Below are 71,613 nucleotides of genomic sequence, written 5' to 3' on the forward strand. Positions count from 1 at the left end.
CTCGCCTCAAAGACGGCGGCGGCGGCGGCTCCCTCAGGGACTCGGCCCGGCTGCGGAGCCCCCCCGCTCGGCCGCCCCGGCAGCGGCAGGAGAAGGAGGAGGAGGCGGAGGAGGAGGAGGCGGAGGAGGAGGGGGGGGCGGCCGCCGGGAGCCGCCGCCGCCGCGGGAGGAGCGGGAGCCGGGCCCGGCCGGGGCTGAGCCCCGGGAGCAGCGGGCCCCACCGCCCGCCGCCCGGCCCCGCGGCCCGCCCCGGAGCGGCCCCCGCCTGCCAGACATGACCGCCATCATCAAAGAGATCGTCAGCAGGAACAAAAGGCGCTACCAAGAGGATGGCTTCGACCTGGACCTGACCTGTATCCTCCCGGCGCCGCCAAGCCCGGCGCAGCGCTGCGCGCCCGGCGATTGCATCAGACCCGCGGCGCGTTACCTAACCGCCGCCGGGCGGCTAACGGAGCGGGCCCGGCACGGAGGGGCACCGCGGCTTTTCCCGTGTGAAGATCGGCGGTGGCGCGGCGTGAGGCGAACGGGAGCGCGGCGTGCCGGGGGGAGCGTGGTGCTTAGGATGCGCCGAAGGTCGGTGCGCGGTTCTGGATAACGGGGTTTTGGATAACGAGACGGAGCGTGGCGAGCCCGGCTGCCGGGCTGCGCCTGTGGCGGCCCGCGGGGTTGCGCGCCGAGTGCCCGTGGGGCTGGTCTGATCCGTGCTGCGGTGGGAGGGCTTTGAGGTAAGTGCAAACCGGGCTCGAACGTTTTAGCCGTCCTGGGAGATGCGGCGCGCGGGCTGGGGCCGGGCCGCCCTGCACGCAGGCAGGACTTGCGCTCGGTGATGCCTGTGCGCCTTGCCGGCCTGGCGCGTTCTGTGTTGCTGTGGTTCCGGTCTCGTCCTGATGCCTCGGTTCCGGCCTTATTTGCATAGAAAGAGAACTCGCTGCTTTTCGGGTCAGGGCGAAAATTTCGGTGTTGAGAGCTCGCGTTGTAGCAGATGATCCAGAGGCAGCCTTGTTCTGGGCGGGAGCAGTACGGAGCTCGTGATGTTACTTGGGCGCTGGGCCTGAAGTGGTGATGGCCTGAAAGGTGCTTGGCTTCAGCAGGGGACACTGAGCTTTCAGTTAAGGAGCCCAAATCCTTCTTTGCTGTGTGGTTTCCACAGTCTATCTGTGGCGTTGATGAAGCCCAGTGTTAGACTGGTGTTTGCGATGTTTGGCTGGGGGTTTTGTTGGCCTGCTGCTGGGCTGACACAGCAGTGTTTGGTGCTCGCTTAAGGGCAGTCTCAGCGAGGTTTGTGATTCTGGGAGTAATGCGTTGGATGGGAACTTTTGGGAAACAAGTGGTGGTAAAGTGGTGGTGATTTCTTTGCTTTGTCCTTGCAGGTTTGGTGTTTAAGGTACCACTGTCCAAATGTGCTGCTGGGAGGTGGGGCTTTTTGACCCAAACACATCTTTTCAATGAGTAGTCTGCTTTAAGTGAGAGAACGAGTGAATTTTAAATCTGGATTTTCTTTCTCAAGGTTGCTTAGGATATGCTGATTTGAGGTTTTTTTTTTTTTTTCAATTTATTATTATTATTAATTACAACTAGGCCACTAAAGACTAGACTTAAATTAGCTTTTTTGAAAGCTGCAGCTGGCTGCAATTCTGTAACAGAGTTCATGGAAAAAAATGTTTATTTTTTTAAACAGTTATGAAGATGTCTTTGAAATGAGCTTATATTCAGTCCCCCTTTTTCATAGCTTCACACTTAATGGATAATTAATGAATAAAGACTGCTGCATGTGCAGTATAATGGCTTTACTTGAAGGCTGACACTGCAGAGGTGAAAGTTGACTATTTTATCACTGTGCAGGCTTCTTGGAGATGTTCTTTTTGCAGAGTTTTGATGAAATTGTTGGTTGTCATACTTGGAAAGCAACCTGCTTATTACTTCTGTGCTGAGGCAGAGAACTGGGCTGGGAGTTGGTATTGAAGAAAACCTGAAACCTCAGTGAGGTATTGGAAAGGTATGTGGTGTGTGATAGGAGGACTGGCATCTCAAAGGCACTTCTCACTGTGTGGCAGAGCTAAAAATGTTGAGGCTGAAACAAGGGACCACCTGCATTTGGCTGTGCTTCCCAGCCTTCCCATGTCTGTAGGAGCATCCTGTGGCTAACAGTCATCTTGGGGGAGTTTTTTCCCTAGCCTAAAGGACTGAGAGGGGCTGTGTAGTCCTGTGATTTGGGCACTGATCTCTGGATGAGGGGAACTGAGGTGTGAATCCTTTCTGAAAACGAGCAGTTCAGTGGAAGTTCCAAAACATGCAACAGCGAGGTGCTGCAACGTGGGCCAAGGGAGATGCAATGTGAAATCCTCCAGTGAGCCAACTAGGGCATGGACTGGAAACCAGATGAGGTGTCCACTTAGCTGAATGTCTCTTTTTTGCTTTTCTCATCACATCTCGCCATCCCAGGTGGACAAAGACCTGCAGTCTTTATATTTCAGACACAGCTGATTCTCCAAGGGGCTGCAGGGAATACCCAAGTGCCAAAACAGGCATTTTATTGCTGGACTGTTTACTTATCTTTTGAGGAGCTGGGCTGGAACATCACTGGTGTTTCTTCTTATGGGCTGCATTACATCCTTGTGAAATGAGCACAGATGTCCATCCGCTGTACTTGGGACTTAGTACTTGGGTGCAGGCAGTTCAGTTAGGAGTTGTTTCTGTACTGGTAATACAGGATTTAAGGAAAGGGAAATGATGACTTCTCAAAATCAGTAGCTTTGTTTGTACCAGATGAAAATAGTCCTACGTTGCTGGTCATGAAATGTGTTTTAAGAACATACTGACACAGCTTTTCATCTGAGCAAACTTTCTTTTCCCTGAACAGCCTTTTTAGGCACTGCTTTGGAAAAAAATATTTCTGAAATTAGAAGAGGAAATGTTTTTGTTTTTTTTTTTTTTTTTTTTTTCATACTTCAGTTCTGATTAATTTGGGTTTCTACTCCATTTCTGTAATGCCAAATACCTTTTGTTGCAAATGAGTGAGAAGGAAAGGTTGGATTAATAGCTTTCTTCTTAGATGGCTGCATTTCTTAATGATGCAAGGGCAATTATATTTTCTGAAGTACTATAATTTTAGGATTTCTGTAGTGATGCAGCTCAGTTGTTGACCATTTTACAGCAAGCAGCGGTGGAGAACACTTGCATGCAAGTCTTCTACATTGCAGTGCTTGCTTTTATCTTATGTGTGTGTGTGTAACCGAGTTTGACAGGAGGCTTAACTACACGAGACCCAAGTGAAAAATCAGTTACTTGTATCTGTTATGGAATTCGGTGAACTTACTTCAGATTTATAGGCCTTCTGCTATGCATGAGCATGGCAGCCTTAGCATAGAACAGTGATTAACTGAGGCGTGTGCATTTCATGACCCACATAGTTGTATGAACTGCAGTAATATTTAGTAACGATTAGATGTTGGATGCTGTTAATTTCCAAGTATTGCATTTTGTCTTGTGATGAAAGGCAGAGTGCTAAGATTGAGAGTGGAAGCTGCTTTATGCTATCAGCAGTCCAAAGGCTTTTTGCATTTTTAATGAAATTTTAGATTATGTGACTTGAGTCAAAATGGCTCAACCTCCCGGAAAAGAAGTGAGTTGGCATGAGGTGCATGCTGAGTTTAAAAATAGAACTGCAGTTGGAAATGCCACTCCTTTAAAATATTGGCTTTCTGTTTAAAACTGAAGTTGGTTAGGTGCTTTGTAACCAGTTGTTTTTGTAGTAAGATTTGGTGAGGGCTTGGAAGAAAGCAAGTGGCAAAGCTTTTACTGGAGGAAAAGTATTTCTTTGTTCAGGAGTAAACTGCGTTACTTAGTAGTGTTAAGAGCTTGACAGACTCATTTTGCTTGTGGAGCCTGGATAGGTTTGGGTTTTAAACAAGGAGATTAGTGTCAGTTTTGCTTTTAATTCATCTAAAAAGTCTGCCTGAACAGCGAGTAGTAAAATGGGACTAGCTGGAGGCTTCTCAGAACTTGATCCAGTTGTTAGCTGCTTGTGGGAAGGGTATATTTGATACTGGGAGAATCAGTCTTTCTGTTACGAAGGATTTTTGAGTTGTCCAGACTGAGAAAGCAAGGTGTCAGTAGGTGCAAGTCTTTCCATCCATTTTCTCTTCTGAGGTTAGATTTGCTTCCCAGGTGATCCTATAGTTTTCCCCACAACCTAAGAAAAAACTGTAACAGCTTGCTGTAGTATCTGCATCTTTGTTGATAGCATTGTTTGACAGCTGAAGCCTACGCACAAAAAACCCCATTTCAGCAAGTGCTGGGTTGTGCATCCCTTGCTGCATCACTGCAGAGAGGCCTCTGCCCAGCTTTTCTGCTGCGATTGCCCAGGACAGGAATTTAAGGTGCTTGGCAAATTTAAAGTTCATCTCATTGTGCTTCTTAAATGTTGTGCAGGCTTCCCAATATACTACTTGGTCTTGCATCATCAGAAACTTTAACATGGTGCAGCTTTGCTGGAGACTGTTTGCACAAGCTAAATATGAAGTTAAAAAATAACTGCTTGTGCACGTTTTTAAATCAGCAAGAGCTGCAAACTAATTCTCTGTTTCACGTAGCTCTGCTGTTGAGGTGATGACTGTGCTTTTCAAGTTGGGGAAAGAAATGAGTATGGATAATGAGAACACATTAAGGGTCACTAAAAAAGAAAATTTGATAAAGGAGGAAAAAAGAGCAAACAGTACCACTGAAATCTGTTTGCAAGCTTCGTGAAGTGTGTATAATTTTCAGAACAACTAAAGGTTTCCCTTAAAACCTTGTTTGGGTCATGCTGAACAAAGTGCAAACCCTACTGGAAAGGAATCTGATTTGAGCACTGATTTTTTTATTTTTTTATTCTATTAAGTAGAAATCCAGGTGAGTTTTCATAATCCGCCACCCACTGATGATGAGATGCTGTCACTTTGGGCCCTGGGGAAGTAATTATGTCAGAGCTCAGAGCTTTGGGCAAGGGTGGGTTGGTTGGCATTGTGCTTCTGAAGATCCCCTGTTCAGCTCTTCAGGTAATGGTTTGGGCCCCCATCAGCACTAGGTTAGACTTCACTCGTGAAGAAGGTTGTTGAATTCTGAAAATGACTCTTTGGAGAACTTGTGCTAGCCAGGAAGACTCTTCTGTCCTCAAGATATTACACCAATTTCCACTGACTTCTTGAGGTACTTACAGTATATTTAGGGAAGGGATACAGTCCCCAGAGTGGTGCTTGTGCAGGGCTGCGATTGCCATAGTCTGATACATGTGGAAGCATTGGCTCTTGGTGACTGCTAGACTGACAGTGAACACATTTCTTTGGGACAAAAAAGAATTTTTCCTGTGCTGTCCAGTGCTACAGTTATTACATCTCAGTCTTTTTTTTTTTTTTCTTGAACTACCAAAAGACTGAGAAATATAGTGAGTGCTGTGCAGAAAGCCAGTATATGCTAAATGTTGCATTAAAGCACTGTGAAGAGAAGTATAGAATTTCCTAATTTTCTTCCAAAAGAGAAGTGATTGTATTTTCTGTTTAACTCTTTGCTGGATTACGTGGACGCCTAGATCTTCTGTTGTTGCAGTAGAAGCAGTTGGTTTAACTTGTAATAACCTTACTGAAATTATGTTTTATTAACAAATTATGTGAAAAATCCCCATGCTTAAAAAAAAAAAAAAAAAGATGGCTATGCAGAAGCTAGACTAAAGAATTTAGCGACTGTGAAATTTATATTTTATGTATTAAGTCTGTCTACCAAGTTGCTTCTGCCAATTGTGGATTTGAGCAGCTTCTTGTAGTTTCTTAAAGGAAAAAGTATTTTTAGTGAATTTGTTGTTGCCATGTGAATGCTGCATAAGCTGTCAAATTATGTCTATGGTACCATGGCCTAGAATGCTCTGTTAAATCATTTTCTTGGTTAAATACATTTTATGGGACAGCAGTTGTGTTCAAAACCCAAAAAAAGGGAGAGAATAAAATAGACAGTTGAGTCTTCAGACCCCTTAACTAGGAGGCCCAACTTGCTGTTGTTAGTCATAAGTAACAGCATTTTAAAGCCCTCCTCCTTTCTTATTTGAGCACCCAGCTAGCAATCTGGATCTCAGAGCTACACGTGATTTGTGTCCATTTGATATGAGTATTGGGTTTTATTTGATGTCAGATGGCTTTTTCAAGGGAGTAAATGGGATGTGGGATGGAGCTGTGTGTGCCTGGTGTTACCTCGTAAGTCCTAGAAGAGTTGTGGGTTCCTGTGATTTGGCACTTCTGACATGGGTTTAGGCATTAGCTGTGCAAGTTGGTGCATCCCTGTGAGCTGCTGGGATGATGCCTTCTGGGTTGTAAGAAGGGAATTTGTCTTAAAATTTGGGGATGTGCATACATGGCCCAGCAGAGCATGTTCTCTTGTGAAATCAGGATGCTTTCTGGGCAGTTGACTGTGGTTCAGCTTGCTCTTGGTTTTTAAATAGGTCTTAGTCCAGATGTAAACAAAGCCTTGTTCCAGCTCCCATTTCAGGCTAGCATCCTCCTCTCTCCAGTAGTCTTCTGCCTTGTCATCTTGCCTGTGAAGCGATGAAAAAGGAGTTTAGTAGAGCATAAGTGTAATAATTGTGCAGTTAGGCCCTGGATCGTACTGCATAAATATGAGTTATCTTAATGATTTTTCAGCTGTAGCTGAAGTAGTTGTTCTGTGATTTCAGGGGGTAATTGATTGTGCAGCTAAAAAACGAAACTTGCCTGCTCTGTGTTTGGGATGATGACTGCAGCAAAAGTTGGCATTGTTCTCTGTAAAGATGAAGCCCCAGCTCTGCAGCCCCAACATGCAGCGGTGCATAAAAACTGCTCCATATACAGTTCTTTGCAGCGAAATGCTTAAGAGATATCTTCATAAACTTAATTCTGCCTTTGTGGGTATTTGGTATAATAGCTTTTAATCACACAGTTAATTTCTTTTTTAGAGGCCTGTGCTTAATTCCTTGCTTTCGCTGGGTACATATTGGACTAGAATTGAAGTGGTTGCCTATTTTCTCTTCTGTTTTTTTGGTTTTTTTGGTGAGAGAAGTAACACCCATTTTTTTTACTAACGTGAGGAGGAGGCAAACACTACATCCTGTTAGAATTCAGTAGTATCTACTTCCAGCTGAATGACTGAGAAATTATTTATTAGGTGGGCCCGAAGCCTTGTCTTCATATTCTCTTGTAGCCACCCCCTGAAGTTAGGCTAAATCCTAATTTTCGCAGCTTAGATTTTGTAAAGCATTTTAGTGTGACATATTTGTCCTCCAGCTCGAATTCTGTTTTGAATTCCCTTGTCTCTGGAAGTTTTGGATGTCCTTTCAGCCTTGCAAGAAGTTGAGTCTGAGCCATTTTTCACTTCCTGTCAGTAAATATCAAAGTAGTGACTCTCTTTGCTGCATTCCTCTGAAAAAAATTCTTGTATTTTTCTGTGGGTGTTTGAGGCTAGGATATGCTTAAGCATGCAGTGGTGCTTCTCCAGAGGACATTGGGCAAAGCATGGCCATGTTCTGAGAGCATTGCTGGGGACATGCCATGTTCTGCCTTGGTGGAGGTTGTGTTGAATTTGATACGTAGGTAAAACCAGGTAAATCTTAAAGTGCAGTGTGAAAGCCAAGCTTCTGTTACAGGTTTCCTTTGCTGAGAAAGTCATGCAGCAGGCGTTGTCCTCTGCCACCATCTACATGGCTTACTTGGTCTGCAATCCCAGGCCGTGTTGAAATGGGAGTTGAGCAGGAATTCTTTTTGCTTCTTGTCAGAACAAGTTCCGCAAAGTAAACATCCTTTGTCATGCTTCTTTTACTATTGTTTTTTTGTTGTTGTTTGTTTGTTTGGTATTTGTGTTGTGAGGTTTATGAGGTTGAGACTGTTTTGGGAAAAAAAATAATAATGCCTGGTTATTATGTAAATTCAGTACTTCTTCAGTCATCTTGTTCCTCTTAGCTGTTCAGCAAATGCCCATTGGAGTTGAGAGCTCCAGGTTGGGTTTCGTGCAACTCATGTAGCGTGTGAGAAGGTTCTTGCTCTGAGAATGGTTCTGGAAATGTAGCATCATGACCATGTGTGGGTCCAGAAAACCTCATGATGGGTAGAGGTGGTGGTGCAACTGGTGGTAGCATCTTCAAAGCTTTTTATGATTTACTCCTTCCCACTGTTGGAATCCGGGAATGAGGGAGCCACAGTTCTGTTATTTCTTCTGTAGGGCACTGCGTTTGAATTACAAGCTTGAAGTTTAGAATCATAGAATCACCAAGGTTGGAAAAGACCTAAAAGATCATCCAGTCCAACCGTTCACCTATTCCCAATAGCTCCCACTAAACCATGTCCCTCAACACAACATCCAGTCTTTCCTTGAACACCCCCAGGGTCGGTGACTCCACCACCTCCCTGGGCAGTCCATTCCAGTGCCTGACCACCCTTTCTGAAAAGTAATACTTCCTCATGTCCATCCTGAAGAGGAACAAAGGGTTGTCATTGAAATATTGAGCATTAATGGGTTAAATGCCTTTCTCCGAAATCTTAAAATATTTCTCTCTGCAACATCTGAGTTGGTCTCTTCTTGTTCTTTAAGGCACAGATGGTAGAATTGGCAAGTGCAGCTGGCTGGCTACAAGGAATCCTCCTTTGCTCTCAAGAACATTCTTCCTGTTCATTTCCTCTCTACTTCCTGATTACCCAGCTTTGGAGAAAAACAGTAAACTTATTTTGTGTTTAGAGCTGGCAGCCTATTTACAATGAAAGTATGCATGTATACAGGCTAAACAGCATGTATGCTGGGAAACTCTTCTCAATTTGGCTGGGCATATTTTCCTGTGTCTTTTTTTTCTTCATTTGTAGGGATGCTGTCAAGAAACTCTTGCTAATAAAGAGTTTGGCCATTTGTCAGGACACTTAAATCTGTTTGAGGATGGAGTGTGGACACTTCTTGTAACACTCCCTCTGTAGCTTCGGGCTGTCAAGCTGCTGAACAGCTACAGAGCAGTTCAGTTCCTTTAATTTAATTTCTCTGTTGCTACATGGATGTGTTTAAGCTGGAGTTAAGAGTTGAGGTTAGTACACTAATGTTGCAGAGCTGGTGAAGACAGATGTGCTGCTAGACTACGTTGTGTGGCTGCTAAAGGCTGAGTTCCTGAAAATTGCAGAAAAATGGACACAACAAAGCACTTTTGGGAGACTTCAGAGTAATGTTGTTCCTCTGCTCTTTGAGTGTTATCAAATGAAACTTGGCAGTTTTTAGCTCCAAAGCTTGGCTTGAACACTGCGCATTATTCCCAGCTTTCAGGAATCTTCAGCCTAATGACTAGTAGATCCTCCTGCAACCTTTGGTTGCATAGGGCTAATAGTTTTAAAGTTGTCTTTTATTTGAGCTTTGATTTAAAGCCTGTCAGTGTTGGTTTAGAAAGTAAAGCCGTGTGTAAATTCTGCACTGCATGCTCGAGCGTGCTTACAAAATAGGAAGATTAAGTCGTTAGCTTTCTGGTTTTCTCCTAGAGTAGGGCAAGGACAGGGGATTAAATGCTTACTTTGTTTGGAACAGAACTTCATACATTGCTCAGCAATGCTCATTGATAAAGTTCTGGATGTTAATGGAGAAGATTGATTGTTGCAGGAGGGGCTGTGGCTGTGTATTTTTGCTACTTTTTGTGACTATTTAAGAACTGGAAAATACTTCATTGTGCTGCTTTTTTTTTTTTTTGGCCTGCTTCCATGATTAGGAAAAAGACTCAATTTGTGAGAAAAATCACGTTTTTAAATTAATAGACCAGCGTGAGTCATTTGCCTATGCATATACATAAAAGTTAAGATTTAAGTGTGTACTGCACTTTCTTTAATTTGATCTCTGCAAAATGTGGATACCTGGACAACTATTTTTGAAAACGAGTATAACTACTGATTTGCATAATGACACAGAGGTTTTCTCATGGCACCTGGGAGACTATCATCTTTAGCACGTGGGAATTATTTCAGGCTTTAAACAGCTTTTTACATTACAGCAAAAATGTTTTTGAAGTAGTATATGAAATTTTTCCTCTGGTTTGTCTTAGACGGAAATGGCGTTGCTTGATGGTGTTGGGCATTTAGCAAACTGCTGGGTACTTCAATTTTATGTCTTGGGTAAAGCTAAGTTTTGTGATTAGTAAGAAGTATAAACTTGAGTAGGGGGCAACGTTCCAGTGTTTTGCTGTTCTGTGTTGTGTCAGGGCATTCAGTCTGTCTTGGTTGTTGTTTTATTATCTTCTTTTAACTGTGAAGTATCAACTTATATGATTCCCAAGTTGAGAAAGAAAGAAGTTCTTTAAAACGTACTGAGACCATTTTCAGAAATGAGTTCCTTAGGAAAGAGTTGCTGTGGCAAAAGGCAGCAGATTTTCTTTCTTTTTTTTTTTTTTTTTTTTTTCTTTTCCATTAAGCCCACTTTTATGTTTTCTGGTAGTTCATGTTTAGGTTGACTTGCTTCTGCATGCAAACTGGAAGCATTGTAAAACTGCCTCAGTAACTGGCTGAAGTTTTAACCATTTCCATTTGTCTCTTTAAAGTGAAGCTGGAATTGATGATGAACTTCTTGTACGTGCTAGATCATCCAGCTTTCTAAAATGATTGCTATCATTATTAATTTCATGGCTTGGAATTCTTGCTTTGAATGGAAGCCTGGCTTCCAAGCTTCCATGAGAAAAGTCATGTTGCTAGAATCTTTTAATTTTGTCTTCAGAAATCTGTTAATTTACTCATGTACGGAAAGCAGTGTCCCTCTGCCTTGCAGTGTGGTGATGATGGAAGCGATTCCTTGAAGATGATGTTCTGTGTGGTATCATAATTATTTCAGCTCTGCATGCTTTGGGATGGTAAATCCATAGCTGTGTCTGGGGAGGAGCCCAGTATCAGGAAAATATCATGCTGGTACTGGTGCAGTAGGGATAATCGCCTTCTCAGGGTGGATTTATCAGGAAAGGGTAGAACAACTCAGTTAATATAGCAGTTTTTTAGGACTTGGATCATGAGCACAGGCAGTAAAAGCACTACTGTTCTTTCTTCAGCCTTTCCTTTCAGAGGATGGTTTCCTTTCAGAGGATGGTTTTTGGCCGTTGGAACTGACACGAGGTTTTCAGAGCAGTGGTCTTCTTCAGCGTGCTTGTCTGAAGCCTGTGTAGACCCCACCAAATGCTCTTCCCCAGCAATATGAATAATACACTTGCTAGAGTTGTCACTTCCTTTTATTTGGTGCAGAAGAATCCTGTGGCTCAATGAATGCTGTGCAGTCGCAATGCTGGCTTGCTGCACCCGCTGTTCTGCACAGCCTGATCCCTCATAGACAGCAGTGAGTCAGCAGTGGTGTAGGAATTGCATTCTAGCCTGTGTGGAGATAATAAGGAAGGTACTTCAGGATGCTTATATTTAGGTGGAAGAAAGGCTTGCATGCCTGTTCAAAGACAGTCATGCTTGCCTAAAATCAGAACCCCTGCTGAGCTCACTGTTGGATATTTGTTTTTCACTAGTGTTTGTGTTTGTCTTGTCCTGTTCCAAAACCTTACAGCACCCACACTTTTATTGAATTGGTGTCAGTAAACTGATTGGCACTTTTTTCCCCCCTTCCTCCCCTTTTTCCGTTTGCTGGCATTTTCTGGAACATCTTTAGTGATACTAGCTCTGGGATTAAATTTTCGCCTGTAGTTCTGATACTTGATTAAGCTTGTGTGTCCTCAATTCTTGTTGGTTTGCTGTGATTTAGAAAAGAAGTGCAAATGAGCTGTGCACATACTGCATGTGTAGCATTCTTGAGGAGCCACCTGAGAGTCCAGGGCCAAGAGGGATTGCAATATCCAAAAGTGTGAGACTGGCCAGTTAATTTAGAACCTTTTATTTCCATCTGCGTGCATGCTCAAGGCTTTTGGTGTTTGGACACCTGTGTGCCTGTGAAGTAGAAATGCTGCTAAGATGTTCTGCTCTCTGCCTCCTTTCCATCTTGTACCATCTGGGAATACTGGAATGTGTCTCCTACTTTAGCGTCCCAGAGACAGCAAGAAGAGCAGCTACTGAATTGAATACATGAAGAAGCCGCATGGTAAATCTTGTGGTTGTAAATAGAGATTTGAGCAATAATACAGTAATTCTGGCTAGCCCTAACGTGTGTGTCATGGGTGATATTGTAGTTGAAACAGGTTGGTTTTTTTTATGCAGAACTTCAAATGGTTTTCACATGGCGTGTCAAAATGAATCGATTTTAACCCCATTGCAAGCATAAGGGTTTGTCTTCCATGCAGAACTGTTGTGAAAACCAGACTAATATTCTGGGTTATTTTGTTACAGTAATTTATAGGGCCCTTCTGCTCAGAGCAGTGTATAGATGGAGGTGCTTAGAGCAAAAATGGTAGAGCTGCAGCAGATAGATGTGTGCTCTGTGTTCTGCAAGTCAGGAGCAAGGAGGAAGCAATGGGATGTGATAGCTGGATGTCAAGTGATGCACTGGTGTGTGATAGGCATGGAGCAGGTGTACATGGCTTACAACTGCTTTCTTAATCTTACAGCAAGTAATAACTGATAAAATAGTAAATGCGCTGCGAGTTGTATCGTGCTTTTGCTACTTGAGCTAAGAGGTGTGGTTTGCTTCCAGAGTAAAATCCATTCAGAGCAAAGTTCAAAGTTAAAGATTGATGTGATATGATCGTATCGGAAATTATGGGATCTGAATGCTGAGCAATTTAATTTCTCCAAGATAAGCTTTTTTTGAGGTTTGGGGAAGTGCAGAGTGAATTAGAAACCAGGCATAAATCCCTTTTATGTGTCAGTGTTTGAGGAGGTAGCTACAGATACTTGTTTGGATCCCTCAGAAGCTTTCTTTTTTTTTTGATTGTTGTCTGCATAACTCATTTAGAGCAGTCTAGGCAGACTGATGCTTATTTGTATTTGGATACCACACAGTAAATGCTAGATTCTTTTTTTCTTTTTCGGAGAATACATAACTTCTGTGTACCGTTATAAAAATTTGCTCTCCAACTGGCCAGCTGTTGAACTAACTGCAGAACTCAGTCCATGCTGCTTTACTGCCAAGTACTCAGACTTGTGGGATCTCTGTCAGGGCAGGGTGAGATGGCTTGCAGCATATTTCAGGTTTTTTGTTGTGTGCAGCTAACTGGAATATGAATATCTTGGAAGTGGCTGCAGTGCCTTCATCCTGCTGCCTGCTCTTGGCAGTTTTGTTGTATTGTTGGTATTTTAACAAGGACAGTCATTCTTGTAGTTTTAGAATAATTTAAGTTGAAGGGCACCTCTGGAAGTCACCTGCTCCAGCTCCCTTGTTTAAAGTGGGGCCAACTGCAAACATATTGTTCTTATTCCTTCTAAAATTAGTCTGAGAAGGACTATGTTAATGTGGCAGGGTACGAGCTGCTTTTGAGCTGCTGGTTTCATTTCTGTTTTGCTTTTCAGTGAAACTTCTTCACTGCATTAACTTTTCTGATGTTTAAAACTAAGGAGTGTTTTCTTGTGTTGTGTTTAAAAAACAACGACAGCATCTGTCATTACACACCAGGATACTAAATACTAAATGCTGGTCATTTTTTGGCAAACTATTGTGAATTCTTTACACATCTGCTCTGGATGCAAGTTTACTTCTCTCTCTTTTTTTTTTTTTTTTACTTTTTTCTCTTAGCAGTGTGGTTTTCTTCTTTTCTGGAGATCTTTATCTCAGGTTGTATTGATTCGGTAGTTCAGAATAAGAAATTAGAAATGATAATAGATATTAGAAATGTTCCATTGCAATGTTTGCATGACTGAAATGTGCTTTTTTTGTGTTGCATGATAGGTGGATTTGGGGATTACTGGGGACTTTACCATGGCACTGACTTGGAGCATTTTGCAATTTAGTCATCCAAGACTGTAAAATAATTTCCTGATGAATTTGATACACCACTCAAACTGTGGAGAGAGACCACTGTGTGGCGTACATGCAGATTCAGTGAGATGAGGCATGGTGGTGTGAGTAACATGGTTTGGCTTTTGTACTCGATGTTAACATCACCTATTCAGTAGTACAAATTTGTTAAATTATCTGTGAATTATAAGCAGACTTCTGTCATATTGGATGTTATATTGTTTATGGAAAAAATTCTGTACTGATTCTTCTTCCCTTGATCTTTTCTTACGTTTTTTTTCCTGAAGGAACCCCCTATTACTGTGCATACGATGTTCAATTCTTTGAATATGGAAGTTGCTCTGGGCTGTTTCTCCAGCTGGTGCAGGAGTAAAAAAATATTTCACAATCTCCATTTAATATTGTTATACATGTTTTACATATTTTATAAGTGTTTCCGTAACTCAGATATTCAGATATTTATCCAAACATAATTGCTATGGGTTTTCCTGCGGAGAGGCTTGAAGGAGTATACCGGAACAATATTGATGATGTAGTAAGGTAAGGCTTTATTTTTCTTCTTTAAGTTATTCTCATCTTAAATGGGTGCAGAAAAGGGCACTTATGTTCTGCTTAGGAAAGGATGTACTACCTGACTGGTAAAAATGGCAGTTCTTTCATCTAATAGACATTGCTTTTATTAGTATTTTATTAGTATTTAGTTGGAAACACTGAGAATAGTGTTCTCCAGGCTGCTGTTCTGTGCTGAGCCCACATCTGCTTTGTCACGTGAAAAAATGGACTTGGCAAATTGTGTTGCAGTAAAATGACATTCTTTGCTTTTAGAAAGATGTGCATCCATGTGGAATTGAGAGTTTCCTCAGATAGCTGATGGCATTTCAGAGTGTTTGCATATAGCCTTTCTCTACTTGATAGATGAAGTTCTTGATAAATTAATTTTGATAGCAGTAAGTAACAAATGGCTCTAGGTAAAGGCTGTGTTTTAACTTCTGAAGAAGAAAAAAGAGGCAAAATTCGCTACTGCTGGTGACACTGATAGCATGTTTTGTGAAAGTTTTGTTTTTAACACGAAAGTTACACGTTCTGAACTGCTGGATACAACTGTATGAGATCTTAGCAATTTGGGAGCATCTCTGTAATTTATTTCCTTAAAATCCCGTGTCTCTGCTTGATTTGTTGAGATGCATGAAGTCAACATTTCCTAATAGGAAGGTTTGTATTAATGCTGATCACAGAATGAACAAATAAGGGATTTACTGATATTTGTTAAGTTATCCATAAACACTATTGCTCCAAAGGACTAACGGTAATCTCCAAGTGTGATGAGCCAAATTAAGGTATGGAGTGATGCAAATGAAATGTCTGTAGGGAACTGGATGGTGAAGTAGCATTATACTTGGAATATTTTTTTCAAGAGCTTTGTATGTCAAAATTCACTGTTTGAGCTCTGTAGAAATGGGCTTTGAGCCACAAGGGATGTGCTGGTGGGCTGTTTACGAATATGACCAATTTGACAGTGATACTGTATGAGGAGCGTGACTGGGCTGCTGGCTGTCTTCTGGGGCTTCCATGTTGGATGGAATTTTGTCCTTACGAAAACACTTGTGTGGAAGCTTATCCTTAGTCCTGCAGATGTTAATGGCAGAAGTGAAGCCAGCTCTCCTCTCCCTCCAGCTGCTTCAGACCTGCGGGAACATCTCCTGCAATAAATTGCTGTGTCCAGCATCTTCCTTAATCTCCCAAAGTCTGCCAGCATGGGCACTGTGAAGGATTTCTCTCTGTGAAATTGGAGTCCGATATTCAGTGCTGCCCAAAGAGCACTCACACATCTGTTCTTACTTAAACGCATCAGTTTAACCACAGAGTTCTAGGCTCTTCTGGAATATTACAAGTGATAACCAGAACTCATTTTTGCTTGAGCTTTCCAGGATTTTAGCAGTTACCGTTTCTTTCAATTTGAACAGCATGTTCTGTCATGGCTAATTAAATTCCTTCTGGCTGATGTGCAGATACACACTGTTGACGATGTTAAGTGTAAACATTTGTATGTTATTTCTTCTTGAACATTACTGGGTGACACATCATATATAATCATGGCAATTTTGATGAATCATGTTTGCAGTTTGAGTCTCTGAGACTTGAAGGGGACATTTTCAATGCAAACTTAGCACAAAAATGAAATGAGTGCAAAGCATAAAAAGCGGAAAGCACCAAGTGCATTCTGCATCCATAGTGTTACTGGGCAGTATACATTCTGCTTTAATAAGAATCAGCCCTTCACCTACATAATGTATTGATTTGTAGATGGGAATCACCATAGATGGGTGTGTACAGTAATCGTTGGGTTGCAGGTCAGATCTAGGCCCCTTGGTTGCACAAGTAGCCTTACTCAGGCTGATGGATTATTTGGAGGGGAGAGGTCTGCAGCATGATGCCTGCCTGCCTTGGGATGGTGCAAGGCCAACTGGACTGGGAGCACATCGCTGCACATGCTGCTGGTATCCTGTTGATGCTGTGAGCTGAGATCACCGTTACCGTGCTGTATATTAATGCATGCCTTTTTCTTTTTCCCTATTTAAGGTTTTTGGATTCAAAGCATAAAAACCATTACAAGATATACAATCTGTAAGTATGTTCATAAAGATTTGTTTTCCAAAATGATGAATTCTAAAAATAGCTTGGAAGTGAGAGTGTCTTGCTGCTGTGCTGAAGCAGAGCTAGAGATGTTTTGCACATTTCTTAAAACAATTAAGCCTGATTGAGAGCACTGTTACTTCATTTAGTGAAGCTGAGTGAGGTTAAATGAAATGCTGGTGTGTATTCATATTACTTGAACACTTTTAAATGACTTGGCACCCAGCCCATCTAGAGCTTGTACTGTGTGATTAAAAAGTGAAAAGTAATTCACTGCAGGCTTTCCGTTCGTGTATGTATGTATGAGTGAAGGAGCTGCCAGATGAATGCTGTCTTGTTTGTGTTGTGTTCCTGAGGGGTACTGAGCTGTGCTGGTACCTAGGTTCTGCATGTATTCCTCTCAGTTCCTGCTCATTATTTTGATTCAACTATTGCAGAATCGGAGCACGATGATTGCTTTAGAGGGAAGAATATTTTCCTCAGGAAAGTCAGTTATTCTGAAAGCTGTTCTTGTTACATAACAAATGCTGCTGCTGTTGTTGTTCCCTGATCATTTTATATGCTAATTTAGCCTAATTTTATTTGTATAAGTGATTTTGTAATGTCAGCGGATGTTGAAGAACAGGTCCTGGTTTTCTTACCCAGATATTTTTCCCAAAAATCTGCATTTAGATTTATTGATTCTCTGAACTTTTAGAGCTGCTGCTGCTGCTTTTTTCTAAATAAATCTTTCTAAGTATCTGTAATTTTTCTACTAATCACGGTTATTTAGAAATATTTATTTAAAAAAGAAAAAACAACAAAAATTCCTAACAGCTCAGAGTAGTTGTATGTAGACTCAGGCAATGCATTCCACTGCAATCTGAAAATCATTAAAATGAGTGTTTAAATGTGTCTCTGTATTAGTTGGAGGATCATTCATGCATTAAGCATGATTTCTGACTTTTGATGTTGGAATGAAGCAATACTGGAACCTGAGATGTGGAATAATGTCGTTTGAAGTTCTCTGTGAAGTCCAGGGTAGAGTGGGACAGATTTTTGACTAGAATATGCATTAAAATAAATTAATTGGACACCATTCATGCAGTTCAGTGACAAAATTATTTTCTCCGTCATAACTATCCAGAAAGTTTTTGTTAGCCTTTTAATAAATGTCTTAGTGACATTCGCGGATGGAAAGGACCGTGTTTCCAGGATACTTGACAGCTTCTGCTGTGAGTTGGTGCAGCTGTTTTGGGAGATAGCTTTCTGAGCATCTTTCTTTGCTGATCTTTGTTGAACATCTGTGTTGTGTAAAATGTACCTGCAGTGCTTTTGCTACAGCACCCTACCCTGGGTGTGACTTAATTTTCTCCAGATTCTAAGGACTGGAGTTCTGTAGGTGAGTTTCTGGGGTCTCCTAGAGGACCAAGGTTTGCTGAACTGCATAGTGCTGAACTTGATGCTTCAGACTGGCTCGAGGGGACAGGTTAAAACAGTAGGTTGTGTTTGGCTTCTAGCTTGATCAGAGAGTAGGAATTTATTAAAAAATTCTTGGCGAGGATTTCTAGGGGCAAGGATGGTGCTTGAGTTGTTTCCATTTGGCTGTGTGCTGGCAACCTCATTTTACTTCAAAGGGGGAAAAGGGAGACAAAAAACTCCATCTTCTGCATGCTTTGGAGTTAAGCAGTGAGACAAATACTTCTAATATTTACATTGCTGATATTTTCAACTATGTAGAGAGCTTGTTCAGGTGTGTCAGAAGGTTTTGTCTTCAAGTTTTTTGTATAAAAACTTATTCTTTTCAATTGCAAGAATCTCCCAGCTTCCATCAATTTCCCTTGCTGCTGAATTCAAAATAATCTCTAGTGAAGCTTTCAAAAATAGAAATGTTTCCCATGAGATCAAAATTTTCACGGAGGAAAAAAAATCTTTTTCAAATGTATGGATTCTCTTTGTCCTGGAAACACCAATTTCTTGCTTACAAGAGGAGATTGAAGTTTTTAATGCTTTTAATGTTTTAATGAGTTTTAATGTTTGGAAAACTCACCTTTTAAAATTTCTGTGGCTATAGAGACGGATTATCTGTGTGCACGTAAAATCTGTGCACATTAAATAAATGCTATTAAGTGAACTGTTGGAATGTTTCGTCATGAAATGGGAAGAAATTACAGCCTTCGGGTATTTCAGAGAGCAGCATCTCTGTAGATTTGTCCTATCCTTTGTAAATAATACCTTTTTTTTTTTTTTTTTTCCCAATAAGGAAGTAGGATTTTAAGGAAGTTACGTGGAAGTTACTCAGTGATTTCATGTCGTTTGAGATCTCTTGTGGTAGCTGTTTCATGGAGTTGATAATGCTGCGTATATTGAACAGTTTTATTTAAAACTATTCTGAATGGATGCTTAACTGATGTAATTTATTCCTTATGCTCACAGTCTAGCTTTTGACTTCCAGTGAATATTTGAGCAGTTTGTTTCATTTTGTTCCTTGTGTTTTCTCATGTAGGCTTTTAACTTTCTGCTATTCTTTCTTTTATTATTCCTTACCTTAACACATTCATTTACTTTTGCTTTCATGCTTTGCATCCTGCCAAATTGTTCTCTTTGCTTCTTCACCTTCTCCATTGTGTGTCTTTAATTGAAGCAGACTCTTGAAGGAACAGGGTACATTTTTGTGCTTATTTCTATGTCTCCATGTACAGGGAGTTAGGCACTGGCATAGGCTGCTGTCTTTTCTGTAATCTGTAGCCCTGTCAGCAGGTTTCAGATGGAGGTCTGACTGTATTACGGGTCTCATCATGGTTAGAAAACAGATGCTTTTAAAATGCTAAGCAATGGAAGCATCTCAAAAACACCTGCCAGTGGGATCTCAGACACGGGTAGCGTGTGTTTCGTGTGAGGACAAGGGAGTATGTTTTATAGGGCCGTGCCTGGAGCTCTACATTTCTCCTATGTTGTGTACAGCTCTCATATGAAGGCATAGAGAGCAACATGGCTATGTTCTGTGCTCAGTTTCTATCCTTGGTATCAACAAAACTCTTTTTTATCCCTTATGTATTCTACTTGCTACTCTTTCAAACTTTGCAATTTGAAGGCTTTTTTGTCCATATGTGGATTCTTTTTGTGTTTTGAAGTTTCATCTCATACTATTCCTTAGAACTGGGTGCTTCTTTAAAAGGAAGATTAATGAAGAGCACAGTTAGATGAGATGCTTTGTGTTAACTGCTTTGCTTCCTAGCAGGCTCTGCTTCCAGAGTTCAAATACTGACTAACTTGTACCAATCCTTTGCCCAGCATGGCTGATGGCTGCTCCAGGCATGTTAACTGTATCTTGGGCCTATATCCAAGGTCTGACCTTTCTTCTTGAAGGCTCGGCTACAGATAATAGGTCTTTGAGACACACCTGCCACTCAGTCTGCTTCATGTCACTTCTGACCTAGGGAAAGTGTCAGCAATGTGATCAGAGCTGTAGAAACCAGCTGGCTTTTTGCCTAGCGAATGCTAGACCCAGGAAGGTTCAGCAGTGCAGAAAAGGGAAATCACTGTCCCTAGGGCACGATGACCCTGGCTGAATGAATGGGCTGAGGGATGAGAGGCTGAAGAGCAGTCTCATGGAAAGGAATCTGGGGGTTCTGGCTGAGGCAAGTTGATCTGAGCCAGCAGTGCGCCCTGGCAGCCATACCCTGGAGTGCATCGGGCCCAGCAGTGCCAAGCGGGCGAGGGAGGGGCTTGTCCTGCTTTGCCTTGTGCTGGTGCAGCTGCACCTTGAGCACTGGATGCAGGTTTGGGCTTCACAATATCAGATGGATGGACGTAAAACTATTGGAGAGCATCCAGAGATGGGCTACAGAGATGGGGAAGGATCTGGGGGGCAGGAGGTGTGAGGAGCATCTGGGGTCCCTGGGTCTGTCTGGTCCAGAGTAGAGGAACCGAAGGGAGGCCTTGTGGCGGCTGCAGCTCCTCACAGGGAGCGCAGGGGCAGCGCTGAGCTCTGCTCTGTGTGATGATGACTGGCCGAAGGAACAGCATGGAGCTGTCAGGGGAGGGCAGCTGGGGGTGAGGGAAAGGCTCTGTGGCAGAGGGCGGTGGGGTGGAATGGGCTGTGCGGGGCAGTGGGGACAACCCCTGAGTGCTGGAGCTCAGGGAGTGCTGGAGCGCTGCTCTCAGACATAGGGTTTGGATTTGGGTGATGCTGTGGTAGAGCTGAGAGTTTCAATGATCCTTGATCCCAATGTGGGCCCCTTCAACTCAGGGTATTCTGTGATGCTGCAGTTCGCTAGTGCTATCCCAGCAGATATGTCTCTAACCCTGGTTGTCTGAATTTTGTGGACCAAGCTTGTTTCAGTGCCTGTAAGACTCAGGCTAGGTGAAATAGTCATACAGCAAGAGCCTAGAAGTCTGCATTTTCATGTCTGAAAGTACCAAGTAAGCTCTATACAGCTTCAAAGGCTGCACTCGTAATGTATTTACCAAAGGAAAGATAAGGTCATACTGGTCCTGAAGCTGCGGGGGATGTTTGAACCCTATGAAAAATACAGGTTATAATCAGAATGGAAGACCTAGATGTGTTTTCTCTTTTACTGAAATTACTTCCAGTCACTGTTTCAAGCTATAGTCCTGTTGTTTTGTGAAAGAGTTGTTCTTGCCTTTCCTCCTGAAGTTCATTTTCACTTGCTTTGCATAGGGACACAACGCTTTTCCTGCAGAAAGCAATCTCTAAGGAATATTGCAGAGGGCATGCTGTTCTTACTTTCTTTCCCCTTACCCCCAGTATCAGCTCTAGCTCATTTCTGTTTTGGCTAGTTCCTCTATATCCTTATATATTGGTGATGCTCATCCCCAGACGTGTCATCCTGAACAACTGAGATCATGTGATTTTTTTTGCTGGCAGCTAGCTAGGCTGGATCTCATGCAGCATAGTAAAGCAGATATTAGTGCAAGTCCAAGAAAAAAATACCATGTTGGAGAGCTATACTGCAATCTATTTGGTATAATTGATGTGCATTACCATTCAATGGTGCTTTCAGATACTATTGGTGGTTGTATCATGATTCTGTAATTGATGGAAGAGTCCTTATGTAGGTTGCTCTAGCTGAGTGTCTTCTGAATGTCCTTGTGACTACCATAAGCCCTAGCTTGTTTGTTGCTGTGAAGGTTTCTTGACATGTGTTTTGAGTTCAGAGAAAATTGGATGAAGGTTATAGTCATCCTCTGCTCATGTGGGAGCTTTAAAGCTGTTGAGTGGGTGGAATAGCTAAACCTATTGCGTTAAAAATAAGCATATCTTGCATTACTTGCATGAATGTCTCCGTTGAGAGTCACAGTGACTAAATCACTGATGGACCACATTTCTTCAGGGTAAGTTATTGCTTTGCACTAAAATAACTGATTCCTTATTGGCCGACTTGTATATCTGCAATAAAATATTTATTTTTTGTATGTAGTCTCTAGCTATAGTTTTAGATTATAATGATGATGTGTCTACATGATTTTCTGATCTGCTAATCTGTATGCTCTGAGGTGTGGCAGATGCTAGGAGTGCCTTAGAGAATGTCTTGAACTTCTGTCTTATTTTTCTTTTTAGATGTGCTGAAAGACATTATGATACCGCCAAATTTAACTGCAGAGGTATGTATTCACAGTCTAGTGTGTGTTCTTCTCTTTGTATTTCACTTTTTCTGGATGATGGTGTAAAGTAGAGTTGATAGTAATGCGTAGTAATATAAAACAATTGCTATACATTTAGACCAGTACTAAAAATAGTACTATAGAATGTAGTGTAGGAGATTTGGGAGCAAAGAATCATGTCAAATAGCATTTGAATTGTCGGAGAAACTTGGTGTATTCCTTATGTTTTCAAAAACCAGTGTTCCTAACTAAAACAAGACCTAATGGGGCAATTAGAAATCTACTGTTTGAAAAACTGTTGCAGAATGAGTTGTATAGAGATTTCTATTCAATTCTGCCAGCAGACTTACTGTAAAATTTAGCTGTGAAGCTTAAGGAGAACTATTATTTAATGCTGAAGCATCACGTACAGTAAAAATGGAGAACACTACCAACCTATTTTTCAGTGTTCATATGCAACAGCTTTTTGAAGATCTCAAACGTACCTTCTGTTTCTTTAATAAAAACAAAATTAAATTTCCAAGATGCCTGTTTGAGGTAAGATGGCTCTTGGACACTTTGCAGAACCTGTGGGGAACTCCTTTTGATCAGGCCCTTTGTAATAAATGGAAACCAATGTTCTTGTCTTGTCAGTATTAATGCCCCAGGTAATAATAAATGCAGATTTACCTTTGTTCCTTCTGTGGAGAAATATCGCTGTGTGCTGTGGTGAGACTTGTAATTCCTCTTTACGTTGTGCTTCAGAATGGCTGGGTAGGGAAAATGGTATTTCTGCATATGAAACTGGGGGTGAGTGAGTTTTACTCCAACTGGCTGATACTAGGTCCTATATTATTGAATTTATACATCCTTCTAGTTGTGAGCAGGTTGTTTACTACATGGCCAGTTGGCTGCTTTAATGTCTGAATATACAGAAGGATTGAAATCTTCATTTTTGAAGTAATCATTGCTCTTGCTTTGCTCTAATTATGTTGAATAGCAATGTTCTGAAACCTTGCTAAGCAAACACAAAGGGGAAAAAAACTTTATCTTATGATCTGCTTGAGCACTTCTTTGGGTAAGAGGAGAAAGAATGTAAATGAAAAGGACATGCTTCTAATATCATGTCTGGTACATGTGCTTGCATTAATTTATGCTTTTACTGTGGAGGTGCTTAGATCCCTTTGCAGTCAATTGTGACCAGAAACGTTTGTGACACCGCTTCTTACAGTTCCTCTGTATAAGACAACAGTATTTTAGGGAGCTTCATATTTTTTATTACTTTCCTTGCCAAATTATTTAACGTAGGTGATCAAATTTTTGACTCGGGGCTTACTTTTAGCAGCAGCAGAAGTATGGTTGCATTTTAAAATCTTTGGGAGTGAAGTAATTTCAAAAGGAAATTCTCATTTCTATATTGAATGCCATAGTAATTTTCAGCTGGAATGTTCTTGCATCAGATGTAGAAACAAATGTTGAAAGCTCTTTGTCCACAGACACTAACTTTCTGTCTAGAGTTCGTGTAGTTTCTGAAGTACTCCAGCACTGGAAGTGGCCTTTGGCTTTGCCATGTTTTTTGGTTTTGTTTTCCCTCCTTATGTGCAATGTCTGGGAGCTTGGAGAGAGGAGTTAGCTGTTCTCCACACTTTCCTCTTTCCAGTACTAGCAGCCTTCATCCATGGAGCACCTGCACCCTCCTCAAAACAGATCAAGGCAACTTGATGTTTTCTAAGGTTGCTTTCTAAATCATTTCAGTACATCCATTTCAGCACTTTTTCATTCAGCCTTTGTAGAAAACTCTGCAAGGTTTGTCTGTTATTTTAGGTCTCTCAACAAACTGTTACTATTTTTGATTTTTCGTGCAGCAATTCTAGCATTATGTTGTCTCTTCAGAGGAACATTTTTAGATGTAGTTAAGATAGAGTCAAAGATCTGTAGTATCTCCTGAATGATTTCCTCTTTTAGGGATTTCTTAATATCATTCACTTATATCTGCAGCAGAAAGTAACATCCGAGTAACTCTGCATGCAGAGATCATTTGCAGATTATTTAGATCTTCTGTGTGCAAGAACTTATTAGTAGATGCTCGTGTTCATTAAGCTTTTTTAACAAATTATTCACTTTATCAGGCTTGTGTTCTCCTAGGAGAGATTAAGTGGACAGTCTGTACTGCGCAAGACAAAACTGTCTCTCTGAAAGGCTTCAAACTTATGCCATGGTCTGTGGCAAAAGAGTAGCCTTTACAGAACAATTACAAACGCATGCCAAAAAATGGAATGCATTCTTTTTTTTTTTTTTTTTTTCTCACCAGAAAAGGAAATGGTGTTTCTGGCTGAGAATTTTCAAATGAACCAGGCTTGTATTTTTAAGAACCCAAGTCTGTTGATTAAGAATTGGAGTATGCTTTGTGAAGTGTAATCCTCCTGGCCAAACTAGTACAATTCCATGTAATTCTGCCAGCCAGCCTGGCATTGTCTATCATCTGATTTGGCAGGTCATACAGAGGTTTGGTTTTGGGTCCTTTTCCCAGTTGCTTATGTTTGTTCTCTTCTGAGATTTCTTTTTTATTTTTATTTTTTTTCCCCTGAATGCTTTCTTGAAATTCTTTCCATGCCTAGCTGGAAAAACTGTGTGAGTGTCTCTGGATATCAAAAAAACAAAAAAAAAACAAAAAAAAACCAAAACAAACAAAAAAAACATTTGACAACTGCATTTGATGGGTTGACTTTAAAACACATTGCAGGTTCCTTGTGTGAGATATCTTCTTGATTACCATTTTTAATATGGAATTTATCATTCTTTTTTTTTTTTTTTTTTTTTTTTTTCTAAATCCCTTTGAGCAAATTCTGAGTGTTCGTCCCCAATGTAGACCAAACCACGCTCTGAATCTTTGTTGCAGAATTCCTCATCTGATCAGTGAGTGGGGCTTGGCTGTTGTTTTCTCTCAGCAGGTAGTCTAATTGTTGTCTAATGGGTTTTCACGATGTTATTTTTTGTGCCGGTGTACTCTTAAATTCCAGTAAAATGTGAGGTGCAGAGTCTTGTAGCACTGACCTCAGAAGCACTACAGAATAGTCTCTTCATGCAGCAAGATGTTACGTATTCCTAGAGAAATGTATGTGATGCATTTAGTGTGCAATATGTTACTGAATAGCAGCAGAATCAAAGCTATGTGTGTACACAAATCCGTATGCAAGACTGTTTTTCATTCAGAATGTTAATTTTTTCATGCTTGTCATGAATTTGACCTGTCTACTTGAGCTTTTGGTGATTTCCTTTTTAGATTTTGATAAGTTACTCCTTCTCATTGCAGTTGCACAGTACCCTTTTGAAGACCATAACCCACCACAGTTAGAGCTTATCAAACCTTTTTGTGAAGATCTTGACCAATGGCTAAGTGAAGATGACAATCATGTTGCAGCAATCCACTGTAAAGCTGGAAAGGGACGAACTGGTGTAATGATATGTGCATATTTGTTGCATCGAGGCAAGTTTTTAAAGGCTCAAGAAGCCCTAGATTTCTATGGGGAAGTAAGGACCAGAGACAAGAAGGTGAGTTATTTTGTTCTTTTTTGCTGTGTGCATCTTTAGGCTTTTCCTGAAGAGTCAAATCCTTTGAGAAATGTTCTCTGTCAATTGTGATATCTCGTTTGGTTTAGCTGTAATATTACTAGGTCAATGCTGTCCTTTTCAATGAAGAAGATTTCTTAAGTAGCAGAAACAATTAATCACAACACTAAAATGGTCTGTTTTTTCCATCTCCTGTTGAAGGTGACTGGACAGTTTATTTTAAACACCCTTTTAAATAGCATTCTGCTCTGTGTTGCATCAAATAGGTGGTTGATGAGTGAACTTTCTCATTCAGCATTTTCAGCCCAAATAAGAGGATTATTCTAGCTTGTTTTGTCTGAATAGATGAGCTGTTAAGATCCTCAGGTTCTCTCAACTTCTGTGATGTTTTGAGATGCATAGTCATTAAAGTGCTTTTTACAGCTGAATGTCCCTACTGGAAGAGCATATCCATGGCTGAACACCCATTTTAATTAGAAGGGAGGCTAGGCATTGGCCACCTCAGTCTTCTTCATGATGTTTAATTTCTTGTGTTTGTGGGGTGTGAGAGAATCTCAGAGAAATGATGTTTGTGGCTGCAAGAGCTTTGTTATTTCCTTGTCAGTGCTGCGCAGGCTGACTTAGCGGTACTTGTGGATTGGACCTTTTTGGCATGGTTATGTATCATTAATGAAAACTTACACTTTTTTTTTTTTTGTGAAATCTTCCCCGACTATGGTAAGATGTGCCTTGCAGGGTAGTTTCAGCAAGTCTCTCTGCTCATCTTCCTTGTTTCCTTGTACGTGTTGGTAAGAGCAGCCCTTGGGGAATCATCTCTGAGCCAGTTTTAGCCTATTCAAGAACAGAGCTCTCTCTGTGTTCCTGCAATGTTTGCATTAGGTATTCATTTCACAGCGTGTGGGCCTTTTAACAAGTTGAGTTTCATGTTTGAAGGCACTTGAGAGTGAAAGTATTGTATAAGGAATTTCAGGATTTGGATGCTGATTCATTAGAAGGAGCAAGTGAATAGTTAGTTGGCTGTTTTTATGAGATGGAGCTGGTATTCCAGCTTAGAATATGGTTGTGATGTCATACTTGAAAGGAGATAGTGTTAAGATTTCCCATCAAAACCTGTAGGTTTTGATAGGAGTGAGCGATAGTGAACAGGAGTGAGCTGTGTGATGAATGAACAGTGTAGGCTGCTCCTAAAGGTAAAAGATAAAATGACGTGGAAATCACTCAGCTCAAAATGCAGCAAATACATGGTGAAGCATGCTGTACCTCAGTTTACCTTTCTGTAAAGAGTGTAATATTTCTGTACATTGGTGTCTTGAGGATAAGGAGTTATGTTCATTAGCATGTTTGAGGTAGCAGGGGGTTTATTAAAGAGGAATTGTGAGAGCCTTGTTTAGCTTTGCTGTAAACATTATCAGTAACAAGCAACTTTGTTTTGGTTTTGATGTCTCTTCTGGAAGAGCTGTTTTTTTTTCCCAGCTCTTGAGCCTGGTTAACTTCGTTTGGCAAATGAGCAGTATGTGATTCACATGACTGTAAAAGTTGTGCTTATAAACAGGTATTCCAGTGTAGATTCTGGGAGCTTTTTCTTCCCTTTTGGGCCATGTTTTGGTATTGCACGCAAAGTGCTGCTCTCTGATTTGATGCTTTGCCACACCTCTATAAGCTGACTTCCTGAACTCAAAGTAGTTGGGCCATCAAAAGAGCTGCTTGTGCCCAGGTGCAAGAGAATTTTCTTATTTTTGCTGGGCCAAAACATGATGAAAGAAAATTGGCTTTAATCAGGTATTGGGTATTCTTTATTTAAAAGCAAGCAAAAGTGCACAGCTTTCGTATAGCAACTGAGAAGATCACAGCTCCAATCACTGTTGCCGTTGATGTGCATGGCAGATTGATTCTTGAGAAGGTTTGTAACCTATGCTGGCAGGAAGTGCTACTAATTACAAGAGGAAGTATGACTAATTAGTCAAGAGAACAAGCATGAGTACTTCTGTAGCAAGCTTTTCCCTGGTGTGTGGTGGGAGAAACAGCTCTGCCAGAAGCCTTTGTGACATCTAACAGGGGATGTGGAACAAATGGACAATTCCTAGATAGTAGGTAGTCTGCTAATGCAGCGTCATCCTGGAAAGGGTAGTGGATGTTGCAGAACTGAGCCTAAAAAGCTGTCTCCAAATGGAAAATGATTTTTTTTCCTCTAAGCTGCCTCTTTCAACTTCTGCAGCTCCTCAGGGAAGGGTTTCTTTTTCAGAAAGAGGGAATGGGAAAGATTAAAAACATTGTCTAAAAGATTGTTATCTATCAGTTCCCACCACTGTAGCAGAATGGCACTAATTTTCATTTCTCCTTTGAACGGTATGAAGACACGATTTTTCTGAAACTTGATTAAGAATTGCGGTTGTCCTTCCTGTTTCCAGAACTGGGGAAGAAGTAAGTCCCCGAATAGGTCTTCTAAAACAGCTGCTACTGCATCCGCACTTCGAACTGGTTGGCTTATTCCTTAAGGCGTACACCAAAATTCTGCTGTAATGATGAAGGCTGACAGTTTGCCTTCCTGCAGATGGATGAGGTTTTTGTTTCTTCCCTCTTCTGTGGAGGCCTCTGTGGTGAAGTGTAGTCCGCAGAGAAGGGACTGGCTACTCCATGAGTAGTTATCAGGTAGGAAGAACTTAGTCAAGTGCTGAAGCTGGAGATGATCCATTTAAGAGTGTTCTTTGACCTCCACGTTGTTGCATTTTAGGAATGGCTCCCAGTAGTGACTGTAGCGGCGGTTACATCTAACTGAACAGGAAACAGAAACCAGTTATTTTCTGCAAGGAAGTCTCAGAATGACTCTTTCAGTGGGGTAGATAACCAGCGTCAGATGTGTCAGAGCTGGTCTGTTACAGTGGCTGTTTGTTGAGCAGACCCAGGTGACAACCTCTGCTAAACCCAATGCCATTTGGTCACAATGAGGCTCCAGATTTAGCAGGGAGAACTACTTCCAGAAGTGCTTGTTCTTCATACTATTGCCCTTGCTATAATAAGAGGTGCACCAGAAGCAGCAGCTGGCAATTTTTGTGATGTCCACACAGCAGTGTATTGTGAAACTCTGGCACAGGGACTAGAGGAACTTATTGCATACCCATTCAGAAGATGTCAGTGAGTGTAGATGTGAAATATAAGCTTCTCAAGAGAAAGTACTTAAACTGCTTCCCTGCGCTCTTGCTTTGAGACTCGGGCATGAGGCTCAGATTCCAATAAAGAAAACTTTGAAGCTCCCTTAAGACATGAATCTATTAACTACTACCAAGATGACATCTAAACCACAAATATTGTCCACATATAAGGCTACTTAAGAATATCATTGTACAAGTGATACTGGGAGAAGTGTTTTGCTTAATTCTAATTTTTAACTAGCTGGGATGGTAAGGAGACACTACTCAACATTTTCTAAATAAAGGCGGAAAGATGCTTGAATATTCCAGGCATCCTTCACGTCTGTCTGTTACAAGGGAATGCAGGTATTATAACTAAATGCTTGTGGAGGTAACACAAGGATATTGTCGAGGCTTTGTGACAAAAGATTAATGTGTGAGAAACTTCTGTTATCCTCAGATTATTGCAATTTCACATTTAGCTTTAGTATGAAAGTATACTCACGCTGCCGCAAATACGTAGTGTGGGTTGATATAAAACATACAACCTATTTTGTAAGGAATTAAATTTATTTTATCACTTTCTCTTGAAAATATCAGCTATAAGAGCTCTAAAACTAATTGTTGAAGCTTAAAATAATTACAAAATTGATAATAAACATATTCTTTGGTTATATGTTCTCAAAGCAAGCGTTTACTTCAGAGCTGTAATTCAGTTGAAGTCCTTCATTCAACAGTTGGGCCATCAGGCTCATATTAATGAAACTTTCCACTCTGGATTTTTGTGAAGACATTTCAGGAACACGTTTTGTAATAGCAGGTAGTGTCAGTACAGTGATATCAACAAACAACAGTAGACTCATTTGACTTGCATTTCTGTAGAAATTCCAGTGTCAGTGCTTAAAAATTACAGGGGCCTCCTGCTCAAAGTGCTGCTGGAAGTCTGACACCCCTGTCTCTGAGGTCTTTCTCTTTGCTGTACAGAGAAGCCTGCATTCTTTGCTTCACTGTTTGAGCTGGATGTAGGAAATACCCACAGAAGTGCCTGGAGAACCAGGGTCCCACATACTCCCTGCATGGCAGTTGACACGTGTGACATCTTTAGAGCTGCAGGACAGGTGGAAGGGGTGCTGCACAGAGCGCTGGGGTACTTTAGATGCCTTTTTGTTCTTGATTTATTCACCTTTAGTTAGATTCTCAGATACTGTGGAGGAGTCCCATTAGTGACTGCTGGGAAATGCTCTGGGTGCTTTTGACGACTGTTTCCTTTTGTTTAGGGAGTCACAATTCCCAGTCAGAGACGCTACGTGTACTACTATAGCTACCTGTTAAAGAATCACCTTGATTACAGACCAGTGGCACTGCTGTTTCACAAGATGATGTTTGAAACAATTCCCATGTTCAGTGGCGGAACTTGCAGTAAGTACTCAGCACTCCCTTGTTCTTCATTAGCTCTGGCTTGGAGCTGGTTGTGTGAATTCTCAGGTGACTGGATTGTATTGTTGTTTTACTATAATCTTAGATTGTACTAAATGGAAACATATTTGGATATTTGCTCTTCACCTTCTTAAAAAGCTGTTTTTAAAAATATAGCAACTTTTGGGAAATGGGAATTGCAAAATAATGTTTGTTTCAAATGTGGCAAGGTTATTTTTCCCCTGGTGGTTTGAGAAAGTATGTATGCAGTGAGTTTTTTTATCTATGGAATAATTCTCTTCTTTAGACAAAGGCATATAAAGTATTATGTGTCCCAGTGACCAAGTAGTGTGATATGCTGGTGTGCAGTGTGTCAATAAGGAACAGCAGATTCTTGGAAATTCCTAGTGTGACTGCATATTCTCTTCTGCCTTTCTGTGGGCTGTGTTACAGAGCAGGAACTGCCTGGTTCTGCATGTTCTTTCTTTTTGTTGCAGTGGAAATTATTTTTCTAATGGCTTTGCTGTGATGATTACTGCAATGTGTAATTAGTTCCAGTGCCTACTGTGGTTTTGAGTAAAGTTGCAGTATTGGTGGTGTTGTAAGATGGTACCTGAACACAGTGCACAAAAGAAACATCATAGCAGCTTGTCAGGCCAGCTGTATTTTCAGGATGAAGATGCAGGGGGAAGCCTCTGCCAGAAAACCTTTCTCTGAGTTAGAGGTGTGGAGGTTGTATGTTCTGCAGTTCAGTGTTGTGGATAAACTTGTGAAATCAAGCTACATGAAGTATGGATTATTGCATTATTAACTGTTTTGCCCTTACCAGACTTCAGCGTGTTACTTTTCTAGGAGGTTGTTGGGATAAACAAGTCATTGCTAAGCACATGGGAAAACAGAGGAAAACCTACCAATTTCAGCATCTTTGAGGAGTGCTGCCATTTATGTTTCTGTGCAGTTTTTCATTGATTTGTTTTTTCAGAAATGAAAACGATGTGTTGCTCTTCATCCGTGTAACTCTGGTATTAATTTTAGCGACAAATGGTATTTTTTTGATCTTTATCTTTGTCATCTTCCTTCCGTTGTAAAGTCACAGAGCAGAGTTGTGTCTGTCAGGCAGAAAAGAAAGGATACCAGGTTTCATATTGCTCAGGATTTGAGAGAGTTAAGTATGATGTTAAAGACAGGCTGCTCAGCAAGATAGTGTGGGTGATCTCAGTTGAGATTCCCACAGCTCCTCAGTGGCAGATACGGTTTACCATGTGTTGTCTAGAGAGCAGTCTACACCTGAAATTAACAGAGAAACCAGGAGAAACAATTAAATGCAGAAAATACTAAAAGAATAAATGCAAGATTTATTGGAATAAATTTCATTTAATGTTTCTGGCTTTCGTGCTTGCTTCCCTTGGCAGTTTCAAAGTTACATCTGCTCAGGCTGCAGCAAAACCTCACAACTTCAGCTGTTACTTTAGTTTAGAAAACTACACTGTGGCTGGCACTCGTGGTAGTTTACAGGACAGACTTTACGGGCTTTGTCTGTATAGCCTGCTGTCAGTGCAGATTGATTTATGTATTACTGTTAAATTTTATCCTTGTTCTTATTTGTCTAACAGCTCTGATTGTGTAAGAGAGAAATCAGTTTGTTCTGACATTAGTGCCTGCTATGCAGCATGGAGAAAAGACAGAAGAGAACTTTCATCTAACACAGAGATGAGAGGAAATGTGTGAGGAAAAATCAAGAATTTACTATATATAGTTGTTTTGTACTCCATTATAAAGAGCATGCAGCTTTCTAGGAATCCTTTAGTTGCGTGAACAAATTGCTACAAAATATAGAAATCTGTGAGGTTATTTCAAATTATGTCCCATGAAGCTTTTTTCTTTGCCTTGCAGTGCTTGATTCATGATACATACTGAACTTTCAAAATGCTATAGGCTATGGTTGTGATTCTGATTGCATTTTTTTGACACTTGAAGGACATTTCTTGCGAAGTGACACTCTGTTTTTACCATGCAGATCCTCAGTTTGTGGTGTACCAGTTAAAGGTAAAGATATTCACCTCCCCTTCAGGACCCTCAAGACGTGAAGACAAGTATATGTACTTTGAATTCCCTCAACCTTTGCCGGTATGCGGTGATATCAAAGTGGAGTTCTTCCACAAACAGAACAAGATGTTGAAAAAGGTTGGTTTTCTTGCCTTTTTGGAAAACGTTATCAACTCAGCCTTGATGCAGGACTGGGGCACTGGTTATTTTTCAGTGATGTGCCATCACAGTATCTAATGCTTTCATGTCTAGTTTTCCCAAGTAGAGAGTCTTTCACAAAATGAAGGCTGGATGTTTTGAATCAATGAGATTAAGTACAAAGGTTGGGTATAAAGTATGTTGAATACGTATTGGAGTAGTTTGGGTAGTAGTGAAGGATCTAATTGAGGAAGAAGCATTCACAGTCTAAAAATAGACCTGCATACTGAGCAAGTTAACTCCAGCTGTTTTCTTCACTAAATTTTCTTGAGATTTTAGCAGGCATGAATGATCCTGTGTGTGTGCTATTGGCTGATTTCTATCTATCTGTCAAATCTGGTTGAAATTCTAAGGTAATTTAGTTCCTGTGCACTGTGTGAAAATCTCTGCAATCTATTCAGCCATTACTTCAGTTTGTATTGCAGTGTCATCTGCATTACCTTGTCTTTAGGCATATAGAGAATTCATTCCAAACTGAGGATTTTATCAGTATCTTGCTTGTAGGGGAAAAAATGAATCTGGAACTTAATTTGACACCAATCAATGAGTTATTAAAGATGAATGTTTAATTTGTGTTTGTGCTTATAGAGATAGTTTGTATCTACTAAAGTGAAGCATGAGGATGAAAACTGTGTTGTTTTAAAGGTTACCTTTGTACTTACTGTTTAAAATTCCAGTCTTAATGAATAACTGTTTAATGGAATAAAGCTTAAGAACATTCTTTGAGCAAATACTGCAATCAGACAAACCATAATAATGAGAATACTAGAGTGAACTGGGAGATGAATGTAAGTTGTAAGATGCTAGTTATTAGCTGTGCATACGATACACATGCATACTTTTTTGTTTATGGACCTCGTTCAAGTTACTGTTAGCTAGTTTAGTGGTAAATTTTCAGTAGCTGGAAATGTCCTGTTCAGTTGTCTGGCATGTGCTAGTGCCTGCAAAAGTTTAAGCTGATGCTTAATGAGAATGCTTTCTTCTGCTTGTCTAATTAAATGTAGTTTGTATTGCCTAGTTGCCCTGATTGAGAACTGTAAAACATTTGGCAAACAGAAATGACTGGTTTTTAGGCATTAAAATTATCAATATTTAAAACTTTAGTACACAAGAGCCAATTTTAAGGGCGTTATAGGAGCGGCCAGGTAAGTTCTGTGTGTATGCGTGAGGGATGCAGAGAGAAGATGGGGAAAAAAAACCCTAAACATCTGGGACAGGGTTTTGTTTTAACCAGGCCTTGTCCTGTCTAACTTGGGAATTGGGTTTCTTTACTGTTTTGGGTAACAGATAGATTGTGAACGTGCTTCCCAGGAGGCATTGTGCTGTTCTTCTCCTCGCCAAGCAAGTTCTCATAACATCTGTACATGGCTCTGATGAAAGATCTTGGGTCTCTTGTGCCCAGATTGAGCTTTCCTATTCATTTTACCTCTAGAGAGGGCACTGAGATCCAGTGGTAGCATGAACTAGATGTCATTGTTGTCACATATGATTTCTGTAGTATAAATTCAGGCTAGAAATGTTTGTTTTGGATTGTCTGCAGAAATGTAGCAAGCGTGTTGCTGTGCTGTAGTTTCATTTCAGTGTCATGTCAGCTGCAGTTCAGTTCATAGGAGTCTTGTAGTTTGAGTAACTAGTTCTTCGTTTTTTTCCACATAACATCCCCTAACTATTCTAGTTCTGTGGATCACAAGATCAAGATAGAGAAGAGCAACTTCATACTTCTTTTTATTTTTTTTAACACTAGGGTTGAGAAGCGAGGAATTAGTGAAAGCTGTTCTTTCTACAAACAGTTTCTGCAAACTTCCCTGAGAGGATGAAACCTCTTTCCAGACAGAGTTCTTTTGTAAAGAAACAACCTTGATAATCTGCTTCAAAAATCTATTGAATCTAATGCTCAAATACCCTCAACATAGAAATCGAAGCCAAAAGAAAATTGTATGCTGTTACATAGCTCTGGTAATACCACCTCTATTAGTTCTAACATAAATGCAAACACAAATTGGAGGCATATGTGAGGTGTGAACATCCTAGTCTGATTTATGAAACCAATGCTGAGCGATTCTTAAGAATTAGTGAAATATTCCATCTCCGATGTTTGCCTTGGCACCAAGGATGGTCCTTCCACGTGGTCTCTGTAAAGTTACATAAAGTGTCTGAGATGAGAGTAGGCAAAGGTGAATGGATATTGGTGGCAGAAAACCTGTCCTGGAAGAACTCTGAACATGCTTCTGTGCACAAGTGTTGCACATCCATGAAGTCCCCTTTGTTTTGCACTTAGTGGAGTGTGTTTTTTTTTTTTTTCCAGATAATTTGACTCTATAGTTTTTACTCAAAACCCAAGAAGTGAAGGTCTTCCAGTGCAGGAACTTTGCAAATTGCAGAGCTTGCCACGTCTCTGCAGTGATCACCTGAGCTATAAGGTGTGACAGTGTCATCCTTCAGAGATTCTTACTTACTTAGGTGTGTGTTTCTGGAAGCTGGAATGACAGATCTGTTGCCCAGCACTGATTCCTCTTCTCCCAAGGTTTTCTGTTAACGGATTTATACGTAGCTGCCAAACAAGTTTTTTGTGCATGTTTGAAGACGTCACATCACCTCTGAGCATTTTAACTTTCCCTAACAATCCTAATCAACAAACTAATGACATAATTTGAAAAGTAGGTGTTGGTCCATCCTGAGGCTTGGGTTGGAGAAAGACTATATCTCATCTCTGGAAATGAAAGAATATTCTCTGCACTCCTGCGTTTGTCTTAGTGTTCAATACTACTGGTCTCAGATTGAGCATTCTGGATAAGCCTACGTGCACCTGCTTTCAGAGTTCATAGTCCTAACAGCAGTATTATCTGCAAGGTGCTCTACTGTGGAAAGTCCTCGACTTTGATAAAGCTCTTTGATAAAATTATTAGTATGATATGAAACAAGCTTTAGTGACCAAGTGATTTTGAGCGTGCATGCTAGGTTCTTGATGTAAAATTTAAATCTGTTGTGCTCTTTTATTTTAATGGCAAAACTTAATTTAAGCAAATTCAACAAACCTCTGCCAAAAGGTCATTCAGTGTTTCTGAGAAGGTGCTGGTAAGACTGCTTTGGAAGAGTTGCCATGTTTCACTTTTTTTTTTTTTTTTTTTTTTTTTTTTTTTGCTATGTGTGCCACCTAGCACCAGCTAGGGATTCCAAAACTTTGGATTCTTTCTTGTCTAATTAAGATGCTTTCTGTATTCTTAGCCATTTTTTCTGGCATGTAGTTACTTCCTTTCCTTCTGTATGCTTGCTCATATGAGAGCGAAATGGTACAATGTTTTAATACAGTTCATATATAAGAATTTGTGACCAGTGGAAGTCAACATTTTGGAGTTCTTTGAGCAATTTGTTTTGTTTCCCTCTTCTGACCTATAGCTTGCTCTTTTACCATCTCCAGTTGTAGTCTGTAGTCTCTCTAGATTTGCTTCTGTGTTCCTATTAGAAACAGTTTTCTTCACTTATTGATGTTGACATGATAATATTAAAGGGTTTCAAGGTATCCATATGTCACTTGATTAAATGAGAACCTGTTTAAAAATAACGCAAGGGATTTGGCAGTCTTCCTGCCTGCAGAGCCTGGAGGTAAAGGAGACCTTTTAGGAGCACTCCTCATACTGATGAAACAGTGGTCATTGTGTAAGTCACTGCTGGTTGATACCCAGAATCTAGTGTAGGTGGTGCTGACAGCGTTTTGTTTTGAGCTGTTGTCTGTGCCACTGTGTTTCTTTGAGTTTGTAGAGATGAAAAGTTCTGCTGCATGGTTAAAGAACACTTTGGGTCTTGGCTTTTTATCAAACGTTGAAGAACAAACTCTTCAAATGTCAGAAGACTTCAACTGCAAACCTGAAAATGGTACAAGTTGCATCAGTCATGGTTATGGGAAGGCCATGACACTGGCCTGGAACAGCTTGGAACGTGTCCTCCGTCTTTTGATTGCTGGATAGCATCTGTAATAACTCTTAGCTATTACTGCAAAGTGATTAAGTGCCCATAGGTCCTTCTGCAAATTGAAACTCTGGGGGATATGGGAACTCCTTGCTGATGGCTTAAATGATATTAGGTTTGGATGTCAGTCTGCAGTTAGAGACAGATATCAGCTGTAGAGTGAGGTGTGTTTTCCTGTCATCCTGAGAACTGAACAGTTACTCGTGATGCTGATATACTCTGAATAATTCAGCTTTTGTCTCAAATGTCAGGTGCTGCACTGTGGATTTTGTGATTCTGACTTGCTTATGGCAAGAAATGTCTGATTTTTTTTTTAAGTGGATTCCTGTGATGTAATTGGAAGTGAAGCAACGTACATTTAAAAAACAAAACAAAAAAACTGAAAAACCCTACCTAATATTTTTCAGAAGCCTGTTCATTACATAATTTTTCTTGCTCTGATACTCAAATTTGATAAATAAAGCCCAAGTTCTGGTCATGCTTTAATTTTTTATGTTCTCTCTGTCTTTGGCCCATACTGCATCTCTTTTTTCATTGCCTCCTGTGGAATATCTTTGAGTCTGCTGCTTGAACCTGACTCAGTCCTCACTTGGAGTAATGGGCCTTGTTTCTCATTGAGAGCAGTGACAAAATTATCAGCCCCAAAAGGTGATACCCAGAAACGTGACCAAGTCTTCCCTTAGTTTGAGTGGGTCTGCCATGTTTCAGTACCCATCAACTTAGTTTATTAAACTAACTTAATTAATGTAGCAGGAAGGGAGAGAAAATAACTTGATGCTTTAAAGAAACTGCAGGGAGATAAGATAAATGACCTGCTCAGACAGGCAATAATGTTTAGTTTCAGCCTCTGAAGACCTCTTCAAATTTATCCCAAGGAAGCAAATGAAGAGATGTCTGGTGAGAATTTTGTCATTTGTCTTGTCCGAATCTCATGATTGCTTGTTCAGGCTGGCTCTGATGTGCCAAATAAATCCTTCCTGGTTTTGCTCCACCTAATCAAGCTTTAAACTTCAGAAGTCCATGCCTTCTGCCTCTGCCAGTGTTTGTTTGCATTCAGTGACCTTGTTTGCTTTGGCACTGTTTTCCTCCAAAGCTGCTTCAGCACTATTGATATAAGCCATTTTCCAGTTCTTTCCATTCAGTTGCTGCAATTTGTGTTTGTTAGCTTAGTCCTTTCCTTTTCTGACCTCTTTGGAACCATGGTGTGGCTCTGAGGACCAGCACCAAAGTATGTGACTGCTTCTGCAGTGTGATTCTGAAGAGTGGTGTCAGTGGTACTGTCGTACCTACAAGAAGTGGGTTCTCCCTTCGCTTGACCTTTACACCAGCAGTGCGCCTGCAGGTGATATTTCCACTTGCTTACAGAGTTGTAATACCCTCAGGCTTGCTCTCTCCCACTGTTTATCACAGCATCTGGACTCCAAACCTTCCTATTCTGAAGCTGAAGGGCTGATGCCGTTGGTTGTTTCTGGTTTGACCTGAACTGGTTAGTCTTTTGATTTGATCGGGAGTGATCATTTCCTTGGTGGATTTTTTTTCTTTTGGGCGCTTCATCTTCATGGTGGAGGAGCATGGACCAAGTTATCCTGAAGAATTCTTCATGAGGATCTTACCTGCTGCCATATGAGGTTCCATGAGGAATATGGAAAAGTAAAGCCTTCTTTTCCAGGACATTCATCCTGTACTTCCACATTCTGAGGTGGACATTTAAGACTTTGAGGTAGCATTAGTGAAGAAGAGGATGCTAAATGTCTGAATAGGGCTGGGCCTTGCACTGATGGCTGAGTGGAATGGATTAGCTCCAACGCGATATCATGAGATAACTTGAAGGGGTTTGGTAGCAGTCACAAGGATCTGTCTGCCTCCCAAGGCAACTGTAATTATAGCATGTTAGTGTGGTAGATTAGATGCTGGTGGGGCATGTGTTGAAGTGGATAATTGTTTAAGTGCCAGAAGTGTTTCTGGCTGAAATGTTGCACTTTTGCCTTTCCCCTTGCATTTCCTTAATAGTTGTGATGTCTCAGGTCCTTATAGGAAATGCACATAAGCTGGAAACTTTTTCTGTGTGCCTTACCTAAAACACTGAAAGTGGGGCTAATGAACTTTGGATAGGGAAGGCAGATGCTGCTTGTTTCATATACTTTTGAATTCTCAGTGTTTTTGTACTTACGTTATATTAATTTATATTAATACTTTTAATATGAAAATTTATATTAATACTTACGGTATACTAATTTGTAGACAAGAGTATTAGCTAAGCAGTCAAATCTTCTCTGCTCCAGTACCAATGCCCAGAAAACAATGATGACTTCCTGGTGCCAGGTTGCCTTCAATAGGGAGCCATGCCTATGCAGTGTGCAGTAGAACCACCGACTTTTAACAGAAATGCAAGAACTTTAGCTCTTGTGGGAAGACTGGGCCTTTGCATTTTGGATCTTTTGCCTTAAAGCTGAAAGTAGAGTGAAATAACAGTTTCCTTTTTACAAAGGAAGTAGACACAGCTTAGAGTTTCCTATAAATGAGTGCTTAGTGTGCTAGTCAAGACCAACTTATTAATGGTAGCTAATCTTTGAAATGTCTACTCTTGACTGGTGAAGGTGTAGCAAATGGTGGTGAAGTAGTACAGGGACATTCAGTGTATCTTATCGAGCTGTTTAGCTGAAACTGTAGAGGTGAATTTTCTCTGCGTATCTTTTTCAGAGAGTGCCTATACCAGAGCAAAACATAGCTGCTGGTCATAGAATAGAGTCATAGAATCCTTAGAGCTGGAAGGAACATCTGAACGCCATCTATTGCAACTCCCCTGCAATGAACAGGGCTACACAGCTAGATCAGGTTGCCCAAGGCGTTATCTAGCCTGGCCTTGAAAGTCTCCAGGGACAGGACATCAACCACATGGTTAGCCAGGTGTTACAGTGCCTCACCAATGTGACTGTGAAAGATTTTTTTTTCTTTATCACTTTGCTAAATTTTCTCTCTCTGAGCTTGTAACCATTTCCCCTTGTTCTGTCATGCAGACCCTACTAAAAAGTCTTTCCCCTTCTTTACTGTGGCTCTTCTTAAGTCATCTCACAGCCTTCTCTTCTCCAGACTGCACAGCCCCAGCTCTCTCAGCGTGTCCTAACAGGGGAGGTGTTCCATCCCTTGGATCATTTTTGTGACCTTCTCTGGATGGACTCCAGCAGGTCCATGTCTCTCCTGCACTGAGGACTCCACATCTGCATGCAGTGCTCTAGGTGAGGCCACACCAGCACAAAGCAGACGAGCAGGATCACCTCTCTCGTCCTGCTTGTCACGCTTCTTTGGATGCAGCTCAGGATATGATTGACTTTCTGAACTGTGAGGGCACAGTGTTGCCTCATGTTCAGCTTGCCATCCATCAGCACCATCAGGTCTTTTTCGGTAGGGCTGTGCTCAATCCTTTAATCCCCAGCTTGTATTGGTAGTGAGGATTGCCTTTACCCAGGTGCAGACCTTGCATTAGCCCTGTGGAGAAGGAGGACTTGGTGGTCCTTGTGAACAAGGTGCTGGACATGAGCCAGCAGTGTGCACCCGCAGCCCGGAAGGCCAACTGCATCCTGGGCTGCAGTAGAAGAGGGGTGGCCAGCAGGGAGAGGGAGGTGATCGTACCCCTCTACTTAGCTCATGTGATGTCCCATCTGCAGTGCTGCGTCCAGGCTTGGGACCCTCAGCACAGGAACAACGTGGAGCTCTTGGAGCAGGTAATCGGAGGGCTGGAGCACCTCTCCTGAAGAAAGGTTGGGGAAACTGGGCTTGTTAAGCTTGGAGAAGAGAAGGCTCTGGGGAGATCTTATTGTGGCCTTCCAGTACTTGAAGGGAGCGTGTAAACATGAGGAGGAATGGCTGTTTACGAGGGTGAATAGTGATAGGACAAAGGAGAATGGCTTTAAACTGAGACAGGGGAGATTTAGTTTGGATATTAGGAGGAAGTTTTTCACTCTGATGGTGGTGATGCACTGGAACAGATTGCCCAAGGAGGTTGTGGATGCCTCATCCCTGGAGGCATTCAAGGCCAGGCTGGATGTGGCTCTGGGCAGCCTGGTCTGGTGGCTAGTGACGGACATAATATACTGGCTGATATCACCTAATTCTTTCAAAATTACATTTTACTTTGTCTCTTTGTGTCTGGATGCCTGTTGTGGTGTTACAGTGGATAATCTAAAGGACCAGATAGCTGGTGATGGGCATCTGTCAAGTTCTGCTTAAGAGCAATATACGTAAACAGTCTTCTAAGCTGCCCTTTTGTGTAGGATGGCAATCACTTTCAGAGTGCGACTTCTCTTAGTAATGGTCGGCAAGCATGTACCTGCTAAGAACTGTCTCTGTGAAGCTGTAGTGAATCCACTGTGATGGGCACTCTTTTGTAGGGTGCGTTTGCTCAGTCACAACTATTTCTGTATATAAATAAAAATGTTCTGTTACACAGGAGGCTGTAGAGGATGATGTTCTATGTTGATAAATGTTAGTCACCTATAATGCTTTGCACAGGTTGTTAGATCTGACTAACCCTTGGTAGGAAAATGTCTTTATGCCTTGCAGGCTTACCACTTGTCTAACTTGTCATCTACTTTTTTCATAGATAATTGATTTTATAACTACTTCTTAATAAGAAGCAACTTCTGAAAGCGAAATTGGATAAAATTTATTTTGATTGATGCAGAGTGTTGTGTATTGTCTGGGCGAATTGGTGGAAATGTCTTTGCATGCAACATAACTGATGATGTACTGTTGTCCGAACTAGTTTTGTTTGTATTATTGATTTGGCTTTGATCAGTTGGTATTAGTCAATTTTATAAGCTGCTAGAGAATATTAAAGCAAGCTTGTTCTTTGTGTTTTTCCTCCCTAGGACAAAATGTTTCACTTTTGGGTAAATACATTCTTCATAGGACTGGATGAAAATTCAGACAAAGTAGAAAATGGAAGTCTAGTTGCAGATCAGGAACTTGATGGTATTTTCAGTACAGAGCGCTCAGATAATGACAAGGAATATTTAATCCTTACATTAACAAAAAATGATCTAGACAAAGCAAATAAAGACAAAGCCAACAGATATTTTTCTCCAAACTTCAAGGTCAGTATACATTTCATGTAAACAAAGCTGAAAAGCTGCATGAAGTTATCTGATTTATTTGTCTTGCTTTACAGAGGAACTGTTTGAAACTGTGCAGAAATCTAACTCACGTATGTGTTTCCTGCCACTTAGCCAAAGATTTTAACTTCCTAAGTGTATTGACTTTTCCAGGAAGCCAGTAAATGGTGTGAGAGTTTTTCTGTGTAAAACTGGTGAGAGACTGGGAGAGAAAAGCTTCATTTTTTATTTTATTTTTTTTTTTTTTTGAGGTATTTATCAAAGCCAGTAGAGACGATTAGTAAGAATTCCAGAGAATCTAACAACAGTTTTTTCTGGTGTACCTGCTGCATTACTGTTAGTGCTGAGCTTTATGCATAATTTCTGAGTTGATTTGCAGAGGTACACACTTCATGGGAACAGCTTATAACCTGAGTTTTGGCTCTGAGGAGAGCGAGCCATTGCCAGCACTGTTCTCAAAATGGAAAGGATGTTTTTGAGCACACTGATAAAATGTCAGGAGTCCACAACTGTATGTATCTGAATGTAGCAGTTACAGTTACCTGATTGTTGCATGGATCAGACCTTAATGCACAATTACTGGTTATGGTACTGAAAAAGCACTTTGTTCATTTCTGCAATGTTATTACAATCTCTGTGTTGTTAGAGATGTAGAGGTAGGATGGTTGAAAAGCTGACATGGCTGCAGTGTTATGTCCAGCTGCTGTAGCTCCAGAACAGAAACGGCTGGTGCAGGTGCCCAGAACTTCAGCAGAGCTTGCTGGTGGATCTCTCTTCTCTCAGGAGTAGTACTGAGAGTTTGGCTACTCTAAGAGCACTTTCTTTTCTTTCCAGACTAGGGAGGGGAGCAGTTGTGTCACTCAGGATAGTGAAAGGAGCTGTGCTGTTGCAGATAGCAGTTGTTACGTGTGTTGTGCTGAAGTTCAGGTTACCTTTTTAAATTGTTGTTTCTTCCTTCCCCAGGTGAAGCTATTTTTCACAAAAACGGTAGAAGAGCCATCAAATCCAGAGGCTAGCAGTTCAACTTCTGTAACACCAGATGTTAGTGACAATGAACCTGATCATTACAGATACTCTGACACCACTGACTCTGATCCAGAGAATGAACCTTTTGATGAAGATCAGCATACGCAGATTACAAAAGTCTGAATATTTTTTTTTTATCGGAGATAAAAAAAAAAAAAAATGCGAAGAATGACAAACTTGAATAAACTGAAAAAAGGACCTTTTTAAATGGCAATAGGACACAGTGTCAGATTACCAATTATAGGAACAATTCTTTCCTGACCAATCTTGTTTTGCCCTATAAATCTACAGGTTTGACACTTGTCCAGTTGAATAAAAATGGTTACGTAGCTCTGATATGTATATACCTTTTTGTGTCAAAAGGACATTAAAACTTCAATTAGGAACTATAAATATGGCACTTTCCCATTTTATTCCAGTTTTATAAAAGTGGAGACAGACTTAATGTGTATACGTAGGAATTTTTCCTTTTGTGTTCTGTCACCAAACAAAGTTTTGAAAAAATGCAAATATACAGGTTCACATCCTGCCCCTTTTTTTTTTTTTTTTTTTTTTCTTTGCACTTATGTGGCAACAGAAAAGTCTGCAGTTGGCTAAGAGATGTCTCTAGAAGGTTTTACTACATTCTAATGCATGTATTTTGGATGGGGGATGGAAAGTAATGCTCAGAAAGGAATATAGTCTGCTGGAGCTTGGCCTGTGTACCATATCCAGCTATTTACTTGCACCTTTCTTTAGCATGCTGCCGTAATTCATCCTGGACAATTGAAGAGTCGCCGCTGTCACTGCTTGTTGTTTGTGCATTTTATTTTTTTTAAGTGTAATGGTGCTAGAAAAGGCAGCTAGAGGGAGTGGTTCTGTGTAGGGGTACAGGAATGAACCTTTGCAACATCCTAAAGACCTGCAAAATGAAGGGAGAAAAATTATTGGGGTCACAGAAAGGAAACGCAGCAACAATGACTTAACCATACAAATGTGGAGGCTATCATCTTAAAATACGGGCTTGAAACAAATTGTTGTAAAAATTGTCGGTGATTCATTAATTGTTTTACTGAATTGTAACGGCTGCTCCATCTCCTGTGTAATCAAGACCAGTGCTAAAAGTCAGTTGCTATTAGTGCATACGTCAGGCAACATCTCAACATTTCTTATTAGGTCTTCAATCATATTCCTGCTGAGAATACTTCATGTGCTGCCTTGCAAGCTTTTTTTTTCCTCATTAATATGAAAGTATTTTGTAGCGGTGCACAGGAAATTTCAATTGGAGATTCTCCAGGTTAATGTTTATTTTGAAGATTTATGATGCATTTATTCAGTCAAACCTCTGTCAGCCATTCCGCCCCTTTGACCTTACACATTGTATTACAATGAGTTTTGCAGTTTTGCACACTTTTCTAAAAATGTCATTAACTGTTAGGGAATTTTACTTGAATACTCAGTACCTACAATATTTTAAAAAGAGACACTGCAGGAGACAGTGTTGAATTGTCAACGCTGTGTCTATATGAAGATGTGTACTTTTCACAAGCAGAACTTGTCCCAGCTGTATTGCTTGCTATTTAAAAAAAAGCAACACACCAACAAAAACCACAAATCAAAACAAACTAGATTTCTCATCTGGCAATGTTGTTTGTTCATAGGGCTTGAGATTCACTTTCAGCATATAATTGCTATGCCCAGACTGCAGATGACTTGACAGTACAACTACTGTTGTATGGACGCGTGAAGAAGCTGACAAAGATGCTCACTCTGAAGTGCACCAAGGATTGCTGTCCCCAGATTTACACTTGTTCAATTAAAACTTCTCTTACTCAATTAACTTAATAGGACTGACATTGAAGTTCATTAGCTGTGTTCTCGCCTAGATAACAGCAGTGTATGGAATCCGTGAGGGCCCTGTACGACAGCATTAATGGTAAGAATTGAAGGAGACGAGGCAGGACTCACTTTTGGCGAAGGAAGGTATCACGTGCTTTTTTGGGATCCGTTGGTCAACTTTGCTCATCGTATTCACGATTCTAACTTCTAACAGAGCTGGTAAATGTTTTCTGACATAGAGATCTGATCAAGCTGTAGTGTCTCAGTGGAGCAGGAGGCTGGTTCCAGTGCTCGCTGTTCCCAGTGGTGTTGACAAGCAGGAAGTGGTTACCTGGGGACATGACGTTAACTCTTACCCTTTTAATCATGTTTCACCCTGTCTGATTTTAACAGTTGGTAAAAAGATTGTGTTGGCTAATAAACAAACCTGTTCGAGCTTTCAAAGTACTGAGATATCGACACCGTTCTGTGTCCTGCTTTGAAGTTTGTGATAACAAAATGCATCGGTGTGCTTCCAGTGCGTAACGCCGAGGGCTGGATTGGAAGAGATGTGATGGGCTTTTGCACTGTTATTTTTCCTTTGGAATGTGAAAGGTTGGAATGAGGGTTTTGATTTTGAATGTTTCGATGTTTCTGAGAAGCCTTGCTTACATTTTATGGTGTAGTCATTGGAAATGGAAAAAATGGCATTATATATATATTATATATATAAATATATATTATACATACTCTCCTATAGTTTATTTCAGTTACCACCCCCATAGAAGTTGACAAGAATTACTACAACTGAAAGGTTTTTGAGTCCTTATTAAAACTTTATTTATGACAGTATTCATAATTAGCTTGAAACGCATTCTGTAGGTAATCTCTCCTTGAGTTTCTGGACTGTATGCTTAAACTTCTGGATGTGCAGCAGCTTACATGTCTGAAACTACTTGAAGGCATCACTTCTGTAAGAGCTTACTGTTAGGCCCTAAGCATCCTTGGTCATTGGTAGCCCCACTCAAAATATTTGCCACAGCTCTTAAGGGCAGCTGTACAAATAGCATCTGGATTTGAGGCACACGTTGGGAACTGGAGTTCGCATACAGCATCAGATGTTTCGGCTTGGAAAACAAAACTAAAATCGGATGCTAGCATGCAAGTTCCATGTTTAGTCGTAGCAAACGTGTGCAATATGCTAACGATGCCTGTGGTTGCCACGAAGTGCCTCGTTTACCTTTACGATACCATTAAGAAGCGTCATGCATGCAGATGGATGGGGTGGAACTGTGCACTAAAAGGGGCTCCAACTGCAGCGCTTGGCAGAGCTGCCTTTCTCTGCCAGTTCTAATTTTCAGTCTGTTTTCATATAGCATATATATATATATAGATACTAAAAGAAAAAAAAAATCAGTCTGTTAAGCAGCCTTACTCTGATTCAGCCTCTTCAAATACTATTGTGCTGTGCAACAGTGGCTCTGTGTGTAATGCTATGCACTGAGAATACACAAAACAAAGTATGACATGTACAGGATAATGCCTCATACAAATCAGATGTCCGTTTGTTATTGTGTTTAACAACCCTTTATCTCTTAGTGTTAAAACTCCACTTAAAACTGATTAAAGTCTCATTCTTGTCACTGTGTGGGTGTTTTATTGAAGTATTCTGAGTACAGAATGGTCAGGTAATGTTCTGCTGGTAAGCAAATGATTTTCAGCATGTTTCTTAGAGCTACGGGTGCTTCTGGAAGGAGCTCTGTGTGTATGAGGGTTTTGAGGTAGCTTGGAACCCTTTTCTACTCAGCACCTTTGAAGGAGGACTGGAAGAACGAGCTGTGCGCACTGACCTCCACAACCTGTTTCTTTCCTCCGACACGGTTGTGATGAGGTGCAGGGCTGCCTTCCAGGGGAACTAAATCCTTCTTCAAGAGAACATTTGTGACTTTGTTTTTAATGTTAACTGGTGCATCTCCAGCTCTAAGTCAGCAACAAGCTGCATTTTCCCAGTGGAATAGCCCTGTTCTACATGCACTAAGACAAGTTTGTGTTTTCCTATTATTGCTTGGCTATTTTCAAGCTAGACTTGTTTTCTGCCCTTAAATTAAGGAATACCTTCTCTTTTCCTTCAGTTTTAGGGAGGCCCTTTGAGCTTCCAGGAATAAACTTGTTATTCTTCTTTCCTTCCCCCTGGTTTTAATGTTAGCCCTGTGTTATATCTGGCTAAGCATCAAAATCTGAGATGTTTGGTGCCCTGACCCTTCCTTGTGAGTGGCACAGTTTAGGTCTTCACACCATTGTGGTAGAGCAGCAACCGCTGCTCTGTGGTTTGTAAGTATGCACTGCTTCCTCGGGTAGGCTTAGTTTTCAGACAGAAAATGAAAAGAGAGTAGGGCGATGTAGAAAGGAGGGATGGAAAGCAATCTGGACAGCGTTCTGTCTGTTGAGCGGCTTCCTTAAATACACGCATGTCTGTGAGGAGGTCCTCTTATGAAGATTGGTGGAAAGTGCTGTTGAGATGTGGGTAGAACATCTCCTTTGTTCCCATCCTGTTGCTGCTGGAGGGCATGTGATCCAGTGCTTAGCCCATCCCTGTATGCTGTTCCTGGCAGCACCTGCCCAGCTGTGCTGCTGGTGCTTGCTGGCCCTCGTTGCCCCTATGGGGCAGCAGGCAGCAGCGTGCCTTGTGCAGATCTCTTTTTGAAAGACTGCTGTAATGTGGTTGTTAATAATTCACCGGATCTTTTTTTAAAAACTGCGGACTGAGTTTCAAATCACCTCTTCTGGGAGGAGTTACGTTGGTAGCAACCTGGCTTTAAATGCTTTTTCTCATTTTTCTTTAGTTGTTTGGCATTTTGGTGATGAAATGAGTGGTGATGTATGCTACTATAATAAAAAATGCACTTTTTTTTCCCCCTCTTGGCATCTTTTCCTTGTGTTTTGAGGCTTTTCGTGGTGTTTTGTTTCTTTTGTGCATTTCTTGTTCTCTGCTCATTTTTCTTTGTGCTTCTGAACATCTTAGGCACTGGTGTCTTTCTTGCAGCATAGGGCAGATGACTCCTTTTTGTTCTCTTACTCAGCTTTATTTCAGCTTTATTTAGCTCTACTCTGAAGGCATGGCAAGGAGAAAAGGCTTTTAGGCTGCTTTCTTCAAGGAATAGATCTGGAGGAGCATAAGAGCAGCAAGCAGGTTTGGCTCAGCTGCTGATGTGTATTGGGAACCTGCTCACCTTCATGCTGCCAAATGGGAATGGTGAGTTGTGCAGCTTTATTTTTTGAGGACTCTTCTTGTGCCTTGTGTCACATAGATAGCTCTATGGTGGGAAAAGGTGATACTGAAAATAGATGGGTGGAGACATGGAACTTGTGAAAGGAAAGGAGTGATGGAGCGTGATCAGAGAGATGTGATGAGGTTTTGCAAAAATAGTGTAAAACAGCTGTTGAGAAAGATCTGAGAGCCATCTGGAGGATTGAGTTCAAAAGGGAGATAGTTTGGAGAGAGGTTAGCTTGAACATCATTGATTTTAGTCATTGGAAGAGTGATGGGCTGGAAATTTGGGAAATGCTGAGTTGGAAAATACTGAGTAATACTGAAGAGTAGAAGAGAAGGGAGGTGCTTCTGCCAGGCTGGGATTGTGTGAACTCCAGAGGGCTGTCTGCTCTACTGGCTCTCAGCTTAGCTCTTCTGTGTAGAAAGGGATGAAAGGTTTAGTGTGAGAACTTGAGATCACAGCTTGTATGCTGTGCCCTGCTTAACGAACCAGGGAATTTGCTGCTTACAGTGTCTCTCCAGGACAATGTCCTACATCAGCACACAGTACATGAATAATGGTACCTGCTGCAAATCAGACTGGTTTCTTCAGGTCTAGTGGAAATGCTTTGCTTCATCATTTCTGATGTCTTCATTGCATTTAATACCTTCTTAAAGACGTCCTTTTGAACTGTTCCTTTCTTGAAAGTTTTGTCCTCTCTTCAGTGTCTCATAACAGCCTGGAGGCTCCTTTGCACCACAGGATTAAGGCCACTTCCCAAAGTTTCTACAAAATGAGACTTTAAGCTCTGAATCTCATTGCTTGAGTTTGCAGAGAAACATCCAATGACCAGTGCTGCAGTGAGCCCCCATCTGGCAAAGTCTTGGGGATAAGATTTGGAGATCGTATTATAGGGCAATAAGATGGGACTGGGCAACTTTTGTTTAAGTAGGATGAAAAGCCTACTTACTTGATAAAAATCCCAACTTTGGCAGAGTTTCTCTTGACCAATGTCTGCAAGATTTGCTGGTGGAATTATGGAATTCTTCGTGCCAGCCTGTAGTTTGCATTGCCCGACAGTGCCCAGTGGCTGCATTGATCAAGCAGATAGAAGTAAATCCCCAGCATTTTAAACTGTCGGACTGTGGAGGGTATTTTTGGTCATGTGAAACACTAAGGACAGTGACAGCTAGAAGCAGGGTGAGCAGTGCTCTCAGGAGAATACTGCATTCCTGCACATGCCTATTTTGCAGCATCATGGAAATGTTGCTTATGCTCTGCAGAGTCTGTAGTTCAGCCTCCTGTTTGGAACAGAACTAGTGTCCCTCAATCTGGCTTTGTCTGGTTGAGTTGTGATGACTCTAAGGACCTGCTTTTCCTCCTCCTCCTCTTGTCCTCCCTGTCCTCTTTCACAATTGCCAGAAATGGAAATGGATTTGAGGATTGAGGAACCTCTTCTGAGCTGTTACATCTGTTGTAAAGTTAGCTTGGATGGAGAAAGCCAAGCTCTTAAGTAAGCAAAGGAGGAAAAAAACGAGAGTGCAGCACATCCATGTGAAAGCCACAGTAGTCAGGGTCATATGTTGGGTATTCTTTCTTCCCTAAATAAGTTCTGCAGCAAGAAATTTGGATTATTTAGGTTCAGAGCAATGCAGGAGCACAAGTCCAAGCTCCTCTAGAAGGGTGGGACTAGTCTGTTAGGACTTTGGCACATTTTGCAATATCGGGGGATGGATGGGTGAATGCTGTCGTGTGCAGATGCATTCACTGTGCTGCTTATTCTGCTTGGTGCTCATAGTCCAGTCCTGCCAGGGAAGTGGGAAGAGGCAGCACTGGGAGGTGCATGTGCCCTGGAGCTGCTTTGATGGCCAGAGAGAGGCTGTGTACAGCAGCATGCCAGAGAAAGGAGGTTGGTTTGGGATCTCTAAGCCAGCCCTGTTTTATAAGTAGAGAGAGGAGGCAAGATGGGAGAGCTTGAGATCAGGCTGGTAATTGCTGTTATGCTTTCTTTGAGAGGCAGTTGTGCTGCTGTGGCTGCAAGATTTTGCGACAGGAGGAAGGACTGACTTATTAAAAGGAGTCCATGTGGCAAACAAGTTTGAAGAGGAGTGCTTACAGAAGGTGCAACATAAGTGGTTACTAAGAGAAAAGAGCAGACCGTAATGGTTCTCAAAACCATGGTATGAAACGTGCTGGCCACATCAGCAGGGTGAGGAAGCAGCCTGGGCCAACCAAAATCAAATCATCTGCTGATGGTAAGATGCCCAGGGCGTGATTTTGCTGGTGGCAGCAACCTGATGTTCCTGCTTTGATACTCATCGAACTTCTGAGGAGTGTGCTTTTCTAATCAGGTTCATGGCCTTTTCTTCAGATGAAACAACATACCCAGTTCATCTGATATGTGCCTGCAGCTGAACTTTTTATCTAGTAGCCCACTTCCTGCAGCAGTTCTGTGAGCTCATTTGGACTTGCACAATTCCAAGCCCATAGATTGGTGATCAACACTGACTGCTGCTTTGGTGCTCCCCGTCTGATGCCCACTGCTCTGGGCAATTTCTCTCCAAAAAACTGCTCGCAACGGTGACTCATGGCAGAAGTGGGCCTGTTGCTGCTTGTCACTTCCTTCTGGCAAAAGCCATTGCTGTTCAGCATGTTTGCACATCTGCTTCTTGGGCTAGAGTGATTGATTTAAAATTCATGTTCAGCAAACTTGAGAAGTCCAGTTCCCTTCCATGTGGAGCACGTGGTTCCTTTCCACTTTCTTAATAAAGAATTAAGAGACCCTAGGGATGAGACGCAACCCGATGATGGGAGCAGTTACACCATTGTGTATTTGGGTAATACCTTCTGACTTCACTCTTCCAAAAGTTTGGACAAAGCGAGATTGGCGAAGCAGCAGGGAGAGCTGGGAAGGTGGAGGTGAGGCAAAGTGAGATGGAAGGGAGATAAAGAATGCTATGTGTCCAAATAACTGAGTATCCGAAGGTAGATCTGAAATTTGGCAGTGATTTGACAACTTGATACAGTGGTTGTTTTTTTTTTCATCTTGGCATCTTGCTGCAGGTGTAAGAATAACAGTTTTGAGTACGCATCTGTGCAGCAATACAACTGTTTGACTTTCTGATTACTGAAAGTGCTGTCCTGCCTCTGTGGCTGGAGACGGCTGTTCAGAGATGATTAAGAGCAGGGTGCACGTATAAGAGATCAGCCTGCACCCAAAACCAGTCGGTGGCTCAGGATTTCCTGAACTGGCTGCACTATTTAGTAATTTTCAGTGTATTTCTTTTCAAAGCACAGGTCCAGTGTCCCTTCAAAACTGATGCATTCTTTGCAACCACTGCCTCTGGGTAAGGATCTTAAAGCTCTAGGGTGACAAGAAGCAGCTCCTTAATGAGTTTTACTACAAAATGCAGTTAATCACTTCTGGTTATTGCACTGGAAGAGACAGCAGGAGGCCAAATCCTCTGCTGTTCCCTTCTCTTCTACTTGTGATTTTGGGGTTCTCTGGCAAAGGCATCTCTTCTCCAGGCTGAAGACTTCTAGTTTGAATTTCACTTGGCAAAGCAATACTTCGGGACTGAAAGATGGGAAAAAAAAAAAAAAATCTGATGTTTTATACCACAGTAAAAGCATCTTTATAGAAGTTATTTGCACAGCCATTACATTCTGCCTTGGTACTTAAATGGCAGCTGTGACTTATGGTCCTGTACGAAGTTTTCATTTCCCATGAGGTCGTTCAGTTTTGGGTCATCCTCTGTGTGAGGGATGTAACTAGTGGCATGTCATTGACACCTGGTGAGGTGCAGATGAGTTTTTCTCCAGGGGATTTATATGTGCAACAGGCCATTGCATGTGCCAACAATATAGGTCTTTGGTAGTGTATGCGTATAGTATGCTGCATGTATAGTACAGGCAGATAGGCTGTCGATATAGATGATGCAGTATTATTGGTAAAAATGCTGTTTCTCTTTGGACTGTGTGTTGAATCTAACATCGTAAGAGTGTAATCATCATTTTCAATCTCAAGCGCGTGTTTGCTTCTCTTTTATTGAAGCCCGCTGAGTAGCTTAATTGGGAGACTTGCTCTTGGATAAATGTTTTGAATAATGAGACAGTCTAGCAGTGCTTCTGCCTAGTAATACTTTTTTTTAAATCTCATGTTGGACTTGGTGCTCTGTCTCTGCACCATGTTCATGAGATACTCCAGGCCTATATTCCTTGTTAAAGGCTATCAGCTGCTGCTTCAGGTCTGGAATGACATGTGCAGGAGCACTGCCCATCTGCAGCCTCTAGGCTTGTTGATCTCTCTGTAGCTGCAGCTTAGCTTTTGTTCCACTTGCTGCTGAAAGCTGATTTTTATCTTATTTGTGGTTGTTCACTGTGAGCTGATGTGGTTTCCACTTTGATTTCTGGTGCAATGCATCAGACTCACTGCAACTGGCAAAGATTTTGGGGGCTCCTGCGGAACAGCTGGGGCCTGAGAAAAATCTGGTTTGTTTGAGCCCTTTTCCCTTCTTCCACGCAGAAATAATCTACTCTGTTGGCTGCTGCTCTAGATTTCTCTAAATTGGTACCTGCCTCTTCAGGGCTGAAAAAAAGCAGCTGTAATCCTTCAGTCCAACCTCCTCAGGCTTCCTCATTCAGAGCCACTTCTGTATGCAACGTCAGCTTGAGCCAAAGCATCCTTTTAAGGATTTTTGATCCTAAATATGCTGATGGTGGACCATTTCAGCCTGGAGTTGGCAGACATCTGGCTTTGATCTATGACCTTTTATTGTAGAAGCCTCTAACCAACCACAAGGCCATATCCAGCACCCACGAACCTCAGGTGTAAGCTGTGTGCTGATGCATCGAATGGTAAATCCATGGTAGATGCTATCAGGTGGCTCTCTCCTCCAATGCCCATGGCCAGTCAGTACAGGCTTTGCTCTTCTTTGTGTGATAGTGGAGGCCAAATAATGGCCCGTTCCACCTCTTGATATTTTGCAGTGTCCATCTTTCCTTGCCCATCATGTACTCCCAGTGAGTACTTTCCCCTCTGTTCTCTCTCCTTGTAGCTTTTCCTTGTATCCATCTGGTTTTCTTTTATTTTGCTGGAATCCTGGTAATGTGTCCAAATCTGAAGCCTGCAGTTCATTCCTTCTTCACAAGTGTGTGCTAACTTTATATAACAAAGTTAAATATACTGTTTCGATTGGGTCTTTGTTCTGTATTTGTGTAACAACTGCTTGTTCATATCAAAGCTTGTATGTGAAGTGGAAGGAAATGTTATTCAGATGTGGGACCAGCTCTGCACTTAATTCTGTGGATTATATATTTCATTATTTTATTGAGTTAGACACCAAAAAAGAAGCCCAAACTGATTTTTCTTTTTCTTCATCCAGCAAGTCTCTTTGCCAGCACATCTCTGACTCTCACCAAATCTGAGGCCTGACAAAGCATAAACCCACCAGGTTTTCATGGGGCTTGCATATGCTTGGACTTTGCCAGTTCTTACAGAGGAATCTTTTGGCTGTTTGGATTAAACTTGGAATAAGTTAAGCAAATAAATTAACCTGTATATGCCACGCAGATGAAATACATTTTCCACAAGTCCATTAGGTGATAGCTATGGTCAAATCAGCAAGAGATATTTGCAACCTCATCTAGGGTCTTTCCAGCCTCTCTCCCTCCTCCAGGCTACCATTGAGCTGGGATGCTGGTGGTTTTCCAAACCCATGGATGCTTTGAATATTAAGGATTCCTACTCTTTCTATTCTTTTGAAATGAAGAAAGAAAACAAAAGATTTTCAGATTTTAGCATCCCTGTGTCCATGACAGACATTGCCAGTGGAGCATCCTGTGTTCAGTGGTGCTTGGGATGGAGGTTCAGCTATTGGCCTCCTGTTAGGTGCAATAGAGACTCAAGCATGTTGTTTTCCTCTGTAGCTGGGAAAAAGCTCATCCTCTCCTCCACCAAACACTGCTGAGGGCCCCACAACTTACACAGAGAATCCTCCATTCAGATGGATGTTTTTGCATGAAAACTTTTGCCAGAAGGGTGAGTTTTTCTGAGAACAACAAAATAATGAGCTGCAAATATTTCTCTAAGTTCAATTTAATGGCAATGGTCTTCCAGACCATTCTGTAAAACGTGGCCACAAATTTGTCTAATAGAATAGGAAACTATTCTTTTTCCCCCTGTAAATGAAGGATCAATAGCATGTTTAACCTCCGAAAAAGTGCTGTGGAAGTCCAGTAACACGCAACTCTGCCCAAGTGTGCAGAAACTGGTAGAACAAGGTCTCCACTGCCAACAAGCTGGAAGCTGATGTCATAGGAGATCAGCCTAGAGTTAAGATGAATGCGGCAGCCAGACAGAAGATGATGCTGCTTGGAATTGCAAGGGCACATCTGCTCGAGCAGTACTGGAGTCTTGCACTAAGTTAAAGGGTACTGGTTTGTGGTAGCTGCTTGCTCTCTGGGGATGTGACAGTGACCAAAACTGGCCATCAGGGACCTCCCAGATGCCCAGCTTGGGTTAGAAGGGTTTGTTCGTTTGTCCTTGTGATCCTCAGGAAAGCTTTTGCTTTCTGAAGTTGCGTTATTTTTGCTATTTGTTCACAATACTGTCAAAAGACTTGAGCTTTTATCTTTAGATGCAAATAATTTTGTTGTCAGTGTGTAACTTGCTGCTAGCTCAAGCTTGGTTGACAGTATTTGATTAATGAAATTGTCAGTAAAATTTCCAAGTGTCCAAGTCAGCTTCAAGGCAATCAGTGATTAAAGCATAGCTGAAGGTCAATGAAACTCAGGATTTGCCCTGCCCTTCACTCTTATAAAAAGAGCCTGGAAGCTCCTAAAGTACCCAAGATGCCTTTGAAAGTGGAGCTCTCTGTTTGCATGGATGTAACCAAAACCCATATTTCTAAACAGACTCAGTTAAACCAAGATAATCTCCCAGGGAAATTCAGATTCAGAGGCTTGTGATTAATTAGGTATTAGACTCACTGAAAATTTTCCTGAACAAACTAAAAATCACCAGAACTTTCTTGCTGTACAAACCTTTCCTCAGCAGTGCAGTTTCACTATTACATAGTTTTATTTGCTATTGTGTATATGAAAGAAAATATAATCACTATTATACGTAACTTTAATCTACACAGTTCTGTGAAATCCTGTATGCTTTCCAATAGGAAATAAGAAAATGTAAGCTTTGCTAAAAATATCAGTGTTGAGTATTGTGCATAGTGATGGCTTGTGCATTAGATTTATTCAAGAGACGTTTCCTCTTAAAAAAAAAAAAAAACAAAAAAACCAACAACAACAAAAACCAAGAAAACAACACACTGTCTCTCTGGAGAGTAGCAAGACTTTCTCATGAAGACATAGAAAGTGACGTGTTGCTTTTGATCTTATTCTACACAGTTGAGGAAGAAGAATGCTGAACTTTCCCGCATCAGAGATCAGAGCAGATTTGGGTTGTTGCAGACTGCGCTGGTGTCTGTTAGAAATTTTCTGACCAACACTATTTGTCTTAATTCTCAGGAATGCTGCTTGCTCTTCAGAATGGAAAAATGTTCTATTTTTGGCCATGACAAATTTTCTGGGAAAAAAAAAAATTATTAAACAAAGCATGGCAAGGGTTCATGTGTGTAGGTCTTCATAATGTGTAATGGGAATGGAGAGAGGCTTAGCAAATAAACTTCAGACAGACACATGAGGAAGCTATTAATGCTGTTCTTGCAACTGAAGGCTAAGAAAATGCATCATTAAGTGGATTATCTGGAGACCCTGGTGCATTGGAGTGGAGGCAGACTTGGGTGTATGTGAAAATATCTCTTTGACCAAAAAAGATCAAAACAAAAGACAAAACAAATAAACATGTTTCAAGAATGAGAGAGTGGTGGTGGATCAAAAAACCATCATCATTCAGGAGCTTTGGGAAGCCTTGCATGAGCAAAGGGCCAACAATGTGGCAGATACCCAAAAAGCTGTTTGGAGCTGAAGGCTCCAGCCATCGCTCTGGTTCCTGGTGTAGAATCAGCTGGCAGTGAGGCTGCTCCCACCCAGCCTGTGGGAAGAAGTGATGATGTAGAAGGATGTTGCCTTCTTCTATAAAGAGCAACCATTTGTCTTAGAGGCTGCTGTGGTTACTTCCATGTGTGATGTCCTTTGAGTGATGAGTTGTTTCTTAACATCCAACCAGAACCTCAAGCCTATGAACCATGGCCATGACCCCTTCTGCTCACCTTTCACTTCCAAGAAGAGCTTGACCGTATCCACTGCTGCTCATGTTGTGACTGAGAACTATTCCTCACCCTCCTCAAGCCCAGCTCCCTTTCATCTTTTCTTGGGCTGGTTGCTCCAGGCCTTGACGCAGAGCCTTACCAAGGTCTTCACATCCGTCTTGAATTGGGAATTTATCTGGAAAGATCATCCAGATGTGACATCGTGAGTGGTGAGCTAGTATGTTCATAAATTCTAGCCCTGGACAGCGGGTTGTGCACTGTCTGCAGTGTGATCTATTTCAGATCGGACAAAAAATCTAAGTGTGAGTGAGTGTATTTCAAACCCAAAGTTGCATGTGCATTTACACAGCTTTAACCTTTTCGGGCAAACTGGATTTAGACTCCAAGACAATTTTAGTCAGAAGGGTCAAACTGGTTAATCTGGTTCTAGGTGATGGTTTGGAGGAAGATGAGATTGACTCTGCTTTTTGCTGTTGCAGGTGATGCTGTGTGCTAGAAATGTTCCATGGATATAGCCTTCTTATCTCCTTTATAAAAAAAAAAAACACCGACTGGGGAATCTTAAGTGTGTTTAGAGTCTGAGATGAATGACCCTCAAACTGCTTTCCTTTAGCAACCGCTCTACAAAAATTCTGGTTTGAGATCTCTCTGAAACACTTTGAAGTATTGCTAGAGCAGGAAGTTAATTAGGACTGCTTTGATATCTTACAGCATGTTTTAACAGCTGCTTCAGAGGCTGCTCAGACAGCAAGAGCTAACATGGTTTAGTGTGTGCTCCTGAAAGTCTGCACTGCCTCCGCCAAAATGTCTCTGTGTGCCACTGCTGAGGCTGGTTGTTTTCTTTTCTGAGAGTTTGCATGCATGGGGACTTGGGAAAATAAAATAACCAAACCTCGTTGTACTGCTGCTTTTTGTCTTTTTTAAGTAATAATAAAAAAGTTAATGCTGCGGTGCTGCAGCCACGTTAGAAAATCTCCCTGTTTCTCATGTCTGTTTTCAGTTGTCATTTCTCAAGCTCTCCAACAGGCTAACATTTTCCATGGCTTGTTTGCAGTTAAATGACTTTCTTGGATATTTTTAAAATAAAATCACAGCAGTGAAGAAACATGAGCTGTCTCTTCTCAGTGGAGAACATTTATACAGCCCAGAAGCAAAGATTTGCCTCTTGCTGATCTGCTCACTTTGAGGAAAGCTCTCGTGTTTGCCTTACTGTGATGATCAGTGGTTGGATGTGGGCAATGTGCACAGTTGTAGGGAAAAAAGACTCACCTACTGACGGTTTTCCTTCTTGTAGCTGTAACTTTTATCCTTTTTTTGTTTGTTTTGTTTTTTTGTTTTGTTCTCGTCGTTTTTGTTTTTGATTGATCTTCAAACTACTCACGATTTTTGTGTTTGTGTTAAAATAAAACGAAAAGGCCAGTGGGAGGTTGTGTAGGAGGTTGTCTGACTTATGTACTTACAACTTGGCTCTCAGCTTACTACACATGTACCTAAAATGGGCAAAAAAAGCTTATATATTGGCCACAGAACAGGACTGTAAGCAACAGTTAGCTTTGTCACAGGAGTGGGGAGATATCTGGGGTTTTGCATTGCCCTTCGCTCCTCCTTATTTGGCTTTGTGTGAGCTTTCAGGGAAAAAATTCCAGCAGGGGCTGATCTGTAAACACAGTCAACCACAACTGCAAATCTGTGGTGCTCTGCTGAAGGGGCTCGAATTGGACCGATTGACAGCAGCAGGAGGATCGAGCTTTCTGCATCTGTGACAGGTAGGACTGAATCTGCATTCAGCCGGGTGGAGGATGAGCAGTCTCCACTTACTTGTCTTTGAAGATGTCCTGGGCTAGAGCTGGAGGCCAAGCCCTGCCAGAGCCCACTCACATCACCCAGCCTGCCGAGCAAGAGCCTGGGCCGTGCTGCTCCCATAACCCCTGGCCGCAGGCCCACTGGCTTCGGCGATGGACTCAGCAGCATCTGCTTTGTCCATTAGTATAGCACTCCTCTCCTGGCCTCCGGCCTGTGCCTTTGCTGCCATTGATTAGCAGCAATTTCCTTCCCAAACCCGAGTGTTTGCTGGACGCCAGATTGGATGCAATCTGCCTGCTGTCACAAAGCCGCGGTGTGGGTGTGCGCACAGGCGTATAAATAGCACTGACTTGCTGCCCTCCTGGACGTTTCAGGAACTCCTCTGCTCTTGCTGAAGTTCGGATTGCCTTCGGATATCTTCCCTTTGAGCTCATGAGTATAAACTTATCTCACACCTCGCCAGTTTTTGACTCCTAAACCGCGTTCTCATGTTTGAGTGTTTCCCCTGTTCAACTTCAGCAGTCTTAGCACCAGGCAGGTACCTTTTAGCATTTCTGTTTACTCTCCTGTCACCGTCCCATCGCTTTGCAAAGCCCCTTGGAAAATCTCCCTGTCTGGTTGCCGGATGCAGACTTCAGCTATTCCCAAAGCCAAAAATACTGCACCTAATTTAAAACAAACTGAAGCCAGGGCATGGGGCTGCTGTTAATTATATTTTGCAGATGAAGTGCTTGTGAGCCATATATTTGGTTAGAATCTAAATCTGTGGTTAGAAACCAAATAGATGATTTGGTGAGGAAGAGTGTGCTATGATTCAATGCTGTCTAATGCAGGGCTATACTCAGAGCTAAAGTTTCATTTGGGGGTGAAAATTGAAGCTTTTCTTGCAAGAGTCAATAGAGACTACTACAAGCTAAGTTGCTGTGAGTGAGCCCTGCCAACGTGCTACAGGGTATGGAAGAAGCAAAAACATGAAATAGCTTGTACCTGATCACCTGATAAAAGTTACTACTGCTGCATCTGCAATATTTGTACTTACTGTTTATTAATATTACTAATTATTAATTCTATTTGTCATGCTCTTTGTGTTTCACAGGAAATATCACTGGTTTCTCTGCACTGGAAAGCTAATGCCTGTGTTACTGTTTATGAAATGCTTATTATCTCCTTGGAAAGAAAGGGAAGTTTTAAAATGCTTTCTTAAATAAATTATCTCTTGCACACTTAAAAAATTTTCTCACCCAGTGACGCAGATCTGTGATCCTTTAAAGCTCTAGAAAACTCATCATTAAAAACTTTGCTTTTTTTTTTAAATGAAAAGATTGCTAATTACTTCCTATATCATTAAGGCAGCGCCAAATCTCTTCACCATTAAGGCTATACCCTGTCTGAATGGCCAAGCTGTGGTATTTGGGACAATTGCCAGAAAAGCGAATGGACAGTCCTGGATGAACTCTTCTCTGGCTTAGTTCCTCCTTTGCTGGTTATCTGACTTAACCAATTTTCCTATCCAGCCCCAAGATGAAGAGCAGTGATGTGAAACTGCATCTGAGACCACAGTGGCCCAAGCTGGCTCCATTGTGTCATTTCCTCCTCTTCCCCTGGTTGTCAGGATTTGCAGCAGTAAGCTGCTTGGTAGGATGTGAAGTTCAGCTCTTGTGCTGCACGGACACACTGGGTTTGTCTAACACAGCATGTGACTGTACTATAGTGTTTCCAAAGGAGGTGATTCAGAAGCCATACCTCCATTTAGCAGAGCACTGTGACATGGAAGTGAACTAAAGCACTTGAGAACATGAAGAAGTGTATAGCAAAGGAGGGAGGATGGGACTTAGGATCAGAAAATAAGTTAGGTCGGAAGAGCTGTCGGAGGCTTCTAGACCAGCCTTTGCTCTATACCAGGCCACCTGTGAAGCTGTATCATACCAATGCTACGAGATTCTGCCTGCAAACTGAGGTTGGGTGGGATGGCTCTTCTGGTACTTTACAATGCTGATTTTGAAGACTTGCTTAGAAAGGCATGTAACAGCCAGGATCATTCTTGTTACAGATGTATCTATCACAGAGCTGCGGAAAGCTTGTGATGAGGAAGGGAAAAATGCTATTGAATGTCAGCAAGTCAGTGTCCTTCCAGGAAAAAAACAAAAAAAAAACAAAAAAAAACCAGAAATAGTAGTGTTTGGCACAAACAAGAGAGCAAACACATCTCCCTGAGCATCTGAATTGCCATCTGCAATAGAGAGACAGGGTAAAGCTTGTTTGCCATGGCAGGATTGAGGATGATGCAGTCTGTCAGAATTATGAAATATTCTTGGAACTGCTAAATATTATAGATGCTAATTCCACTTTGAATGTATCCTGGAGCCAGATGAAATCTATTGAACATCAACTTGACAACAAAATGAAATGGCATCGATGTGGGAATTAGCTCCTGCTTGGTCTCAGTTTCCTGGGACTTGCTCAAGGATGATTTACCAGTTGCTCCTAACTCCATAATCTAGTATGGTGAAAAAGACAAGTGAACATAGAAGGGAAGTCAAACTCACGACTTAAACGAAATGAAGCCTCAAAACAGTCTGCAGGAGATGAAAATAGCAAGTGGAGAGACATGGATGTGAATGAGATGTTAGAAGTTGTTAATAACAAGGAAGCTAAAGGAAACAGCAAGAAATTTTTGGCCAGTAGCATTAAAAAGTGAAGATAAAAGCCACTGTCCCCCCTGCTGCTTCCAGTCCTCCACTGTCACCGTCTGAAAACCTGAGTCTTCAGATAAGTAGAATTAGTTCACAGTGAACGCAAAGAGTGTTAGACCTTAGATGACAAATTACATTGGTATAAATTGACCAGGAAGGCAACCATGAGGAAGATTTCTGCTTTTGGATTAAGGAGCTCCTGAGAACTTCGAAGGAATCTGAGGAGCTCTAAGGGCTGCTGAGAGCTACCAAACCCCACTGTTGAGATATTTTATCACCCAGAGAGAATGCAGGAAGACAACGCAAGCTGTTGAAAAAGTGTAGGTTGACCAGGTGTGTGTGTAATTAACTCTGCTTGGTGAGCAGCCACAGGAAAACACCTATTCTAGCTTTTTCTGCTCATGATAGGTGAGACTTAAACATGGAATTTTGTGCAGATTAAGTCCATAAAAGCATTATATTTGATCATGTAGGACAACCTGTATGGGAAGCATATAAAAATGTGCATGAAGCATTAGTCTAGTGGGACTGGACAAGCCTCTAAGTGTAATTGCAGGGTATGATTCCCAAAGTGAGGATCTGGCTTATATCGGTCCTTGGCCATGTGTTATTTTTTATACAAAAATAAGAATTTTCTTCAACTTTTTAATATAAAATACAAAGCCTGTGCTACAGGTTTGCAGGTGAAAGAGGCCAAGAGAACTGCTCCCATGGAAGTGACCATCATGCTTTATCTTGCCTACACAAGCCTACAAGTTACACGAGACCACATCCTGAAGCAGACCAAGCCCTCTCAGCTTTAAGTGCTTCCATATCACACAGTAGATATTTGCATTGCACTTCATTCCCAGTTGTGTTTTTGTGGTTTTATGAACTTCTGTGCTGATGAGCTTTCCCAGAGCTTGGCCTTGATCCCACTGCACAAATATCATTTTGTGCTAGTGCTGGTGCTTGCCAAATAGTGTCCAGCTCTGTGTTTCACAATGACAATGGGTCCCATCTGCTGCTCAGGCTCAAGGTCCCAACATATGAGTAAAGGGTTATTTTGGAAAAAAAGGAAGTTTTCTTGTAAATAAGAAGTCACACACTAATAAAATCAAGGTAGAGTTCAGAAAGACCAAGTACAGAATTTGGGTAAATCATGTAAGGCCTCCTCTTTTGTCTGCTGCCTCCACCGTGGCCAGCTGCAAAGCTGAATAACGACCCTGGGAGCAAGACAAGATGCTATTCTTAAAGTCAGAAGAAAAATACCCCGGCATGCAAGGACTCAACACCTGTTCATGACCTTGGCACTGAGGCTGACATTACAGCAGGAGCTGCAGGTTCCACCAAATGCTGAAAGCACCAAAGAACAGCATGCTGTCCAATGCAATACTTAATGTACCCAGGTAATAAACCATCTCAACTCTCAACTCCTAAGTCTTTGGTTTACATTTAGAATTTTGCTAAAATCTGTTCTCCCTTTGAAAATCAAATGGTTTTCACACAGGAACAGATTATGACCTTGTTGAACTGTGATTCCCTAAGAGCAACCAAACCGCTAATGACAGATGTGCGGTTATTTTTGGATGCCGAGTTCCTGTTACTTGGTTTGTTTTCAGTTTTTCTTGAGTGACTCTGGCTATGGAGATCTGTGGTTTCTTTTCTGGATTTGATAACAGGGACAAAATTGAAGGACACTTGAAACCTCAGCACAACTTGCTGCTTGATTCTATAGACTTCTGAAAATTTTTCTCACAGTGGAAATTTGGGTGAAATAGGAGCTTGCCTTTCGAATGTAGTTATGATAGGGGACAAAAAGGAGTGAAGAGCAATAAACATAAAGAAAACTATGCATAAAATTCATCCTGAACACTGATCTGGAAGCAGAATCATTATTTCTTGCTAATGTCAAGAGTGACTCAGTCCTGTTATTTGACTATGCTGCAAAGAGGGCAGACTGGATTTGATCTTCAGGAGGCCAATGGTCTAAACCTGTCTGAGTAGCTTCCAAAAGCTTGTCTTTAGAGGTGACACCAGTGCAACTTTGTAAACATGTCATGATGATCTGGATAGCCTGTGAGGTATGGAATCTACATGGGTGACATTAGATGGAGAAACGGCACGGGGAAAATGGAGAGAAGTGTTGAGCTGATCCAGAGCCAAAGTGTAAGCAGCAGCTCAGGGATGGGGATAACTCTCTGTACATGGCACTGGGGAGGTCACACCTGGGTCCTCAGGAGGGTTACAAGGGAGAGATCTGCAAATGGGCCACACTGGGCCCTGGGCTAGGGCAGAAGCCCAGGCTTCTTTTCAAGGAAATTGAAAACAGTGGTTTTTCTTTTTGAGGATATTTTGAAATGGGTGTAAGGAAATCCTCCCTGCAATACACATTTCAACAAAATACAGTGAACCTATATACCTATATAACCAAGATAAAAAGAAGTCTTCCAGAGACGGTTTCAAGCATCTATGCACAGCTGCTCAGCTGAGATTCCACAGACTGACTCAAAATACAGAGGTCTGAATGACTGATTTTATTTAGAAAGTTTCAAATCCACTTACTTTCCAGCTGTGCTTGTTGTGCTCAATTATTAACTTCCTTCACCTAATTTACAGTGTGTCAAATGCTCACACCCAGGAAGTGTCTGCTTGCATAACTGAAACTTTTGCAACTTCAACGTTCAGTGGTAACTTCAGCTTCAATTTTTTTTCTAAATTGTGCTTTGCTGCCTCTGTGGTGCGTGCAGATTCATAGTGATAGCTAATTCCTAAGCTGAGTAAAACAGACTTGCTCTCTTCCTCTGACAGGTGATCAAAGCTCTGAACAACAGCCATGTGTAGCTGGGAAGGGGCAAAAAAAGTACACTGGGTGAAAATGTGAAGCAATGGCAGGCAGCTAGGCCACTCAGATAGGAGCCAGATCTGCCTCCATGCTGATTCTTGAATTCATTTGTTTCATCGGGGCAATTGGCATTGCCTACGTATTACAGAGTGATAGCCAAGTGTTAATCTCAAGATCATTTATTGGATGTCATGTTAGAAAAATATGACCAACATTAATTAATAGTTGGAAAATAATCTTGTTGTTTAGTGATAATTTCAGATTTAAGGTTTCACCTGCAAGTAGAGCAGAGATGTAAAGCACATCCTGTAAAGACACTGCTGGCTTTGATCTTGGGTGTAGGGTCCCCGTGTGCAGGAGCATGGATCCAGCCCTCTGTTCCCCTGCTTCCATCACTGCTCCATACTCTCATGCTGTGAGATCTCAGCCCAAGGTCCGCAACAGGGTCAAGTTACGCATTTGTGTTCTGCTAGTGTGGTCATTTGGATCCTTTGGAAAGCCTTGGGTAAAGGGAAACAGTGTCCTCCATGCAGCCAGAGCCAGCTTCTGGGGCTTGGGAGATGATGACCACACTGCTGGACTGCTTCTAATTTTGAGTTTGTTGGAATATATCACAACCAAGCACCAAGGGAAAACCCTAAGCATTGCTTATTCAGACACCAGGAAGTGAAGGGTCTTGTCTGAGCATCTTGCCTTAATGCAACAATTAGTTGTAATTGTGCAGAAAAGGGGAACGTCTAATTTTGAGCTATCAAATTAAAATTTTTAGTGCAAGCTCTGTACACTAGAGGGTACAGCTGCTCTTCTCCCACTTCTCGCTGAGGTGGGAAAAGAGCCATAACACCCTGCTGAGCCTTTGGGCTGCCTGTGGAGAAGGGAGAAAGGTGGCAAAGATCTCACAGCCATGGAACAGTGAGCAAGACGGGCTTTGCTTGCCCCTTCAATGCTGGACTGGCAGATGCCAAAGCTGTTCTCGGCCCTTCAGTGAGGCCAAGGACTCCTGTGGATGGGAAGGTTGGACTAGGGCATCTCAGTGTCCCCAGGCTGGAATCTGATGTTGGCTGCCTGAGTGGGATTAGTAAGCAATAGAGGAAGTTGTCATTGGCCTGCTGATGCAGACAAAGAAGAAATGCCCAATATGAACCTAGCACGGGAGCTATGGAGAGCTGCCAGGCAAAACAGCACCTGCTCCAGCATCAGTTAGCATGAGGTGCATCAGCACATCTTCATGTGGATAACTGAAGATAAATTATTTGGGGTGGAGAGAGCATCTGAATGATGCTGTCAGTGTCTGCTACAAGACAGAACACATGGCTTCCTACCTAACCTCTCTAATCCAGGGGGCAGCACAGAGGCTCTGCTATGGACGTAACTATTTTGAGGCAATTACAGCTCCTGTATAGCATAAGAACAGAGCTATTCCTGATTAAACATTTGTCTGAAGTGTTATCTACAGCCTGTGTTTCTTTGCTTTTCATTTGATTGCAATCTCAAACAAAAAGATATGTACAAAAATATGGGATGGGTTAAATTGCAGGTGCTGAAAGTGTGCAATAATGAGAGAGTTATGTGGGCTCTACTGGCTTCTGTATTTAATAGCGATACGGATAAAGCTTTCCTCAAAGAAGAGATCTAATGTGCTTTTCAGCAAGCTATGTTCCTGTACCAAAGCCCTGCGATGCAATGAGCAGGCTTGCACCTACCACGTGCTGCCATTGCTTCACACTTAGAAAACCTTGTGAGGTCCTTGAACAAAAAATTGTGAAAATTGGTGTTCCTTAATTTACTATAATACTTTAATGATGGGTCAAGATAATTTTTTTTTACATAGTGAACAGCTTGAGCATTGCTGGTATATGTAAGATACTGAAGACTTTATCTGAAATCACAAAAACAGCTGCTGAAACAAAATTTGTGCTCTGGCCAAATATATGCAAACAAGAGCTCATCTGACCTAGAAGTGTTAAGGTTGCAATGCTGCACTTGCTATGTGATAGATAAATACCACAATGTGAAACACTACAAAGGTTCAAAAATGGAATCAATAACACATAATAGTGGGTGAAGCTACACTCAGTATTTTGCTGGTTGTGTCAGGGTTGGGTGAGAACAAATGACTGAGATGGTGGGTAAACCTTCTGCATCCCTGGGGAAAAAAGAAAAACCTCTCTGAACAGCAAGCTGGCCAGCTAGAAAACAACTTGCTGCAAGTGGTTTCCCAAGCACAAGATTCAAAGCCTGGTGGGATTGATGATACTTTGCAAATAAGCGACTGGAGGTAAGATCATCAGGGAAAAGGGCTGAGAAACCCCTGTTCTCTGGCCCATGGTGAGGGGTCAGAGTCATAATATGTCAATCCCACCAGTGGGAATGTCTTACCCACTGGGTCACATTACCTTGCCAAGCTCAATAAACCAGATGCAACCACAAGCCTCAAGAAGGCAGACTTTGGGCTGGGAAGGGAGGAGAGAGTTGTATCTCAGATCAGGCACTAAATAAAAGTGAAAGATCCGTGTGTGACATGAATTAATTATAGTAGGAATTTAAATATGTTTGTCCTTTCCTCAGCCTTTGAGATTCAAGCCGCTGTTCATTCCCACAGGTTTTTATGAAGAGCCAAAGGGTTGAAAACTGTAATTCTCTTTTTTTCCAGGAACAACATTTTGTTGAGAAAAACCCTCAAAAGCACCTGAAATGAAAGAGAAAAGAAAATGTCTTTATTATTTCCACTGTGGTGGAAACAAGCATATGGTGACTTGTAAAGGAGAGTTTGTGCCCCCATGGCCATGTACCAACTGCTCCAGTACGCTGAGCTCTTACTCCTGCATATAAGCTGTTGTCCTGCTTAGAGTGGAGATTTACACCCTGCTCACCATGGGAGTTGCATAAGTAAGACGTATGCTCTCCCCGTTCTTACACATTAGCTTGTTTTGGGAGGGGAAAATGACTGCTTCCTTCAAAGAAACCCTGGCTTTTGTTGATGCTATCTAGCATTTTCACAGTGTCATCACTCTGCAACTCATTTCATGATCCAGGGCAAGTGTGTGTCAGGTCTTTGGGGTTTTGGTATACCACAGACATCATCTACTTCTCACATGCCACTAGATTGAGAAAGTTGTCAAAAGCACAAAGGGTCTCTGCTGCAGAGGAGAGCACATTGCTTAGAAAGCAGTGGGAGCTGCCTGTTTTCCTTTTTGGTGAAGAACAGGAATTTTCAGAATTCAGTCAGAATGTGGTTGGGCTGTGGTAGAAGTTGGACTTTGATCCCAGGGAAAATCAACTTTGAGATAACCAGCTCCACAAAAACTCCCCATTTATTTGGTACACTCATTTGTTTTCAACTATACATGTACACCTAATGTGAGTGTAACTGTATACATAAAATGTCTTCCATCCTTCTCTCTTTGTGACCATAGCAGGAGGAAGGGCCTTTACGGCAGCCACCAGTGGACTGAGATGTGTGGCAGAGGGAACAGCGTGTTCTTCCAGAGCATGAAGCTTGGCTGTGGTGCTCACTTCAGGTGGCTACATGTGTGGCATAGATGCCACAAATGACTCAGAGATGACTGCAATACTTAAAATTTCTTACAAGGGGTTGATCTGAGGTGAACAGATAGAGGAAGGAGACATTTTATGTATCTCTGTGGACTGGTTCTTCAAGAGTGATGCAGAAGTCATTTGTATGTGAAGTTCTCCCTCTGGCAAAACTTAGTTTTACAGCAAAATATTCTCAGGGATTCAGTTAAATTGTGAAAACCAGATGAGGGAGGCTGCCTGAAAGCAATACAAGATGGCAATACAAGCAATACAATATCTGGAAAACTAGAAACTTCCTGAGGTATGTGTGAACACAACCAAATACTTTCTAATGTGCCAAATTGCTCTGAAAGCACATCTGAATCAGAATTAAGTTCATGCATCTGGGCCATCCTGCAGCTGCTTCTGCAGGAACATGTTTGGGTCTGTTGTAGCCTTACTTTCAAGCTTGACCTGTCCTCTGTTGCTTGTATCTCTTTTGGAGAACTAGAAGGGCTTCAAAAGAGATAGCTGTGGTTCATATAGTCATCACTAGTACTTCCAGCTTGTTTCAGAGATGCAGCTCCTCCTTCCATGCTGCAATTAGGAAGATTGAATGGACTCAAGACATGCCAAAATAATGCACACTTGGTATCACTACAATTTTCAGCCCTTGCTGCTTGTCACCATAAGCAGAGTTGTAACCATATTCATGGTGTGTCAGGAGAGAAAAAAGCTGGAGCCAATATGAGTGGAATCAATTGACCTGAGGTCAATGGCAACGGGCAGTCCCATGACGTGAAAGCTGAAAGTTCCTGTGTCCAAGGGCAAAAGCTTTGGAAAACTCAGAGGATAAAATAGCTGTGCTTTTCTCGAGATCTACATTCACATCTACTTTTAGTGGCTTGGACCAAACTTTAATGTAAGCAACTGCTTTGGCATGTTGCACTAAAATTTTATCTGGATGGTGTCGCAACGTCCTTTGGGTTGTGGGAGAAGACTGTGCTTGAAATATGCATGTGTGAGCAAGTTCAATGCAGCTTGCTTTTGCTGGAGCCTGTCTTCCTTTCCTGGATGAAGCCAGAGATTTGTGGGCTCTAATAATGTGGCAGCAAACCAATTTGGCATATACAAATGAGAAGGGCGAGTCCCTGTTCCAGTTGCATAAAAATGTCAGAGTGTGTGGGGAGTAGTTGAAGGTAAAATTAAGGCCCAGTTTATTTTCTTTCCTTTAAAGTGTATTGTGTTTCTTGATGATGAGAATGATTTCATAATTACAAGCATATGGTGAAAATGTCTGGGTATCAGTAGAGAGTTGGGATCTGAACTCAGGTCTGGTCTAGACTATATTCCTGTGGCTGTACAGTAGGTAAATCTTGTGGCACAATTTCTTGACGTTTGGCCTTGACATTTTAACATGAAGCACTGCCAGCATGTGAGGACACAGTCAGATTACTGGTGATCTCAAAGAACATGGTCTATTTGTTTTCTAGTTTTGCCGACATGCTTGGAGTCAGCGTTTTGATCCATACCCTTTAGGCGTGTCCTAGACATTTTCTTCTGACATCAAGGAGAATTGAGACTGATGTAACTACTGGTTTTCAGGAGAGCAAGCTTTAAAACAAATAATCAGAAGTTAAAAAACTTGTAAAACTGACAGTTCATGTTTTACTTGTTAATGTTGTTCCAAATGTAAAACTGGAGTGCTTTAAAATCATTGTTACAGTGCAGTTCCCCATGAGGCAAAATGCCTTCAGCCTGCTGGGAATGAGAAACAATAATGGCAGAAGGAAAGCCAACAAGGCTAAAATCAAAATACTTGATTTATAATTGCTTTTACGAAGTTCCTGGAAGGCCCGTGTTTCAGATGCAGAATCCTGTGGAGCTAGGTGAAATAGAACAGAGCACAATCCCGGTCCCCGAAGGGTTTGAGCTATGCAGGACTCTTCCACTGACCAGATTGCCACTGACTCACTTGGAGACCATGTTAGGGGCATATTGTTTCTAATTGAAAAAAATAACTTATAGACATTTTTCAACAGCAAATTATATTTCTTCCATCTTGTTATTGGCTGTTGGATGGCCAGTGCAGAAGGACTTTTTGCAGGACAAAAAGGCTAAAAAAATAATAGAAATGAATGTCTGCAGATGAAGAGTTTGGCTGGGACATGAAAAGCTTGTTTTGGGTAGGAGCCAGGTCCTGCTGAGGTCTGCAGGAATTTTGCTCTTGGCCTCAGTGGGGCCAAGCTTTCACCCTTGGAGGCTATGTCCTGAGGAAGAATTTAGTCTGAAATAATTTTCAAAACTTGTATCGTTTGACTCACAACCAAGCATTTTGTTCAGACTGAGTGGTTTTGTATTTCTGATTGACTCACGTTGCTCATCATAGAATCTTCCAGCAGTGATCTCTCAAGAAAATCCAAGCATGAGAGATGACTGTGTGTGAGAAAGGTTCCTAAACCAACAGCTTCTTGAAGGTCTTCCCAGGTCTCTGCTTAAGCTGTATGTTTTCAGGAGGAGATGTGCCTTGGAGCCCAGCACATCAGCATACTGCACTGCAGCTATGGCCATGAACTGTGGCATGGCTGGGATATGTCCATCCAGATCCTGGTCATCTCTGATAGATCCATCCCTCCATTCTGCAGAGGATTCTGTGGGTGTAGCAAATATTTGAAGGAAGAACAGAGAAACAGTAAAGTGTTTTGATTTCTACCTCACATGCATGCTCTTTTTTACTACCCACTCTTTCCTTGGTTATTCTTCCTGTAGGACCCAGAGACCACATTGGAAATAACCACTATCAAAGTGAGGTTCATGCCTTTCTTCTTCTTCTGATTAGAGCTAGGACAACACACTCAAATCTGAAGCTGGGCATGGGTGAGACAGCACAACTGTACTCTTAGCAGTGCATATTCTAGGCAGATTTAACGAGTATGCCTTGTATTGTTGGACTGCACAAGTGTAGCAATATTGGGTTCTACTGCTCCATGTCAGTTTGTGATGAAGCGTGGTGACAGTGGAGACAGAGGCCCATTTTGTACAAAGCCTGCAGAAACACCAAATGCTCATTTGGTCATTCAGAACACAGAGATGGGAAAACAACTTACTCAGTTTACAGTCCTGAAACCTCTAGAGATGCATGGCTAGGTATTTTCCTTGATATTCTGTGATATTATGACTTGTTCTAATATTACAGGATCACAGAACTGTAGAAGTGGGAAGGGACCTCTGGGGATCATTGAGTTCAGCCCCTGCTAAAGCAGGCTCCATAGAGGAGGTTGCACAGAACAGCAACCAGACCCAAAAAAGGAGACTCCACAACCTCTCTGGTCAGCCTGTCACATTTAAGCATTCTGTAGTTATCAAGATTTTAAATTTTCCTCCTGAAGTCAATTGGTTTCATAGTAGACCCCAACAAATAAGTTTTTTTGTTTTTTTTTTTTCTGAAATGGAATGTGATACCATTTTAATGTCTCCTTTTTGAAAACCTTGAAAGCTGCTTAAGACCCAGATTTACAGTTGTATCGGCTCAAAAACTATCCCATTCTGATGCAGTCTGAGTTATCCAGCACGGAGTGCGTAATTTAGACTTGAAAAAAAAAGAATCTGTGAATTAGGGACTGCAACACAGGAGCTATCAACCACCAAAAGGCTCTCTAAACCTCAGCAGAGCTGTGCTCTTTAAAAAGTGTGTGTTTGTATGGGGAAAAAGAATTAAAAGGAAATCTGAGAAAACTGATTTTTATTTTTAGAAAAATAATTTCTTTTTGCTAAGGAGAACTTTTTATTCTCTGTGTTCTAAATAAAGCAGTGATATGGTCCTGTTGTGCCTCAGGCTATCGCCTAAAAGAAAGGAAAGGCTGGAAAGATGGACCATCTGGAAGGCTATGCAGGAGTATGCCAGTGCTGTTAGTAGTGGAAGAGCATCCTTTGGATGTATTTTTGCACACTACAGTTTTTTTTGTGTGTGTGAAGCTGATGGGAATGTCTCAGAAGATATTTCTTCATTTGGTAATGCTGATTGCTTCTTTTTTCATTAAAGGAAAGTTGGGAAGTGGTGCTTCTCTCTAAAAGCACTTTTGAGATCTGCAGGAAATCACAACACAAAGGGAGCCAGGGTGCTGGTTGCACGATCTTGCTCTTTCCAGGGCACAACAAGAACTTCTTCCTCTTCCCAGTTTTTTCTGGGATGCCTGGGATCTCTTTGGTTCCTGTGAGCAGAAAGTTCTCTGTTTTGTTGTTGTGGTGGTGTTTTTTTTTTTTTTTTTTTTTTTTTTGTTATTGTTGTTCAGGACTTTTCCTAATGTGTTTTGCTTCAGTGCTGCATCTGAGAAATTCATCCCTGGTCCTGGGATAAGGGGCTCACCCCCAGTCCATACAGTGTTTCTCTGAGCTTATGTTCTCAGATGTTCAAGTCCCATCCCTGCAGATACCAGTGTCCTTTTGGCTCAACCTACACATCTGACAGCCTATGCACATTGCCCTCCCATTAAGAGACTACTCAGGTCTAAAGAATTAGAGCCTTGTAGTTACAAGCTTCTGCAGGGAAACAAAACCACTCTTTTCTTTAAAGAATATTGGACAACTTTTTTTTTTTGGTGGAAACTTGTGAAATAAGCAAGATCAACTCCACCTCCAAAAAGGAGCTCTCAGCGCTTTGTGCAGCCTCCAAGGGATGACTCTTGTGGGTTTTTTGGGGGAGGGTCAGGCTGAGGTGGGATGTTTGTGAGGTGGTGAATCTTCTGAAAAGGATGAGTGTCCTTTGTCTCCTCTCGGCGTGGCCAGTGTGGAAAGCAATGGAGGACTAAAGGACATTACAGTGTCGTGGACACTTGTGCCACTAACCGCTGTTGCTTTCACCAGCCATATGTACAGCTGCGTTCTTTTTATAGTGCTGCATATGGCACTATCATAATTGAATTTTTCTTAATAATTG

General features: G+C 41.6%; 1 protein-coding gene across 1 annotated transcript; it reads left to right on the top strand.

The window, feature by feature from the left end:
- Nucleotides 1–213: 213 nt before the first annotated feature.
- On the top strand, nt 214–46,002 carry PTEN (phosphatase and tensin homolog). The gene is made up of 9 exons (XM_052677610.1): nt 214–353; nt 14,337–14,421; nt 16,462–16,506; nt 22,079–22,122; nt 25,415–25,653; nt 30,077–30,218; nt 32,233–32,399; nt 41,294–41,518; nt 42,500–46,002. Exons 1-9 carry the CDS (start codon nt 275–277, stop codon nt 42,683–42,685), a joined length of 1,212 nt encoding a protein of 403 aa, XP_052533570.1. The 5' UTR covers nt 214–274; the 3' UTR covers nt 42,686–46,002.
- Nucleotides 46,003–71,613: the final 25,611 nt, after the last annotated feature.

Source organism: Tympanuchus pallidicinctus, unplaced genomic scaffold (genome assembly GCF_026119805.1).
Source record: "Tympanuchus pallidicinctus isolate F22 unplaced genomic scaffold, pur_lepc_1.0 scaffold16, whole genome shotgun sequence".
Taxonomy (NCBI): domain Eukaryota; kingdom Metazoa; phylum Chordata; class Aves; order Galliformes; family Phasianidae; genus Tympanuchus; species Tympanuchus pallidicinctus.

Coding starts and splice junctions, on each gene's coding strand:
- PTEN (XM_052677610.1), top strand. CDS start 275: ATGACCGCCATCATCAAAGAGATCGTCAGCAGGAACAAAAGGCGCTAC. Junction 354..14,336: donor CTTCGACCTGGACCTGACCT/GTATCCTCCCGG, acceptor TCAGATATTCAG/ATATTTATCCAAACATAATT. Junction 14,422..16,461: donor AATATTGATGATGTAGTAAG/GTAAGGCTTTAT, acceptor TCCCTATTTAAG/GTTTTTGGATTCAAAGCATA.